The 72,089-nt window shown below is 31.4% G+C and overlaps 5 protein-coding genes, 1 long non-coding RNA gene and 1 pseudogene across 7 annotated transcripts in view; 4 read left to right on the plus strand and 3 right to left on the minus strand.

Annotated features, from left to right (window-relative positions):
* The window catches only part of LOC129287522 (uncharacterized), a 6,528-nt gene extending 4,848 nt beyond the window's left edge, over positions 1 to 1,680 (plus strand). The window contains exon 7 of the mRNA XM_054923712.1: positions 567 to 1,680. Within this exon, the coding sequence (XP_054779687.1) occupies positions 567 to 1,375 (809 nt within the window). The 3' untranslated portion in view covers positions 1,376 to 1,680. The remainder of the gene's footprint in view (positions 1 to 566) is intronic.
* Positions 1,681 to 5,269: 3,589 nt separating this feature from the next.
* LOC129288576 (laccase-17-like) lies at positions 5,270 to 8,089 on the plus strand. The gene is given in 9 exon segments (XM_054925218.1): positions 5,270 to 5,445; positions 5,564 to 5,591; positions 5,594 to 5,714; positions 5,935 to 6,017; positions 6,020 to 6,178; positions 6,277 to 6,405; positions 6,547 to 6,909; positions 6,912 to 7,508; positions 7,709 to 8,089. Coding segments are annotated over 9 exon segments (1,722 nt in total). The 5' UTR covers positions 5,270 to 5,334; the 3' UTR covers positions 7,840 to 8,089.
* Positions 8,090 to 17,639: 9,550 nt separating this feature from the next.
* Positions 17,640 to 21,055, plus strand: LOC129288641 (uncharacterized protein At3g17950-like; annotated as a pseudogene).
* Positions 21,056 to 21,263: 208 nt separating this feature from the next.
* LOC129288640 (E3 ubiquitin-protein ligase XB3-like) lies at positions 21,264 to 24,778 on the minus strand. The gene is made up of 8 exons (XM_054925318.1): positions 24,362 to 24,778; positions 24,071 to 24,130; positions 23,845 to 23,916; positions 23,627 to 23,748; positions 23,136 to 23,276; positions 22,944 to 23,051; positions 22,380 to 22,635; positions 21,264 to 21,943 (listed from the first exon to the last, which is right to left on the minus strand). Exons 1-8 carry the CDS (start codon positions 24,539 to 24,541, stop codon positions 21,575 to 21,577), a joined length of 1,308 nt encoding a protein of 435 aa, XP_054781293.1. The 5' UTR covers positions 24,542 to 24,778; the 3' UTR covers positions 21,264 to 21,574.
* Positions 24,779 to 45,632: 20,854 nt separating this feature from the next.
* Positions 45,633 to 51,649, plus strand: LOC129288274 (uncharacterized). 2 transcript variants are annotated; one of them, XR_008587973.1, is made up of 3 exons: positions 45,633 to 45,763; positions 47,723 to 47,802; positions 49,005 to 51,649. It is a non-coding gene; the product is annotated as an uncharacterized LOC129288274 (long non-coding RNA). The 2 variants fall into 2 exon arrangements; XR_008587972.1 differs by having other exon boundaries at positions 45,633 to 47,802.
* A 12,867-nt stretch (positions 51,650 to 64,516) lies between these two features.
* On the minus strand, positions 64,517 to 66,254 carry LOC129288824 (dof zinc finger protein DOF5.1-like). The gene is given in 3 exon segments (XM_054925589.1): positions 64,517 to 65,088; positions 65,091 to 65,817; positions 66,044 to 66,254. Coding segments are annotated over 3 exon segments (1,098 nt in total). The 5' UTR covers positions 66,098 to 66,254; the 3' UTR covers positions 64,517 to 64,771.
* Positions 66,255 to 70,519: 4,265 nt separating this feature from the next.
* The window catches only part of LOC129287510 (beta-glucuronosyltransferase GlcAT14C-like), a 3,438-nt gene continuing 1,868 nt past the window's right edge, over positions 70,520 to 72,089 (minus strand). Inside the window, exons 2-4 of the mRNA XM_054923695.1 lie at positions 71,824 to 71,899; positions 71,599 to 71,714; positions 70,520 to 71,167 (exon numbers count right to left, since the gene is read on the minus strand). Of these exons, the coding sequence (XP_054779670.1) occupies positions 70,653 to 71,167; positions 71,599 to 71,714; positions 71,824 to 71,899 (707 nt within the window). The 3' untranslated portion in view covers positions 70,520 to 70,652. The remainder of the gene's footprint in view (positions 71,168 to 71,598; positions 71,715 to 71,823; positions 71,900 to 72,089) is intronic.

The following is a 72,089-nucleotide window of genomic DNA, read 5'->3' on the forward strand; positions in this document are numbered from 1 at the left end:
GGTTTTTCTATATTAAGAGTTTATATGAAACCCAAAACAAAAATTAAAAAAATAGGTATGGGATCCATCTTGTAAATATGATACTCATAAAAAAATAATATGTATAAGATCTAATGTTTTTTTAAACGTAGAAGATTTATCATTTGTTGCTTGTTATTTTTCAAATTATACACTTTTTTTCATATTTACCTTTATTTAATTAAGTATCTTAACTAGAAACCATTATTATCTACACCCATAATTAAGGGTTTGTTTTTTTTGAAAAACCCTCATTAAGTCTTCCTTAAAGACCTAAAATATATTATATTTTTTAACATCTTAACTATAAAACATGTCTTATATTTTTTTAAAGGAGAAAGTACCTTCTTAATTATAGAATTGCTAAAATTAAGATTAAGATTACTTTTGAAAAGTGAAGTTATCATCTCAATAATAGTGATTCATGTCGATAACAAACAAACTTGAAGAGTAAATTTCTCTTTAAAATTCAGATGAAAAATATCTCCTAGAGATCTTAACTGATAACCTATAATGTGTTTGATTTGGATGTTGCTGATGAACAACAGGATTTCGAAATGCAAATAGCCAAATATCAGCTTCATTTAGTCCAAATGGAAGATACGTGATAAGTGCAAGTGAAGATTCACAAGTATATGTGTGGAAGAATGAAGGCCATGCAAAAGCCAGAAACCTAATTCTGACTCAATCCCACGAGCAATTCCAATGCAGAGACGTCTCCATAGCAATCCCATGGCCTCGCACTATCAAGGGTGACCCTCCCATAGGACCATCCCTCCATTCAAAAAGACACCCTAAACACTATCCAGCTCCTCCATCTTCTTCCTGTGGATCTCCACTTCATCCTTCTTCTAAGCCAACACTTTTGCCTCCTCTTCCCAATAAGATCAAGAGAAACAACCAAAACCAGGCCTCTGATAACGCTTCTCCTTCCTGGGATGACGAGCCCTCAGGGATTTCAGGTACAATGTCTGGGATTGGAGCTATTTCGTTTGCTCATAGTGGGAGTAAGAGTAGGTGGTCTCCATTTTCTAGGAATAAGAGTAGTAGTAGTAGTAATGGTCACCATGTCGTTGTGGAAGAGGAAGAACCTACAGCGATCTCTCGCACTGGTTCTGGAATTGGGGATTCGTTTTCTTCTTCTGACTCTGCTTCCATGAGGTATGGCGACTCACCTACCATGTCTGCTTCTGCTAGATCATCATCATCTTCTTCTTCTTGGTCAATGTACTTTGATAATGGTCATGCCAATAGCTCAAGCTCTCATGCTTCAGCATGGGGGTTGGTGATTGTAACAGCTGGGTTTGGAGGTGAAATTAGGTGTTATCAAAATTTTGGGTTGCCTAGAAAGGTATGAGAAACACCAATAGTTTTAGAGTCACATGACAATTTATATCAAAAATGCACAATAATACTACATATTTTTGTCACATTTAGTATATTTTCTTTATAAGGAAGAGAATACATGTGAGTGTGTGTGTGTGAGGTAGATAAGGTACTATGTTTTTGTCATGGCTATTTCTTCACTGATGATGACAAAGCTTTGTCCCATGACATTGGCAGTTTTGCGAGACAAGATAGAATATGTAAGTTGAACCATCCCTTGTTGTTTTGAAAGAGTTGTAATCAATGCAGGAGTCATATAAAGATATATAATGTCAAGCTTTTTTGTTCTCATGATGACATTAGCAATATATTTGTGGAAATTTTGATGCTTGCATTGTACGTAGGCCTTTGAAGTAAAGAAGATCTTTGAGTTTTTGTAAGGCATATAAAGCCAGTGAGCAGCAATAGATACGCAAGTACATGAAATTCAAACTTCATTAGTTACTTGTAACTTTTAAGCAATGGTGATTAGATACATTAAGCACTGCATTTCTTCTTTGGCATCTTCAATTTGGAGTTTTTGAAGCAACTTATTGCATAATGAAATTTTAAACCGCCTGGGATTTATTCTTAGCCATTATGACATGTTCAAAAAGGGAAAAAAAATAAAGAAAAAACTTAGGTAGAAATTAAAGAAGCCTTGACATCAATCAAATAAAGGTGGAAATAACTATTCTTTGTTTTTGAAAACAGAAAAATTTTAAAGTCTATTTGAACAAGTGTTTTTTATTTAATTATTTTTTAATAGAAATAACTTCAAATTATTTTTATTTTATTTTTTATTTTTAAAATATACTATATTTGATTATTAAAAAGTACAGTTATCTTGATCAATTTTTATCATAAATTATCACCATTAACTGTTCATAACTATTACTATCAATCTATTTTTTCACTCTAAAATTGTTTTTAAATTAACAAAGCCAAATAAATTTTTATTTTTTTAAAAAAATAATTCTAAAAATTATATTACAAAACAGTTTTTAAAAAGAAAAAATGAAAATAGAAACCAAACAAGCTCTTAATTTGGCATAAGAGAATAAAAATAATGTCAAGGAACTGGATGGCTTGCCATCATGGCATAATCCACGCATGTTTGAAATATATATAAATAAAAATTTAACATTATATTATTTTGAATTTACAAAATTTTATTTAAGATTTATAAGTTTTGACTTTTTTTAATGAATTCTAAGTAAGTTGAATGCTGAGACTCATGGCTCACCAAAACTTAGGTACACTTTTAAACTTAAAAAGCTCATAGAGATACTTATAAATTATATCTATCAATGAATTCTTAGTTTATCAAAAGGATTCAAACTTATGTTCTTATATAATATAAATTGTATTATTACTAATGAGGATATAAGCTTTACTTAATTTTATTAAGTTCTGTCAAGATGTTCAAATTTGAGAAGCTATTTGAGCCGATGTGGGCAATCTCACACTAAATAAAATTAAATTTAATAATTAATATATAATAAAAGAAAAAGACTCATAAACCCAAGACTTAAAGTTTTGAGTTAATACGTGTCTTTCCACTTCTCTAGTCTATATGTTCTCTTTCTGTTACCGGACTGTCGCATCCAAGAATATTTCTCGGTAGGTAAATTTTATTCTTCAATTAATTATGAGGCCAAAACGAAAGTTTTAAAGGCCAACTTTATATTCATTAAAAGGAAGAACACGGTGCTCCATGCATTGGTCCCTGCTCAAATGCTGTTGGTTTATCAGTTTGGTCCATATCCCTTCCCTCTAACAACACAGTAATTAGTCATATGAAGCGTTCGCATTAAGTTTCATGTTTTGTTGTCTATCACCATTTTAAATTTACAATTGAAAACCAATTTTAGTGGTGTATTCTGTTTTATTTTTAAGAAAAAATTGAAAGAAATTCTAAATTTCCATATATATATATATATATCACAATTTTTTAAAACCATCTGAACATGCATTAGAAAGACATATCATCCAAAAGAAAAGAGGATGTGAGTTGCAGTAACCCAATTTAGTTAGTTTATCCCTTGTCTACAAATATCATGCATGATCCTTAGATATTTTTAATAGAAGAGGAAATGAAGGAAAAAGATGTTATGAAAAGGGACACATAGAACAGTCAAAAAAAAGAAAGAAATAATTGAATCCGAAGGCTTTTTGTGCTTACGCGACTCACTTTTATGAAATGTACTAATTTTTGTTAGCATTTTTGGAAGAATTAGGTGAGAAGAAAAGGCACATATATGTTACGGTATAAAGGTGGCAGAGATTATATTTATTAGGTCCACTTATAGCAGTACCACGCATGACCAAACTCCTCTCTAGAAAAAGAATTAAGATAACATGTTATGGTTGGTGGAGTCGACTCAAAAGTTATTTATCTGCAGAAAGTTTTGTTGATAGTAAACGCCTAGCAAAGATCAGAGGGTCAGCGTGAGATTTAATTTTTCGAGTTAATTAGGACTTAATTTAATTAATTCATTCCTTTTTCACGGGAAATTTTGACGTTAGAGGGGCCCTTGGTAGTAACTTCAGGGACGACCTGCACCAACTAAGAGTTTGATTAATTTTTGGTCGAAGCATTATATATATATATTAAAGCCTTACAGCTTTTACAAGATGTTGGTGAAAAGTGTGTTTATTTTAAGGCAGCCAACTAACAGCCAGCCATTCCCAGACTGTGATGGAGGACAGAAAAATATGCAAATATAAGACAGGACCTAAATCCTCTGCATCTCTCTCTCTCTCTCTCTCTGTGTGTGTCTGTGTGAATTTTCATGAGTTTTGAACTAATGTAAACCATTGATTAAATCAATTTTCATGATGTTGCCGCTTCAGTTCTCCTCAGCCATGATTTTTAAGGGATCGAATGTCGGTCTTGGTTGGTTCGGGTAATGAGGGCAGAGGAAACAACGTTTCATTTGTAAAGTGCCAGCATCAAGAAAGTTGATTTAATCAATGGCTCTTTTTAGCTCATATTCATGGAAATTTAGACGGAGAAATTCAGAGTATTGTAAATCCCAAAAATAAAATGGGTACTATCACTTTCCTCAAAACCCCATAACATTTGTTTAATTTTTGTTTGGTTTCTGCTCTGTTTGCTTGAGGTTTCCTTACTCTTCATGCATGTTCTGTGTCGTCTTGATCATAATAATAATAAAAAATATTTCAGAGGGACGTTTCTACCTCCAAAAAGGACTTGTTGACATTGAGATGACACAGAAACCCCCTTTCACGTCCTTCACTGTTACTTCGCCACCAAGAACTTCGGTTGAGACAGTTACGTCCGACCAATGAGATAAAACTTTTCAAGCTTCACTTACTGATTCTCAAGTTTCATGTCCTGTGGGTTTAAACCCAGATAACAAGCTGCAGTAAAAATAAGTTCCATGAGTTCACAGGTAAGTTAAGCTCAAGATATTTAACATCTTCAATGGACATGAATTCTTAGGTAAGTTTGGCCTATATACTAAATTAATCATTAACACACTCGAATTTTTAGGTGAGTTTGGTCTATGCAGTAAACCTAGTCTGCCTTACATCTCACAGTAAATTAACAAGTTTAGTTTTGTCACTACGCATGCACTAAAGAGTATAACAAGACATCTAATAACGTGGGTTTTCCAAGAACGGGGGCTTCACTTGAACAGGAAGGAGGTCGAAAGAAATTGATTGTCTTGGACACCACTCTAAAGTTGTTCAAACAACTCATTCCGTTAAAATACAGCAATAGCAAATTGCAGCTCTTAATGGAGTATAGCTTCTCTTTGAAACATATGGATAATATTGCATCACCTACTCAAACAACTGATCTCATTCCACTATTTATTGCCAACCCGTGGTCTCTTTTGCATCCAGGGTTCAAACACAGAGGAACACTAGCTCTCCAACTCTTTTAAAGCTATCATTCGCTTCTCTAAGATCAGAGAGCAAATGGGTGTTCTTCCTCTTTTATCACTTGCATTTCATGCACTCTTCCTTTTCTCAGTGATTATTTTCCCCCCGGTAGCACAAGGGGAAATTACAAGGCACTACCATTTCGAAGTACTCCTCATGAGGACTTGATTTTCTTCTTATCTTGAAGCTAACTTATGTTTTGTTACTGTACCTTTAGCATTTCATATTCTTACTTCTCTGTTTTGGGCTTGGCTTTGTGATGTAGATCAAGTACCAAAACGTAACACGACTATGCCAAAAAAGAGCATGGTCACGGTCAATGGTCAGTTTCCAGGACCTCGGATTGTAGCGAGGGAGGGTGATCGCCTTGTCATCAAAGTGGTTAATCATGTCCAGAACAACATCTCAATCCATTGGTAGGAAATATTTGTTTGAAAAACTTCGTCGTAAAACACTTTGGTTGACCTAGTATGCACAGTTTCAATAAGACTTATCTCTTACATGTTTGTTTAAATGTCTTTTTCATATTTGGGTTGGTTTATGCTTTTTTAGACTATGTCTATCTAGGATTCTCTTAATGGTATTAACAAAAGCAAAGTAATTCTGCGTCAAAATTGTGATTCTCTTTCAAAATAGGCATGGCATTCGACAACTTCGATCAGGATGGGCAGATGGGCCTGCATATGTGACACAGTGTCCCATCCAAACTGGACAAAGTTATGTTACAATTACACCATTATTGGACAGAGAGGCACTCTTTTTTGGCATGCTCACATCTCATGGTTAAGATCAACTATCTATGGTCCTATCATCATTCTTCCCAGGCATGGTGTTCCGTATCCTTTCAACAAACCCTACAAGGAAGTTCCCATCATCTTTGGTAATGAAATAGTGGTGTCCTCTACTGACTATTTGATTTTATTTTTGATCACATGCATGTCCAGTAAGTTAATCTGATATACAAATTAAATTTTTTAGGAGAATGGTGGAATGCAGATCCTGAGGCAGTCATAGCCCAAGCCCTACAAACAGGTGGAGGACCGAATGTATCTGATGCTTACACTATCAATGGATTTCCAGGGCCATTATATAACTGCTCTGCTAAAGGTATCATTATCAACCTCAAGAGCTCAGATGTTTTCCTGTATGATACCTGATATTACTGCTGGCCAAATTCCGAAGATGGTGCACAGTAACAAGACCACAGTTGAAATGTTTCGATTCTGCATTAACTTTTTGTTTTGGCAGATACATTCAAGCTGAAGGTGAAGCCTGGCAGAACATACCTTCTTCGTTTGATCAACGCAGCACTTAATGACGAGCTTTTCTTCAGTATTGCGAATCACTCCCTCACAGTTGTCGAAGCAGATGCAGTATATGTTAAGCCTTTTGAGACTAACGCCATTCTGATTACCCCCGGCCAAACCACCAATGTTATTCTTAAAACCAAATCCCACTACCCCAAAGCCACATTCCTCATGACTGCCAGACCATACGTGACTGGCCTTGGCACTTTTGATAACTCAACTGTTGCTGGTATCCTGGAATATGAATCCCCATCAAAATCTCTTCATTTGAAGAAGCTTCCGCTCTTCAAACCAATCCTCCCTGCCCTAATGACACTTCCTTTGCAACGAATTTCGCCAACAAATTCCGAAGCCTTGCAAATGCTCAGTTTCCTGCCAATGTTCCCCGGAAAGTGGATAGGCGCTTTTTCTTCACAGTAGGTCTTGGTACAAGTCCCTGTCCGCACAATCAAACATGTCAGGGACCCACCAATGGAACAATGTTTGCAGCTTCAGTCAATAATGTGTCCTTCACACTCCCAACCACTGCTCTTCTTCAAGCCCACTACTTTGGGCAATCCAATGGAGTTTACTCCCCTGATTTCCCAAGCAGCCCCTTGATTCCGTTCAACTACACCGGCACGCCACCAAACAACACTATGGTGAGCAATGGGACAAAGATGGTGGTTCTTCCCTTTAACACTAGCGTGGAGCTTATCATGCAGGACACCAGTATACTAGGCGCTGAAAGTCATCCTCTCCACTTGCATGGCTTTAACTTCTTTGTTGTTGGCCAAGGTTTTGGGAACTTTGATCCAAATAAGGACCCTGCAAATTTCAATCTTGATGATCCAATTGAAAGGAACACAGTTGGCGTCCCCCCTGGTGGATGGGTAGCAATTCGTTTCTTAGCAGATAACCCAGGTTAGTAAGATTTGTGTTTCCTAATACTCCACAAGATCATGCTAAGTTGCAAACTAAGCAAGCCATTTTTTTTCTATAACCATAAAAGTAAATTCACATTAGTCACTATAAGACAAGTTAATGATTAAATGTTCACAGCTAGTTTGCAAGCATTGTTTTGGACACATGATTTGGTAATAATGAAGAAGAATTTTGTGCAGGGGTATGGTTCATGCATTGTCACCTGGAAATTCACACGAGCTGGGGACTGAAAATGGCGTGGATTGTGTTGGACGGAAAGCTTCCCAATCAAAAAATGCTTCCGCCACCATCGGATCTCCCCAAGTGTTAAATTTCCCTTGAAATTGCGACCTCTCATTTCTTTGAATCGGCTTTTGCAGCCTCTTATGTATGGCATTCTTTTGGCGAGTCATCGGTTTTTTTTTTTTATTTTTATTTTTAGTTGAAAGATGAGTGATTGATTGTTAGATGCTTCTACATTTTGCAGCCACAGTCCACAAGCGTTCATTTCTGCGGAATTGTAATGTTCATGCATTTGAATCAGTATTCTCTCTCTCTGACACCCTAAATTTTGACATTCATGGAGGATTGGCGATTGCATATGCCATAATAAATAATAAGGATTAATGCCCTTGCGAGAACACACATACATATAGATATGAAAGAAAATTTTTTGCATGAACTGCTATCTCTCACCAATAAAAACATATCATATGGTTGTAAATATAAATTGATGCTGTCCATTGATGATAATAGAAAAATAAAAGACAAAAAATTGAAGGGACACTCTATTCTAAAAATAAATAATTAATATATTTATCTGTATGATTTTATTTGATTGTACCGGTGCAATATGACATGTTATTATTTGATAGACTATGGATGATCCATTGCATTGAGTCCATACAAAATTTTCCAATATATGAATAAGGTCAGTGAACTGGCCACTGTCTCATGTTACTCTCTAAGCTTTTAACTAAAAATGTAAAATAACTTTAGCAAATTTTTTAATACAATAATATAACTTTAACATTGTTGAATCAATAAAATTCTCATATATTATCTATTACTCCTTAGACCACAATATGAAATATCATTTATAAGCCCTAATTGGTTCAAGATATATGGCATTAGTTAATTTTTATAATTATATTTTAACAATATCACTACTTTATTTACTACTTATTTTAAAAAAATGTATACATTAAAATTTTAATTGTCATTATTAAAACACTTATATACAATAATTAATGTGAGTATAATTAAAAAATATTATTTTTTAAATATTAAGTTTTCACCCAATTTTATTTAGAACTATAAAATAATTATCAATGTTGGAGTATATAATAACTAATAAGACATGACATCTCATAGTGTTTACGTGAAGAAATAATTCCAAATTAGTTTTGGCATCTTTTGAGATGTTAGGATTAGAAACATATCTCGAGATTCATCAAAAAGAAACATCTCTCCAGAGACTGGACATTTGCATGCAACAAACACAAAACAAATTAATAGTAAATCTCCCCCATTGCTAATTATAAAGGAAAGTAGACTTGGTCTAAATTAAACAACAAAGACAAAGATACAATGTGTTATTTTCTATCATTAATATAAGATACAGTTAATTAATTTTTTTATCAAGAAATAATAGTTATATCTTTGAAATTACTAAAAGAAATAGATAACTTTTCAACTTTACCTTACTTTGTAATTAATAACCATAATAAATTTTTATTTAAGAATTTAAAGGACAATAAATAACAAAGCATAAAATTTGAAGGAAAAAAAATGTACTCCCTCCATCTCAATTTATAAGATACTTTTAGAGAAGATTTGATGTATTAAAATATAAGATATTTTAACAAAAATAAAGTTTCATTAATTATGTTTTTTCAATATTTTCCTTTTCATATATTCTATATCTTTAATATTATTTATTTTACAAATGAAGTATTAAATGAAAGATATTTTTTAAAGTTTATATTTTTATGGAAAAATGGCAATAAAATCCCTCTGAAATATATAAATGATAATTTAATCTCTCAAAATGCTATAATTTCCCTAAAGTCCCTAGAAACTTTTCTATCATTAATGAATTTATATAAATTATTAAATTTTTTTATCGAAAATAAATGATTCACAAGTTTTATTTAAATATTCACAACTTTTCTTTTTTATATTTACAACAATGTAACAACAAATAAAAAATTTAGCATGCGAACTTGAGATTTTTGTTTGTAATGTAGAAAATATCGTTATTAATTTTCTTATAGGCTACTCATTTTCAAGTCTTTTTGTCTTTTTCTGTAATTTTGGAATTTTTTGGTAATTTTCTTATCAATTAATTGTCAAAGTTAATATTTGTTAATGATAGGAGTAATATTTGACCATTTTTAAAAGTTGGAGAGAAATAAATATTACATCAAAAATAAGTTTAGGATTCTATATGCTTTTGAACTCCTCCCTCTAAATCATAATATAAGTCATTATTAACTAATTTATATTTTTCAAAAAAAATTGGTTAAAATCTTAATTTTATAAAATTTTTCACATCTTTTCAATTATGCTCTTGCATACCCTAAATATGATTTTTAGCCAACAATGAATTTAAGGGGGGCTTACAGGGGTGGTGGTCCCCCATATTTCAAATTTTTTAAAAAAAAAATATAAGTAAGTTCTTGTTGATGACAAATGCTAAAATCACTTTTAGCCCTTATTTTTAAATAGAATTTCAATCATACCCCCTATGTAAGGATTTCTAGATTCGTCACTGAATTGAATTTATTCAAAACACTCCCATTAATTACTTAATAAAATAAAGATATAATTTAAAAAATATTATATAACACCTATCTAATGCCCTATATTTTAAATCAAGAAAAGCTTCTAGAAAATAATTTATATTATAGTTGGTAGGAGTGTAGTTTAAGGGTAAAATTATCATTTAATTTTTTTACATTAGTTTTATTAAAAATAATCTCGGTATCTAGTTCTTAAAAAGTATGCTTGATGTGCATATTTACTTCAACTAAACACAGTGTTTTGAGGAAAAAGGGAAGAGAGAGTGGAGAAACAAGGATGATAGAAGCTGAAACTCTCAAAAAATCTATTTAATAATAATTAAAATTAAATACAAAATAAAAATTCTAGTTTTATTTGTAGAGTTCTAAAAGTAATAAATAATACTAAAGTAGTAAATCTAAATATATATCCTAAATCTAATTTAAAAGTATAGTAATAGGATGGTGATATCATATTTTATTAAACACAAACAAATCTAAGATAATGACAAAATAAAATAATAGATTCTAATATTAATGGATAAAATTCTTATTCAAATATCATTAATGAATAATTCTAATATTTTAAATAAATCTTAATTATCCTAATTACCCATTATCCATATTCCATTTAATTCACTCACTCATACCATTTAATTTAGGGTTAAGATACAAAAATATCTACCAAGTGGTTGGTTAAAAATATCTAGTAGCTTAAACTAAAAAAAAGAGCAAAAATACATACAACATTACCAAGTTGGCACAAAAAGTGACGAAACTGTTAATTTTGCCTTAACATCATTAAATTTTAGTGTTAAATGCTGACGATACTTGCTACATGTCAGTCTTTGCTAACATAGATTAAAAAAAAGATACAAATACCTACAAAATCATTAATTAGAAGCATCTAGTAGTATAAAGGAAGAAAAGGGGGCAAAAATATCCATAATGTTGCTAAAGTTGATTCAAAAGTAACTAATCCATTAAATTCTTTAAATGTTAACTGTTTAATTGACACTTGAACAAAAGTTAACTACTTTTTCATTGATGTTAACAAAAAATATTCCTAGGTAAAATTTTATGGAGGTTGATCAATCATTATATGAATATCATGTGGGAAAATATTATTTTACCTGAATATCAAGTTAAATCGCTCACTTCTTTGATGTACTGGCAAAAATTATTTGAGAATTTTGAATATATCATGAATAAAATTGCTTAAAGTTGTAACAATATTTTTAAGGTAGGCAATGTAAGAGGTGTATTTAGTCTCGATCTTTAATTGTATACAACCTATCTTATTGTGTTAAATTTCAAGTTTTGTAGACAAAAATAATGATTCGAGAGGAAGGGAGGAAGGGGGTGGAATACATCGGTGAAAAAAAAGAGATTTGATGAGATATGTCATTGATCAACCTTCATAGAAATTCACTTGGAAATATTTTTTGTCTATGTCAGTGAAAAATGATCAATTTTTGCTTATATGTTAATTGTAACATCCTGATTTTTATAGAATAAAGAAATTGTGGAATTTAGGTTTTGAGAAAAAAAAATGATAATAATAGGAATTTATATTATTTGAAGTTATTTAGAAATAATATTATGGTTAGGTATTTAATTATAAATTTAAAAATTTAAATTTAAAACCACATAAGCAATATTTAGTTAAGATATAATACATAAATAATTTTTTTATGTGTGTGTTAAAAAAAAGAGAAGGTAGAAGGAACAAAAAAAAAGGGGGTGGAAGGTTGTTGTTTCTAAATCCCACATTGGTTAGATGAGGGAAGAGAAGAGGTGCCTTCATGTATAAAAAGGAGGGGGTGTGTGCATTAGGAAGCATGAGAGGCGAAGATGCAATTTAGAGGAAATTGTAACTTATGGCCCAAAGGTTTGAATAATTAAATTCAGACTTATAGTTTTTTTTAATATAATTTTGGGACTCACAATCTCATTTTTATATTATTTTTCTCTCTTCCTCTCACGTTGCTGGGCGTTTTCTCACAAGGGGAAATTATTTTCTTTTTCTTCAGGTATGTTCTAACTTTTCTGTTTAGATTAGCATTTAAAAATTTATTTAATTACAAAATTAATTTTATAGTTATTTTCTAAATAATATTAGCTTTCTAGTGATATGATTATTTTGTAGGATAGAGTAAATATTCTGATTAGAATTTTTCTATAGGATAGTTAATCTGATGATATGATGTATTAAAAATATAAGTTAAAACTCTTAGAGATATAATAAATATTATAGAATATTTTTTGAGGTTGAAACTTATGTTTAAGAATTTTTGAGTTAAAATCTAGATCTATATGATTAAATTTATGTGAAATCTGAGATGTAGGGATAAACCTATAATTATTAAATATTTATTTAAGTATGAATAGGTATTTTTGAGGTTATAGAAAGGTGATTTGAGGCTTCAAGATAATTCTAAAATTTTTAATTTATTTTTGGACGAATTTTTAGAATATAAAAAGATGAAATTGTGATAGGACAAGTGATTTGAGGATAAAAAAATAGTTTATTAGGGTACGAGAATTTTAGAAAAAAATTTAGGAAGTTAAATGAGGCATAAATCTTAAATTAGTGTTAATATGGATTATAGATCTAAGACTTTCTAACTCTTTAAATTAGAGTTATTTATTTTAATGTAAAATTAATATATAGTATTGTGAAATAATTATGTAGATTATATTGACAAAGATAGTGGTGAAAAAGGAGTTGTGAAGGGGAACTTGTTATTCAAGACACAAGGTAACCATTATTAATGTATTGTGATTGGTGTGTTTGTAAATGGTTATGTGTTGTTTTATTGTTTGGAAAAATTATGAATTAATGAAAATAAATACTGTATATATATATTTGTTTAAAATTATTGCCAAGTGGGTCAAAAATTTATTTTTGTTTATCATGATGAGATATTATTGTTCGGATATATTTCTGTTTGGATATTTGAATGATGCATAACTTGTCAGGGTATTTTAATATATGGTGTTAATAGGAATTTCTGTACGGTTAATTATTACCACGTGGTAAGCCCTCATTGGACCCAATGAGTGGCGTGTCGCTTGGTCCAACTCACCTTTGACCGGGTGATTTGGCGTCCGAGCATGGTGAAAGGAGGATATAAGGTGCAGTCATGCAAATTAAATACTTATTCGGTTTGTTTGAAAATATTGTTCGGTTAAATATTTTGTGTGTCCACTTAGCAATCGCATGATTAGTTACATCTGCATGCATCATTACATATTAATTTTTAGTTACTGGGACTTTTAAGTCTCATTCCCCGTGGTTAATATTTTTACAGGAGCGAGTCCGGCCGAGATAGCACCAGAGGTGTAATTATGGTGTATGAGACACCATCTTTTACATTGCCTCTTAGTTTGGATTATACAATGTATCTTGTGCCAACTTAGGACATATCTTCTTTGTGGAACATGTAAACTCTAATCCTTTTTATTAAATGCATTTATATGTCCAAGACGATTATATCTGTCCCTTTTGATTCATGATCTGATTTGAATAACATGCTACGAGGATCATGTCTGTCCCTCATGGTTCTAATTGCTTTTTGAGATATTTTAAAACCTGTGGTATATTGTCTTGGATGTATCATGGTAAAAATTTTTCTACCATGATAAAGGTATGATAAGGGTTCAATGAAAAAAAAATGATTTATTGAATTAATAATTTGTGAAAAATTAGTTTGTAAATTTGAGGGTGTTACATCAATTAAATGATAAACACTGAAAGTATTTGATGAATTGATCACTTTTGCACCAACTTCAATATGTTATAGGTATTTTTGCAATTTTTTCTTATTTTAGATTACTAGATGCTCTTAACCTATGATTATGTGGGTATTTCTGCTTTTTTTTTTCAGTCCATGTTAACAAAAATTGACACATGAAAAGCACAATCATCATTTAATATCAAAAAGTAATGGCATTAGGGCTAAATTAACAGTTCATGTCACTTTGCATTAACTCTGATAATATTACGGATATTTTTATCCCCTTTCTCATTTTAAATTACTAGATATTCTTAACTGATTACTTGATAAGTATTTTTATACCTTAACCCTTTAATATACCAAAAGAAAAAAAGAAAACAGGGATGGAAAAGAGCTTGGGTGTATCACGAATAACATAATTTTGGGTCCGTTTGGTTTTCCTCCGTTTCACGTTTAGAAAGCAAAATTTCACTTTCAGAAAGTTAAAAGTTGTTTGGGTAGAATATTTTGCAGGAAAGCACATCTTGAAAGTACATTCAAACAGTAGCTGAAAGTGAATTTCTGAAACGTAATTATTTAAAGCTTTTGAAAAGTGGATTTAAAAAGTAGGATGTTATTTGACCATACTATCCTAAGTTTAATCTCTTATTTTTTTATTTAAAAAATAGTTAATTCATTAAAAATATAATTATTATTTTAATAATAATAATTAGGTATCAATTTTTTTAGTATTATAAATTGAGTAATTAATCATATTAATTTTTAGCATTAATGTATAATAAAAATTACAAATCTTTATTACATCTTTTAAAATTACAAATTAAAAAATATAAATAATTAGAGATCAAATTTTTAGCATTATAGATCAAAATTTATGTTATTTATAATCTTTATTACATTTTTTAAATATTTTGAATATATTACATTTGTATAATAAAAATTATAAATCAATGTCCTTTTAGGTAATTGTACATTCAAAAGCACATTTCACTATCACAAACCAAACAACTTTTAATGTATCAAACTGACTTTTGAAAAAATATATCCAAACACAAATTTCGTTATAACAACTGACTTTTATTAAGCTGACTTTCACCAAATGAACTTTTGACAAACTGAAAATCAAACGCACACTTTATTATTTTGAAAGTTACATATATATTTTATAAATATAAAGAATTCAAATTTATATGGAACACTCTTAGTCGAACCCAGAGTGAGTTACGTTTGTCCCCATTTTTTTTATATTAATAAAATTAAATTTTTCGGGCAAAAAAGAAAACAGAGTGAGTTAAGGATTGAGAAGAATAATTTGTTATGCTTAATTAAACAGGATAAGGAGGGCGTGATGTGTGCTTGTGGGCCTAAAAGAAAAAGTTAATCCAACCTTGAGATGCTTCATGAACAACCATTCTTTTCTCCTTTTGTTTTCAGGCCTTGGAATCTGCAACTTGAAAACTACTTCTTTTCGTAATTAAATTTGATTTCTTCTACCGAGGATAGGAGATGACAATGACAATATAATATTCAGCAAATAAATTAATCCACTATTCACTAATATTTAAATTATATAAGAAGCCAAGGCTTGGTTTATTGATAATAATGTTTACAATGTGTGATTTTGCTTTTTGTTTTTTTTCTTTGTAAAACAGCTCTTTCTATTTAATTATATGAGTGATTTGACTGGAAATCATTTGAAATTGAATTTAAATTGGATTGTTAAATTGAAGTTAAATAATTATGCCAAAATATTGCCAAAATACCTGTCTAGCCATGTTGGTGCTAGGAAGTCCCGCACAATAAAGTTTTGGATGAGTTTGGGCCTATAATAGTAATACCACTAAATTTTCAAAAATACTAGACAATATAATAAAAAATAATTTATTCCATGAGCAATGCAAGGGTCCTCGTTTCTATTTTTAAATATTTAGTTAAATTATATTTATTATTTTTGTGGTTAAAATATCACATAATTAGTTTAATATTTGATAAAAACTATTTTTTAATCATTTACATGTACAATTTCTCTCAATAAAATGAAATTCCAACGGAGAATTATATTATTATTTTATTTTAACATAATAATAACTTCATTTTCAAAATTCTATTGGCATCATAAAGTAAATTTTAAAATTTTAATCAAATATAATGAAATAATATTTTAAAAAATAGTAAAACATTTTTTTAGCCACGGAATTGTAAAATTAAGAAGAGTTAAAAGTGAAATTCCTAACTTTATTAATCAATATAATACACTTTAATATGTGTAATTTGTTGTAATTAAGTGACACCAAACAAAGCGTAAAGAGGCATTCGCTCTTTTGAATAAGTAATGAGTAATGACCGACACTTCATTAGAATTTAAGGTCCCTTAGCAACTTGACACTTTCTTTATTATGTTCTTAAAAGTAAAGACAATTGACCCTCTTTAAGTAAAAATATAAATCATTGTGTTTTTTTTTTTAGGCTTCATACTTCATATATTTAGAAATTTTATTAACTCATTATTTAATCTAAAATTATAAAATGATTTTATGAATTAGTTGACAAATGACATAACAAAAAAAGTTAAACTAATATTCATTAGTCTAGTTAGTAAAAATTTGACTTTTATATATATATATATATAAGATCGTGAGATCAAATTTCATTATTGATATAAAAATTTTATTGATGAGTAATTTATAAATAACTTTATAAATGTTCTTCAGTCTTGAAAAATCCTAAAACTCAATTCAACTCATCTAAACTTTTTAAAATAAAAATGAAGTTAATGCAAGTAATTAGGTAAAGTTTTCTCTAAGTGCTTGGAATGGTTGACATAACATTTTGTTTAAATAAGGAAAAAAATCTAAATCGAAATTGCATTATTTTTAGAGGCATCTCAATTGATAGATCCGTAACTAATATCAATATATATAAATCAAACTATTTATTACATCTTAAATGGCGCAATTTATTATTTTCCAAAATTTCACATTAAGACAGGAAACGTTGATACAAAATTATGAATGTAATCTTTAACTAATTAATGTATTAAATGTTATAGAAATCATACAGAGCATGCATAGAGTGTAGCAAATACTTTTCAAACTCCATATAATTTATGGGAAATTAACATTTAGTTAATTTAAAAAACAAACATGAGAATAAAAATAAATAATGGATAATTTATTTAATATTAAAGATTGGCGTGGCTCTTTTAATAATACTCTATTCTCCTATACACAAGCTACTCCTAACTATTTTACTAGAATTAAGAAAATGATTTTAAGTTATTTTTTTTGGAAAAAAAATTCTCAATTTACCCTTTTTAAATACATTATTTTTTAAAATATGTCCTCTCTTATGGGTAATATTTTACTCTAGTTATAGAAAAATAGGAAAGACCAAAAATAGAAGAAAGTAATCAACAACAATTTACTAGTATCTTTAATGTAAAATGACTTGTAAAAATGATTATAAATTATTTGTAAAAGTTAGTTATATATCGGATGAGATCAACAATTTACCACGTAGGTGCATGAGTTGTGAGAATAAATGAATTGAATAATTTAAAAAAAGAAAGAAAGAAAATGAAAGGGGCGTGGGAGGTGGAAACAATCTGCAAAGGTCTCAATGTCTGACAGTGTCTCCCTCTGGAGCGTAGCGGCAGCAGCCCTTTTCTACAAATAAATCTCAATTATTCTCTCTCTCTCTCTCTCTGTTTCTGCCATGTCTCTGCTCTTCCCTCATGGTACCACTTTTTGACTCTTCCATGCTCATCTGAGCACAGACATGCTTCTTCCTTTCTTTCTTCTCTCCCATTGCTTCTCTTCTCTCTGAACTCTTCACTGCATCATGGCTCATCAGGTATATATATATATATATCTCTGTGTCTCAGTTGGCTCTGATTTGATGTTGAAGAACTGATTAAATTCATGCGATTGATGTTGGGAAGCAGGAAGAAGGATGGCCATTGGGGCTCAGATTATTGAATGCCAGAATCGGATTGGTGACTAATAATCACATTGCAGATTTCTCAACAACAGGCTCTGCCTCCTTCACCACTCTCCTCACTCCTTCTCTTTCCTCTTCCTCAGATCTTGATTCCCAGGTTCTTCATTTTTACTTCAACACTTTCCAAAACCACAAAACTCAAACCTCTACTTGTACTAACTTATTCTTAATTTCTTCTCTGCTTTTTTTTTTTTAAATCTTGGTTTACCCTGCTCTTTTTGATCATAATGATGCCTCCATGCTCTTCTGTTTTTTTTTTTTCTTGGATAGTATTTTTTGTCTTTCCATGGATTGTGTTTCTCACTTGCACACACAGGGTTTCCTGTTATTGTTGGTGTAGTCTGTGAAAAATTAGTTTATTTTTTATTTATTAAATCGAGGTTTACCTAAAATATCTATGGCTTTAATATTTCAAATATTGGAACAAAAACATCCATGAAGAATATTAGAAATATGCCATCTCAATGTCAATTCTCATGAGGTGACCACGTGTCACTAAGAAAGAGACAGAATCTGCGTCCATGTCTGTTTCTCTCAGCCTGGTATGTTGTCCGGCATGCAGGTTAATTGAAAGAAAATCTTTCTATGCGCCTGCATAGGTTTTAAATATATAAGAGTTAAATAACTAATTTATAAATATTAAAAAATATTTATTTTTTAAAAAATATGTTTTATTTTTTAAAATATCACTTTTAATCATTTATATTGAAAATTATTCTAGAAGTCATATTTAATACAATTAATCAATCGGGATAATTTGGACAAAAAATATAAATTTAGAAGATAGAGTAGATTGGTATTATACATTTAAGATCTAAGCAAGCTTTTCAAATAGTTCTTATTACATTTAGGGTCATAGGAAGTGATTTTTCTTTCAAAAAAATTAATGGAAAATTGTATTGTATTATTCATAAATAGTAAATCATGAACATTATATTTCTTTTCAAATTCCAAGCATATAATCAAATTTTTATTCAAATGTAGTTGTGTTCTCCATTTTCCCGCAAAGAAATTGATCAAATGTTCCATTAAAAATTATTTTATATTTTTTTGTAAAATTATATGTTATCTTCACAAAATAATTATGTGTGTAGTGTGTGTGTTAAGACAAAATTAGTCAACATGAATATATTAATCTAATTATTTTGATTTGGTTCGACCAAACAAGTAATGATGAAGGTATGCATGGTTTGTGTTCACTCATTGTCCTTTTTACTATTTTGATTAATTCCAAGATTGACTGGACAGAATATATGCATATAGGAGTTGGAAAATTAGGTATCACACACTTTTGGGAGGACAAGGCAGAAATAACAACAACAACAACAACAACAGTAGCAGTAGTAGAACTTATCATCCAAAAAATAGAGTGTAAGAGGAGTTGAGACATTGTACACATGCAAATGATATTTTGTCTAGTATGATATGCAATGAGCATAAAAGATTTGAATTGTCTAAGATTTTAGTGTGATATTAGACTAATAGACTATAGACTATAGACTAATGATGGGGTCGATTGGACCAAGACTTTTGACTACGTACTTTTGTGACTTTTCCATTAGTTTGGGTGCAGAAAATGAATCATTTTCTACTTTAGAAAGAGTCCAAAAGAGAAGTGAATAGGAAAAGGAAAGCACGAGTGATGAGTGATGAAGAAGCCCCATCTAATATATTCAAGCTTGGATATTTCTGTTTCTCTCCTTTGGATCCATCTCTTGCTTTTGTTCCCTTTATGATAATTTCCAACCTCCTCATGGGGCCCATTCTATGTTGTTTTCAAGCCTGGTTTTAACTTTTAAATTATTGGTCTTAAAATTCAGAAATAAAGTTTAATTAGTCCATATAGATTGTACTTGTTATTTAAGTAATAATTCATGGAAAAATTAAATCTATAGAAAAATTAAATCTATAGAATCTATTTATATTCTATGAGTCTATCAATTAGCACAATCGACTCTGGTTGTCTACCTAGACAAGAGATAAGAATAATGAAACTACCCCTTCTTTTTGATTTAGTAGTTCTTTTTGGAGTTTAATCATTTCTGCGCTCAGGGTCATTTCGGTAATTTTTTTGTTCCCTTTTTTATGCCTTTAGATTAGAAAAATCTTCTTTCTTGGTCAAACATGGTTTTCACTCTATTTTCCATAAAAAAAAAAAATGGCTTGCCAAACATAATTATGAAGGATTGGGTTAATGGCGCCATGTAATATCTAACATGTAGTAGAAACCGTTACAAGGCTGAGAAATTAATATTATGATAGAACTATTTTTCATTGAGATGATTTTTTGGCTTGATTTCATATGATAGTCCACTGGATCATTCTTCCATGACAAGAGCAATACACTGGGAAGCCTCATTGGTATTTCCAGCATATTTGAACTCTCAAGGAGATCCACAAGGGGAAGAATGGTGGAACCCTTCAAGGACAACAAGAAGAACCAAAGCTGAAGCCATGGCTGTTCTCATTTTGTTCGAGGCTAACCACCGATGCTGTTGCCATGAACAGCGATAACAATATTCCCTCTCTCGGTCACTACCTTGAAGAAGAGAGAAGGGCTGCAAATGCAAGCACTTGTAGAAAGAGAACATTCTCTTACCCTTATGGGGTTAATGACTTCTCTCCCGTTCGTGACTCGAACTCGCTGTTCCTTGGGGACCAAGTTGCTGCTCCAGAGTGTGCCGCAACGGAGGGAGGAGAAGAAGGTGGAAGAGAGCCAAGCAGAGCATTGTTGGGACAGAGCAATGGATATGGAGGACTGATAGTTTTCCCTTGTCTGTGTGGATGAGTCAAATTAAGTGATGGCTTCTTGTAGGTCATTGATTTCAAGTTTCTTTCATTCCCAGGTCTGGAAATTTTCACTTGTTTTCAGAAGTATCTCCAATTTCTTTTGGCATCTCCTGTTTGTTACTCAAATAATTACATATAGGATGGTGTACAAGCGTCTATTTCAACCAGGATGTTGATATGAAAGGCTGGATTATCCAGAGATTGAATTATTTACCTTCAGTTTCATAGTGTGCAATCTTGTCTGATAAGATATCACACACTCCCATAGCTCAAACAAGAAGATTTCAATAAATTTCCTCTTTCACCGTTGGGTTTTAGCACTGCTCAAAGACATGAACATAACATTTCAATGCCAATAAAACCTTTACTACCCTCAGTCCTCAGAAAGGTGATAAGTGAGAAATCCATCTGTGTGTGTGTGTGTGTTGATATAATTATAATCAAGCGTCAAAGAGAAGTACCTTTATTTCATGAAATACTATATTTGATATTTGATAACAAACACAAAGGGCTTGATGCTCCAAGTCCAACCAACTAAGAAGCATATTACAAAACCTCAAACAGGGAGTTTAAGAAATTTCACCCACCTATTGTCTCTCATGATCTTACGATCATTCACTCTGTTATCAAAAAATTGACCTCAAAACCTATATCGATATAAGCAGCTACTCCAACGATGGGTAAAATCACCACTAGATCAGTTTCCTGACTGGCTCGGAAGCAAACAACCGTGGCTAACCCATCAATCGCCTCATTACTTTTCGGCAATCTTTTCTGAGTTGCGGCCTGCAATCCTCCCAAATGAACCCATGGCTGACAAGCCCTTGAAGCTGCTGCTTCCTTCACTGAAATTTGATTTTCTTGATCTCCTGGGCTTTGTTGTGGGACTAGATTCAACTTCTACATCACTGCTGGTCTCAATCTTAGCAACAACTAATTGAAGAATAGCACCTCGGCAAAAAGGGCATGCTGGTCCAGCAGGGCAAGGAGCTCCTGCATCAAGCTTCTTGTGACAGCATAATGCTAGGGTGCAATGAGCACACATTTGATGACCACATGGTCTGACCTCAATTGTGCATACTTGATCAAAGCATATACAACATAATTCCACACTGCTGCTAGCCTAAATGAGCAGAAATAACATGTAATTAAGAAACTCATTATTTTCACCAATAAATAAAACATTATTTTTCAGATAACATTATGGTTGTACTACAAGAAAAAAAACTAGACTGTGCATGTGCATCATACACCTAATTCAGTAAGAAGTATACTGCATACTAAGTGCATCTGCTTCAAGCATGCAGAAGCTAAGGGCAAATTTTCTGTTGTTATATAGAAAGCAATGATACCCACTGAAGTCCTTGACAAAAGTAAAAGAAAGATGAATATGAAAAAGAAAACCAAGTGGGCCATATTAAATGTGTTTGACTAATCACAAGCAATCACAGTATCAACGGTTAAGAACATTTTTTTACTAATATACCAAAGCACAATCTTTAACCAAATCAAGTAGATTAAATTGAAAGGTCTTAAGCAGTCAGAAAATGATGCAATACCTCAGAGTCGATACCATCATCTTCACCATCAGAATGCAGGGAAGATGAAGGAATGTCTCCCTCCTTGAGTAGGGTCTTTTCCCTCTCCCTGTTAACTTCCATTAAGGCCTTTTCCAGTAAGGCTTTTGCTTCCTCATTGAGCTCACTAATGAACTTCAATGGGGATGGCCAAACAAGTGGTGCAGCTGATGAAGGGTCCAGCAGGACAGCACATGCCTTATGCTTGTGCTTCAAGGCAACTGTGAAAGGTATTCTCCTGCAGAGATTCAATTGGAATAAGATTTTAGACTAGATATTAATTTATTTGCTTTTAGTGATTAAGGAATCCAGGGAGAGCAAGAGTGGAGCCAAGGACAGGAAAGGATTGAAGACTAAAGTCAGACCTTATTTGGTAACAAACCAACATATGAGAAGTTATTTACTAGCTTCAAGTGCCATTTGCTACAGATGCATTAATTAAATTATGATGAGGTCACGCTGTTACATGAATAGTGCAATACAAACGTAACTGAAATATGCCTATTATTACCACAATATTGAACAGTGAAATGAATCTTTACTTACCCAGAGGAATCTAATTGTAGCCTATCTGCTCCCCAAGCAAGCAAGATACGGACACAATCCAAGGAACCACTACGAGCAGCCAAATGAAGTGGTGCGCTCCTTGCATAACTGCAGATTATACTTTGATCAATGTCAATGAAATATCATTCATATTTATCCAAGACAAACTGATATAACTTCAGAGAGAAATACCCATATCCACCAGGTGATGAACAAACAAGAGCCCCATTGTCTAGAAGAGTACGCAGACATTCAGGCTGTCTTTGACGGGCTGCAAGATGCAATGGTGTGGCGCCATTTCTATCTCTTACGTTAACAAATCTTGCAAACCCCCTGGAAATGAAATTGAACTCGTTATTACAACTAATGAATGTCTATGCCTAAAGTACCCTTAATCAACAAGTTTTAAAACTCCAACAAGTTGATTTCAAATGTAGAAAATATGAACAGCTTGATTCTCAATTTCTTCTAACAGACAATTAAAGCAGTTGCATACAGTAAATCAAGGTGTTTTGAGTAAATAACCAACGAATCCAACCTTTGACCAATCCATGTCTCAGTTAATAGTTATATTAAGCATTATACTAAGCATAATTCTGAAAAGGGATTTAGCCTATGTACATTTACTGCTAAATCCAGGATGGTCAACGCATTTTACTTGAGAAAACAAAAAAGAACCTAACCATGAGCTTGCAATTGGTGAGGAACGGGCAGCAGAAAGAATGGCCTTAAGGCAATCAATGTGGCCATAATAAGCAGCATGGTGCAGGCAGGTTCGACCACGTAAAGAATCAAATATCAATATCTGAAACAAGAAAAATCATTCATTAAACCCATAAGATTCAATAGAATTCCCAGAAACCACAAGATTCAAATTGAAAAAGAATCAAGTATAACATACATTAGCTCCGGCTTGAATAAGCTTTTCCACACAACCAATGTTTCCACGCATCACAGCCAAAATCAACGGGGTCTATGCCAAAAGAAAAATCAAATAATAAGCCATCAAAGACAAATAGAGGAAGAATGAAGGAGGATATAAACTAGACAATAGAAAGAACCGCAAATTTCAACTAAAAAGGCAGTATTTTCAGTTCAATTAAAAACATCAGAGATGAGAGATGCACCTGTTTATAGCGATTAAGGACGTCGACATTAACAGACCGGTCCAGTAACATGGAAAGTACCTGGCCAAGATCAAACCACACACCATGATCAAAACCTAAGAAGTAGCGAAACATATGTTGAGCAAGTACAATTTTAAGTCCCGCATCGGACGTGTTTCAGACACGATTCGACTCCATTCTTTAGGTACAGTACTTCATGGAGCAAAACCCATAGAAGACCACCAAAGACTAAGAACACCACTAAAATCTGAGAAAAGTAGAGAAGATTAAGGGGTAAGAGCGAGAAACAACCTCGATCCGATCACTGGCGGCTGCTGCATGTAGAGGGGAGAGCTTAGCATGGCCGGAAGTATCTTCAAGAACTGTAGGGTCTTCCTCTATCATAGCCTCGACTACCTCCAAGTCCCCATTAGCAACAGCAGCAAACAGAGCATTTTCATGGCGTTGCCTGCAACTCAGCCTCTGACCCATAATTGATTAGCTCTAATAGCTAACACAGGGAGCTAGAGTTACCGAGCTACTGGCACACGCGCCACCTTCCACGGCAGAGGTGGCGGGGGTCGTCGTAGTGGAGACCGACGAGCTCACACTCCTTCAAGCCAAGGTGCGATAGGCGCTTGAGCTAGTTATCTAAGAAAATGGAGGGACATCGGAGTTTGGACCTGCCCGGCTGGATTTCGGGCAGGCTGACCCTGCTTGTATCGCAGACAAGCTTAGATCAGTTTCATACTTTCACGTGAATTATAGATTATAAATAAATAAATAAATATTTTATTTTAATTAATTTCAATTTCGGAATATGTAAGATATTTGTGGGAAAATAAGAATAATTTATCAGAATCTTTGGTAAGCGTATTATATCTAACAAGCGTATTATATCTAACAAGTTTTATTTAATAATTATCCACTAACCGTGATGTACGGTCTCTTTTAGGCCAATTCAATGAATTTTCAAAGACAGCTTTGTGTTCTTTCTTTTTGGTATTTTTTCAACGCGTTTTTCGGACAAAGAAGAAGATATATTTAATACAGATAGCATCCTCTGGCGTTTTCAAGTATGGTTAAAAAAAAAAAATAGTCAAAGCATTGTTACCAAATCATAGTCAAATTATTCTTTAGGAAAATTATTCAAAAACACCAAATTTGAAAATAATTTAGCTTTGAGGATCTCAAATTTACCACTCACGTAGCACAAATTTACTAATTAAACTATGAGTATTTACCATTTAAAATAGTGCAATTCTATAAGTTAATTTTAAGATTCTGTGTTAGGGATCCTTAAATTTTTGAAAATGATTTTCCTTTGTTGTTCTTCTATATCTGTCTGATTCATTGAACCTTATGAGCCTTTACTTAATTCTGAAAAAAATTATTACTTTTTTTTATAATTTAATCTTTATAATTGTGAACATTTTAATTTCAATACCACATTTTCATAAATGTTAATCAATGACACAACTATCATGTCTTAATTTGTAGTTTATACATGAATATAAGTTCAGGTGAAAGTAAATATTGAAATATAACTAACAAGTTATAATCTAACATATTGTATAGAGTTTGAAAAATATGCATACACACATATTATTTATAACTTAAGAATAATAGTTGTGATCAGATTGCCATTTTGCTATAAGGTTTGAAAAATGAACAAAACATTTTTCTCCTTGCTAAGAAGCTAAACTATCTATAATTTTATACTCCCTCCGTTCAAAAATATGAAGCATTTTTTAAGGAGTTGAATATTAAAAAATATAAGACATTTTTAGTTTTTTGAGATGTAATTATTGTCTTTTTTTCAAAAGTACCCTTAATAATAATGACTTTATATTTATTGCAAGATGTTTAATAAGGATAAATATAAAAATATAAGATTAATTAGAAAGTAGGTAACTATTTTATTGAAGGATAAAGTTCAGTTAAAAATACATTATATTTTTAAACGGAGGCAATAAGTGATAGAGTTTCATTTTATAATATAACACACGCATGGCATGGGTTTTGTATTATCCGCAGCATATAAAGATATAAGGTTTTTACCAAGAATTAAGTTCAGCAAAAAAAAAAAAAAATCTTATAGCGTGACAAATAAAAATTCAAATCCCTGCTTTGAATATAATTGTCACTATTAAGAGGATGTCGATGAATGATTTAAAAAAATACCCCTTATTGTAATTTTTTTTATAAACAAATATTAAGATAAATTGAATCTCAGAAACTCATTAGCATTGCCAAATTCTTGAAGCTTACAAATGGTCGAATCTAATGCAATGGGGAGTGGGAGTTAAAGCAAGCAGAGGCTAATGAAATTGCTTCCATATGAGACAAACATGATTTTGTACTCTCTCTCTGTTTTTTTTTGGTAAAAGTGAATTTTTTTTGGTAAAAGTGAAAAATTTGGTTCTATGATTTTTCTAGATCTTAAATAGTAATATTGTAATGTGTTTTGCACGCAGCCACGACCCACAAGATCATTGTTTTCATTCCTTTGTTTGAGAATTTCAAGTCAATGTCAATATAATATACCTTTTTGTTTGAGGAATTTATAAAAAATGTAGTTTTTTTTTTCAGACTAATATGTATAAATTAATGTATTATATATATAATTAAATAAATTTTCCAGATATCCTAAAAAATTTTAATTAAAAAAAACAAAAAACCTCTAGATTTGGAATACAAGTTGGGAATATTTTTGAAAATATTGCTCCCATCTCAGCAACAACAGAAAAAGCTTTTTTTCAAATTGATTTTCTTTTACCTCATAATCTCATATTAAAAGATATATTTTTAATTTTATTGACAATAAATTTATTGTACAACAATTTAAAAAAATAAAATGATGAGGAGAATAATTGTAAGATATATAATTAATTTTTTAAAATTATTTTTGTCATTTTTCATATTTTAAATTAAATTGCATTCTCTAATTTGGGCTCCTGGCTTTGTCACCGTCTATTAAGACTAGAACATGTCTCTAAACTCGAAGAGTATTTACAAAAGTACTTACATATTTTTATTAAAAATATACTTAAAAATTACTTGCTAATAATGTCTTCGCATTGATAATGAGATTTGATCTGACGTCCTTATGAGTTAAGAGTTACATTATTACTAACAAGACGTGATAATTCTATATTAGAGTGACATTAGAGCCTAATAAAAAAATTGCCCCTTTTATAATTTAAGTTTAAGCTAAATAGATTAGATCCAACTGTCATCCAAACTTCCTTTAAAGAAAAGAAAACATTAGAATTTGTCTGAATTCAGCAGCGGCATGCATCAAAATAGTGGTTTAGCTCTAAATATCCAATCAAATATGAGATGTTCTACAACCTCAATGCTTTTCTAGGGATCACAAATTAGTCCCATGTTTGGGTCACTTTTTACCCTTATCATAACTCACCTATTCATTAACTTTACCTTAGTAGGTGAATTTGATATCAGATGCTATCATGATAATCATTTGTTCATGGGCGCTCAGCATTAACAATAATGATTTCCTCAGATATGATTGAGTTTAAATTGAGGGGAAAAGTATGATTTCTTGTATAGTAGCATCAGACAAAAGAGAGGAGTAATTCTCAACTTTGTAATGTTACATTTAAATTCCTTGTTTTTTTGGACTTAATTGATATTTGTGTTGCATGCCAATTCAACTTTTCACTGTTTGGTCAATAAATTGCGGCCATGGAGGGGCCAAACAGCCAATCCAAACGGTTCCTTAAAAGCCAAAATATTAGGGACATCATTCAAATCAAACAGATAAATTAAATTCATGATAGAAGATACATTACCAGGTCTTGAAAATTCTGCTCAATCTTTCATTATTTATTTCAATTTCAATTTCACCTTAGCACAGAAAGTATAAATACGTAAAGAAAAAGGCATCCATGTCCGGCTGCTTTGGTGGACTTTCTAGGTCATTTTCATCTTTCAGATTTTTATATTTAGAATCTTGATGTAAGTTTGAATTTGATTCAAGTGGTTCAATTCATCACTTTAATGGAATTACTTCTTTTGTCCTTCTTAAAATTCTGCTTAAATTTTATGGCTGGTGGTTTCATCTGTCATAATAAACGCTTTGTTATTAAAAACAAGAGAAAATCACCCAGGACTCTTGCAAGAAATTTAAATATAAAAAAGTTTCATAAAATTATAAATTTATTTAAAATTCTCATATCATTTACTGTTGGATAATTGTTCATTATTATTATTATTTATTGTCAACTAAACAACGCTACTAACAACTACCGAATAATAATTGACAACATTCATATAGCAAATTGATAGCTTCGGAAAAGGACATGAGAGTTTGGAGTAATTTTGTGATTTTATTACAATACTTTTCTGATTTAAATTGTTTGTATGGGACATAAGAATGATTTAAAAAAACTATTATTTTCATTATCAGTGATTGGATTAATTAAGTATAATAAATTCAGTTTTCTTATAATTAAAATTTAGAGTTTAACCAATTAAACTTGATGTTTCTTTTCACTTAAACAAGTGGTTTGGAATTAAAATCTTGACTCTTATTATCTAAGTACCTCTTAAAAATTAGAGATAATTTTTGTTGTTGGTGGAGCCTATTTCTCATACTTATAAAAAAAATTAAGATGAAATCTTAAAAAAGAAAAAGAAATTCGTGTTAGAAAAGCTATTCCCAACTTCCTGATGATATATAGATGATAATAGATATTTATGAAAGAAAACAGATTAAAGGAAGTGACAGATAGCGTTAGCGTCCAAGTAGATGCATCGGCAGGTGAGAAAAAAATTATGTGGGATCCACAGAAGATTAAGAAAATAAATAAAAAAGAAGAATATAATAATGAGAGGATGAAAACACAAGCCGTGTTAGGGAATCCATTGGTGAGAGATTTGATGTAATGAGGAATCTTATCATCATGTGTTGTTTTTAATTATGTCTCGTCATCTTCTCACCTTCCATTCCATGAATCTTTATCTGTGCCTAAAACACCCGTGTCCCACCTTTCTTTCGGTCACAGCACATATCATTAATTACTAATTAAAACCATAAAAGAGATACACTAAGTTCTGCACATGTATTGCTCTAACCAAATCTCTTTTACGTTTTTAATCTTATAACTACTGATGTACACTCACATATATATTATATGTTGTCAGGTTTAAATCTTGTGAATGGCACAAACCCACTATTCAATGAGCATTTGGTGTGATATAATAATAACAAACCGTTGATTTAATTGAATAACTACAAAAGATTTTGTCAAATAAGATTAAAAAAAATTAAATCTTAAATTTTTGAAAGAGACAATGTATGTGAGTGATATTCTTGTGAGGATTGTTTTAAATTTTTTAAGAAAAATATATTGCGTCTTGGTAATTTTTAAATGTTGTTAAAATTTAATAGCAATAACTATGACACTCATTATATAAATTAATTTAATTCATTTTATAGTGTCAAAGGACTTCAAGATGCTTGCAAGAGGGTAAATGGGCAATCTTAAAAATTCTTAAAAATAAAAAAGAAACACATACAAAAAGTAATCCTTTTTTTTTTTAAATACAAGGCCACGGTTAAAACCATATAAAAAGACCAAAATCAGGTCAAGTTTGAAGCCATAAGGCTCTTACAATCATTAGGCGGTCTATCAAATAACATAATGTCAAAATGTTCCTTGAGAGCCCTATAGGCTAGAAGATCGACGCATCTATTAGTTTCTCTGTAAATATGATCAAATGTGATCTCTCAATCCTGCATAGTGATATTCCTAATGTTACTGATAATAGCTGAGAGAGGATGGTTATCTGCAGGGTTACAATTAATGAGAGATAGAGCCTCCAAAGAATCTGAATAGACATTTACTCTAGTGAGCTTAGCATTATAGCAAAGGTTCAACCCTTTCATGATTCCTAAGAGTTTGGCAGTCGTACTAGGTTGGTACCCAAAATTTTTTGAGAACCCCTTAATCTAGTTACCCTTATTATCTCTTATAAGTCCTCCACAAGCAGCTATACCATTGAAGTTGGTAGAACTATCAATATCAAGTCTAACCTGTAATATCCAAGGAAATTTAATCTTGGTTTATTAACCTAATGAGGGTAATTAGTGAGTTAATGAGGTGTGTGGCCAAAGGGGCTTAACTTGGTGTATTTGTGGTGATTTTAACCCTAAAAGTAGGTCCAAATTGATAGCGGGCCACCCGAGCAAGGAAAGAGGAAAAAAAAAGTAAAGAATTATCCTCTGTGCCAAATGTTGCGGCACACAGAGACAAATTTGAAAGTAATATGCTCCTCTATGCCATGCGTTACGGCGGAGGGCAATGTGCGTTGCGGCGCAATCAGCATGAGAAAAACAAAAAAGAGGAAGGAGAAATCGAAGAGCTCTTCTTTTACTCTGCTAGGGTACATTGTGGGATCATATTGAGACTAGATTGAAGCTTCCAAACACTTAAGGTAAGTTTATGGTGCCTCATTCTTCCTTTCTCTCCCTCATTTATGATGAGTTATGGTAGGGTTTGAGTTGAAAGATGGATTTTTGATCTATAAGACTAAAGGTCTGATTCCATTAGTTAAAATGAGTATAATAGGAGTTGTTTAATGTATTGGAATATCATATTGATGATTTTGAAAGTAGTTGGTCTATGGGAGTATTTAATACCTAAAAATTTACGTAAATATAGTAGTTGGGAGAGGTTTATATACATTGATGATGGTTTTAAGTATTATTAGTGATAATGTGCATTTATGAAACCTAATGAGCCCATTGGATATGAATGGATAGTGATTATGAGTTGATAAAAATAGAGTGTGTGGAGTTATATGTAAATAAATTTCAAGATTTAGATAATAATGATGTTCTTGTGGTATGGATGTAGTGAGGTTCATTTTGGCACCATTCAAGCTTGGGAAAAGCTTGGAAAGTTGGTATAGTGAGGGGTAAACATTTGATCTCTTAAATGTTGGAGGTAACCGGGGGAAACTTAATTTTTATGTTGAATATTAATTGTGTTTGTGAAATGTGAATTATGATTTAAATTAATGATACATATTGGTAAAGTGTTTGATTTACAAAATGGTTTTGAAAAGATAGCCTTGATTATGCCACCCCTTGTGTTTTACGAAATTGATTGTACTTTATTAGTATAGGTGGAGAATTGTGATATATTATGTGTTTAGTTGTGGAGTATTTGAGTTTATGTGAGTTCATGTACTATTAATTGATTGTTAAAATGCATACTATGTGGGAAATGTGCATAGCATGATCATAAGCGAGATGTCACGGATGATATTTTCGTGACCGTGTAAAGACCAAGATAATGAACGGTCCGCTGGTTAGCCTCGCACAATATGGGTAAAGGGGGCGACATTAGCATTGGGGGTGTTCTGCCTCAGTCTTCGGACTGTGTGCACAACTGGTCGGGGGCTAGTGCCGCCTCCCTGATGAGCCCATGGCAGGGCGAAACCAGTGTGATCCGTACGTGGTAAGGCTTGTCCTGAGGATTATGGGGTCCTCTAGGACGCCGCACGGGCGCCGTGTGCTGCACCAGACTCTCAGCCCGTGACAGAGTGGTATCAGAGCAGGACGTACTTTACTGTCGTGTGCGCGTGGGGTCCCACGTTGGGACTGGTCGGCCTCGGCACCGCTCCAGAAAGGCCTCCGAGCAGGTGGGTCCAAAAGTGGGGACTCGGGCGGGATGGTTGGCCGTTGTCGACTCCACTCCTGTTGGCTCGCGGGTGCGAGTAGGTCCGAAGAGTGCAGGACTCGGGTGGCCACTCAGCAAGTAAGCTGATGTGTTTGTGGCAGTACTGTACGTACGATCCTTGGGCGGAGTCATTCTCCCCTAGCACGAGGGCGTGCTAGATTGGGTGTGGGAGAATGTCACGGATGATATTTCCGTGACCGTGTAAAGACCAAGATAATGAACGGTCCGCTGGTTAGCCTCGCACAATATGGGTAAAGGGGGCGACATTAGCATTGGGGGTGTTCTGCCTCAGTCTTCGGACTGTGTGCACAACTGGTCGGGGGCTAGTGCCGCCTCCCTGATGAGCCCATGGCAGGGCGAAACCAGTGTGATCCGTACGTGGTAAGGCTTGTCCTGAGGATTATGGGGTCCTCTAGGACGCCGCACGGGCGCCGTGTGCTGCGCCAGACTCTCAGCCCGTGACAGAGAGTTCGCTTAGGGAGAGGAGTAGATTGATTTAAATTCACATGCTACTGACAGTGATCGTTGGAATCGAAAATTAACCTTGGCACCGATCGTTTGAATCGGAAGCTAGCCCTTGTCTTATGGTTGATTCAGGACTGTCCCACTTATTCTACGAGGGACTTGAACATAACTAGTCTTCACCAGTTCACCCTGGGCCGGTAACTCCTCACAAGTGAAAGGCTGGGTTAGTCCGTGAAGGATGTAGTCATGTGATAGCCATCAATTTCGTGTCGGAGGTAACAAGAGGATATAAGGTTGGCATATGATCATGCATATAAGTCTTGCCACATGGTTGTTAGTTTTATGGTCTGGCATATGTTGAGGGCACATAGTTGTTATTTTTGCAATCCTGTGTTATGTTTTGTGAATTAACATGATAAGTGTATTGTGATAAGCCCGATCACATGGTTGTTAATTTTGTGAACCGTGGCCAAGTGTAATGTGTTATCTATGTTTATTTTCCTAATTGCATCCATTTATAATTGATATGCAACTGTATGAGTTAAGTGAAACTTAGTTACTGAGTGGCTGTACTCACCCCTCAATTCTCAATATTTTTAAAACCTAGCTTATCGGATCCAATCGGGGAAAACATACAAAGACCTAGAATTATGGAGTAATCATCTATATGCCTCTCTTTTGTTACTTTCATGTGTATTTGTTAATGTAATTGCCAACTAGGATCATTTGACATGATTTATGAACTACTTGCATGATTTTATGTATATCTAGTATATTTTGTGCCTTGAGTTAGAGAGTTTTAGTTGTAAACACGTGAATAGGGCTGAAATACTTATGCAAGTAGAAATATATGCATTTTGAAAGATTTGGAATGAAATTGATGATTTTGTATAACATTTCCTCCCCTTTTATGTTTCGTGAAAATCGGGGTTGAGTAGTGATTTTGTGATATAAGTGTTTTTGATTATGTGTGATGTCTTGCATGAGTCTGCAAGAGTCCATTGAGTGTGGTCGAATGATAGGTGTGAGCTATTGGCATATGTAGTTGAGTTGGGATACCCCATTTGTGAAATTTTGTGAAAAGTGGTCAAAATGAGTTTTAGTGTCCAACTTTTTATAGAAGAGTTTGAATGGAAAACCGGTGCCATTAGCTAAAGCTAGCAGAAAGCTTCATGTAGACACTAAAACTACCTTAATCGGACATCGGACAGAGATTTGGAACGCAGCAAAAGTTCACTCCCTATGCTGTCAAATGACAACACTGATGCTGTCAAAATTTGTGCAATGGGTCGCGATGTATGGCACAGAGAAAACAAGCCGTAAGCCGCGGCACACGTGTCATTTTCTATATAAAATCTATTTTTGAGTTTTAAAAATCATTATTTTGGGTCCTAATTGATTTTCAAGCTTCCGCTTTATTTCCAAAACTTTGATATGGACTTTTTAAATAATGTTTGAGATTTGAATTGTTAAAGTTGGGATTCCTTTGAAAGAATTTGAGAAATTTCCTTTATAAAACTTTATAATTTGATAATTCTTTGAGGGTTAAACCCTAGATTGTTATGATTTAGAGTTAAATGTGGTTTAGTAAGGGAGACCTTACAGTTTGGTCTCTTGAACATCACGTAACCCATCCCGTATTAGGTGGGTTCCATTTAGCTTCATTTCTGTTGTTGATTTTGTTCAAAAGATCCACTTTAGATTGAAGCTTTAGGTCATTAATAATTTATTGAGCGCATGAGAAGGCGATGTCGTTATCTAGGATAGCATCTTTTAAATAGACTTTCTTGTACCTAGCTTTCTATATGTTCCAGCGCGCCTGAGCAAAAAGTTTCTTCTAAGGCAATTTTCTTATAGATAGACCGCCGGCCTCATTTTTAACATTCCACATTATTCAATCCTGCATAAAAAGAGAAAATAAAGTGTTATGTTTGATAAGATTGACTAATTTATACCTTACCTCTCTAGCTTCCTTACAATCTCGAAGGATATGAATTGAAGAGTCAGGAGAGTTACAACCAAGAGGGAAAACACGTTGTTGATAACTATTCCCATCAAAATGAGTAAAATTGACTTGAAGATGGTCCCAAGTATCTTTCTAGAAAAGGTATTTAATTTTTTCATAGGTTGGCCATATTTAGATTTTGGACTAGATGTTGGATTGTTCTTGAGTTTGGTAAACCTCTAAGGCTTTGTAAGTTGATTTGATGGGGAAATTACTATAAGAAAAAGGTCTCTAAACAATAGTGTCATTATTGTCACCATACTAATTAAGCGGTTGTATGAGTGCAACATGCTTGATCACTTCAGGGTGGAGATAACATCTCATATTATCTAAATTCCAGCCACCAATCGATTTACAAAAATCGAAGACTCTAGCATAGAGAATAAGATTGACGTTGTGGAAAGCATAATTTACAAGAGGGTCAGGTAGGGGGGTTTATTCATCATACCAAATGGATCTTTAGTCACCTTTACTAACTTTCTAACCTATATGAGACATGAATTTATCCCAAATTTTACATATACTGCTCCAGGTATAAGAGCAAGATTTCAGTTTAACAACTATTAGGATAGTAGGTTTGCTGCAATTATATTTTTCACGTAAGACTCGCACCTAAAGACAATTCAGTTTGGTGATAAGACCCCAGTAGAGCTTCATTATGAAAGCAATATTATGATTTTTGAGCTTTTTAAGATCAAGACCTCCATCCTTTTTATCAGATGTGACGCACTCTTAAGATAAAAGGTGGGGTTTTTTCTTCCTATCAGTCAAATCCTACAGAAAATTTCTAGATATTTTGACCAATTCCATCAAAGTATTGTCAGGTAAAAGCATAGTTTGCATAACGTAGTTGGGTAGAGCCGAAAGGATAGATTTAATGAGAATAGATTTCCCGATAATGTTGAGGTATCAACTTTTCTAGCTAGCCAGATGTGAGTTCGTCTTATCAATTAATGGTGCAAAGGTGAGCTTAAAAATCTTCTCATAAATGAGAGGAATTCCCAGATATTTGCCAAAGTTACCAATGAGTGGAATTCCCAATTCATCACTAATTCGTAATGCTCTGTTGATGTTGACATTCTTGGAACAATAAAGCATAGATTTTTCAGTATTGATGTTATGTCGTGAAACATTACAAAAGTCTGAAAGATAGAGTTTAATGGTTTGTGCTTGAGTGAGTGAAACCTTTACAAAAAGTAACAGATCACCAGTAAAAAATAAGTGTGAAATAGGAGGCCCATTAGGTGTTAGTCTAATTGGCTTCTATTCATTTTTATCTATGCTGCTAAGAATGCAATGGCTCAATCGTTTAATGCAAACAATAAAATTAAGCCATGTTAGAATTTAGCAAGCTTTTGCATCCTAAAAATAGGATATTAAAAATAGTGATATATTAAGAGTCATGAACTACTTGATAAATTAGTCAATTCATGTATTTATTAGCATCCTTTTGAAGCATGGTTAAATGTAACAATCCAATTTTGCATAATGACATTTTTGGTTTTCTTAATTATGTGATGAAGGAGATGAATCAGGAACAACTTGTTATTGATAAGCACAATAGCCTTAAGTGAGTTCATCCAAATATTGACTTTGTGGATCTTGATATTTTAACAAAGAGTTAGACCTTCCAAGAATAATAAAGTACTCTTTGTAACATCTTAATATTTAATTAGGGATTTAATCATAGAAATTGTGAATTTATCAAGGATTGAAGTTATGATTATTATTATCATTTTGAGGTTTAATTGAGGAATTAATTTGTGATTGAGTTTATTTGAGATTAATTCAAATGATTTAGGCACTGAATTATGAATAAAATTAGGCTTATGACCATATATGAGAATTATTTGGGGTCCAAAATAAATATTGGATCGAATTAGACTCAACAATTTGAGTTTAAATAGGAATTCTTGTCACTATACCATTAGTTGCGGATCATGGCACTTTGGGCCATGATGGATGGACAAAACTTTTGCACTTATTTTTTATCTTTAAAATAGAATCGAAGTGAGGGTTTTTGATGAGGGTTGGTGTGAAATATTAAAGGTTTTACTAAGGCATTTCAAGGGTCGTGGCTTGATTTTGGAGCATTAGAGGCATAAGGTAACCTCCCTAACCCTTCTTCTACCTTTTACCTTCTATTTTCTAGCTAGATTATGTAATGGGTTAGTTAGGGTTTTCATTTGTGGGGAATACGTAGCAATTGGGTTCAAATTATAAGGATGTTTTGTAAAGGGTGCCTTGAATTATGACTTAAATCACCAAGCTAACTATAGTTCATTAATGACTAACCCAAAAAGGTTATCCTATAAAGATCAATCTAAACAAGTTATTAATATATATTTTCACAAACTATTTAAAACAAAAGGATCCCAAGTCTTTAAGATCATTCAAGAACTCACATCATTCAATTAAACTTTTGCAAAAAAATGAGATTGATTAAGTATTAAGAAATATATCTTAAAATAAAAGAAAAATTTTTCCCCTTATTTTCTCTCCGTGCCCTACTCTACATAGTATATATATATATATATTCACCAATATAGCACCTGGCCGCTCAAACTGCTCTATAACTAGCAGCAGGGGGCCAAAGTCTTAAACACATTTATCATAATAATTATCACCCAGTCATCATACTTTATATATCATTTATTCATCAATAGCTTATCACATGCAAGAATTTTCTTTTTCATTTATATATAGTTAATATCAACTACTTACCTTTGGACATAAAAAATATAAGGGAAAACCATAACAATATTCAAGTTCTCAAATCATGCATATAATAACTATTTTCACTTGTACATGTATTTTAGCCTACTAATATAAATATAAACACCAAACCACATTCCTAAGTGCTCAAAATACACTTCCCCTAAACACAAAACCCATAATGCAAGTGAATCAAGAATATATCGTTCTAGTTGATAATATCATAAACTGAATACACATATCAAAATAAAAAGAGAAAGGCTTACAAAAGTGATTATTATCACTTGGCCTAATACTCCTTTCCTCTATTCTTTTCATATGAGCTAGCTCTTATAATATGTTAAAATAGAGGGGTGAGTACAACCATTCAATAATTAAAATACCTCTAAGTTATACAAATGTATAATAATCAATGAAGAATGCAAGTGGCTAATAAATTCATCAAGATGATCATGTAAACGATCATATCAAGATCATGCTAATCACATTAACATCCAACTCATATGAATAATCTTAAGAATAAAGTCAAGTACAAAATTGGTATAATTGCCTACAAATAATGAATGTTCGTACAAAATTGGCACAAGTGGCCACAAATACAATATTAATATATTTACCACATGTTCTTATTTTCACAATTACAATCGTGTTTTCAAACATAGCCATGAATCACTCATATAGTATAATAATAATAATAAAACGCATGATCAATCTCTTCTTTATATACCCCTTATTTTTTCTGACATAAAATTTGTGGGCTAACAACTGAGAGAGATCATCTATGTGGTGAGACTACCTAAGATCTTAATCATATTGTGAGGGGCTATCGAGTTAAGGTTATCTTACTTACTTATGAACACGATTTTCTCCAAATCACACATTATGGAATGTTATACCCAAGATTAGATCTACCCAAAACTCCAAGTAGGCAAGTAGAGTTAGTTCTCTTAATAGGAACAATGGTACAATATCCTATAAGGTAAGTAGCGGCTATAACCCCTAGGATTAACACTTAATAGCCAAGTATCATATGTATTTTACACAATCGCTAGCTTCTTCACTAACGTGAACTCTTGCCATATGATTATGCTCATGAGAAAATGCATTTCAATAATTCTCATATATGTTATTCACAATTATCCCACATGTTCATCGATTTTATTACTCAACAAGCATCAAGAATCATTATATCTCAATGCCTCATGCATCAATTTTCATACTATCACATAAATCACATTAGCATAATATAAAAACTCAACATGTTCATATACAATTTATCACCATGTATAATCCACGATTCATAATTAAGAGTATACACATCATCATCAACCCTCAATCTCATTACTCAAATCCTGTCACAATATCCTCTGAGAGCATAAATTAATATTAATAATCCACATTACAAGCAAGCTTTTCCATTTATTTCTTTTTTTTCCACATATGGCCATCATACTCAAATTCTTTACATGTGTCACAATTAATTTGATCACAAATTATAAGTTCTTAATATAGCCACATTTGCATTGCAAACAATAATTTCAAAATTTAGGCACACACACACACACTCATTTATTTCACAAATATAAATAATTAATTAACATACAAATGCATAAAATAAATTTTTCTTTATTACCTTAACCTTTGAGAGATTAAAGGTTATCCTTCAAACTACAACACTTTCAAAGCTTTTCAAAGCTTAATTGGTGCCAAATAACAATTAATCTATATTTAATTATATCACAATATGTCAATAATATTATTAACACAATTTTTAGTGATATTTCAACACTTAGGTTTTTTTTGTAAGACCTTAATCTTAACCTCTTGAGTTCTAAAATTTAATTTCATATATTTAAACTTATTCACTTAGTTCAATAGCTTCCTTCATAATAGTTTCATTAAAATTTTGCTAAAATCATCCTTCAAATGATTTTTTAATATTGAAATTTCTCTTTTTATTTCGTAAATTCACACCTAAAAATACCCAAAAATTACAAACTTAGTGGCAAACCTAGAATCATCATTCTATAACCATAATAATCTATTTCTCATTCTAAATAATTATCTAGTAATTAATAAATCAACTTATAATTTTAGATTTACTAAAAATCTAATCATAAGAGTCTATGAATTAACTCAAAGGCCTTAAATTTTAATTCTATCAATAAAATAATACTCTAGAATATTTATTATACTACCAACATTTATTCATCAAAATCTCATCCCTTCTTTCAAACCTTAAATTTTTCATAATCCTAAGATCTGAAACTAAAAAAAAAGAATAACTACAAAAAATGTTTAAAATACTTATATAATCTTAAAACATTTAAAATCTCATAACAAATATCTTATTATGGAGCCTTGAATCAAATTTCTTGTCACTGGTGTCCGCTCGCTTTGGTTCTGTTCTTTGCTCCTCTCTGTTCGCACGCCACTGGAAATGGAAAAAAAGGAACAGAAATGAAAAAGAAAGAAAAGAGGGGGGTGTGAAATAAAGTGACGTGAGTCTTACCTTTTTTTTATTTCATTTCTCATTATTTTTTTTAACTTTTAATACACCAAACACACACACGGAATTATCCGTCCCCTACCCTTCATTTTTTTAATTTTATATTCTTTTTCTTTTTTTCATAGCATTATTATTACTATATCTATTTTCTAAAAAAATCTAACTTAGAATTTAAATTTTATTTTAAATTAAATTTAATAATAATTTCTTGACTAAAATTATTTATCTTTAAATATTCCTCTAAAATTACTCATTTATTTTTAATTAACTTAATTAATCTTAGGTTAAATTTTGAGATGTTACAGGTCTTGAGGTTAAATAAGTATTATTTTGGTTGTTTTAATGATAATAATCATAGCAGGATGATTATATCCTAAAACCTAGACTAAGTGGATAATGATTAGTGATAATTAGAGTATTTAGAAGTAAAAAAATTATGTTCAAGAGGTGTAATGAAGAGGAGTATGACCAAGTTTGATGATTAAAGTATATGAGAATGCATTAAGGTTATGAGATTAATTAACCTAATACTAAAATTAGGGTGTAATTAGTGTCTAAGTACTTTTGTTAGCTACAATTAGCATCATACTAATGATAATTACCATTATATTGTGTGTAAATTGCGGTATTAATGCCATGGAAGGTGGTAACTCACTTGTCTAGGGAACTTTACTAGTAATGAGTAAAGGTAACTTTTATTAATATGTGGTGGGGGGTGTGTTTTGTGATTGATTCTGTGCATTTTATTGATATAAAATTATTGTTTAGAAAGTACACTATTTGAAAATCATATTGCCAAGTGCAGTTTTAAATATTGTATATGACTATGCTAACATAAAAGTAATTATTTGGATGTTTACACTTTTTCAGATTATTTATTATTTGGAAAGTACCACTAGCATCGCTTTACTCAAGTTTGAAGCATGTTATTGGGGATTTCTTGTCTAGTTTTGTTCAGATACCACATGACATGCCCTCATTAGACTCAAAGAATGGCTTGTAGTTTGAACTAATTTACCTTTAGTTAGGCATGGACTTTAGTCTTAGAGTGAGGAAGTTTATAAGATCTATCATGCATTTTTGTTTAGATGGTTTGGATATTTTATTGTTTGAAAACATGTTTTATATAGTTACTTAGCAATCATGTTTTATATGGCCACTTAGCAATCAGATGATTAATTGTACCATATGTATTATTGAATAACATGTTTTTCACTAAGGTGCATTGCTGTTCAACTACTATGCAAGGCATGGTGAGTTGTTAGCAGTGGATAACTTTGCCTTCATCATAACTTATTGTCTTTGTGTCATCCACCATAGCACATAATGTGTTAATTGTGACGAATGACTCAACAATTTAGATTTAAGTAAGAATTCTTGTCACTATACCCATGACGCATAGCGCTTTTGATCATGGTGGATAGATAAAAATTCTGCACTTATTTCTAGTTTTCAAAATAGAACCGAAGTAAGGCTTTTTGTGAAGGTTGGTGCAAAATATTAAAGGTTTTGCTATGGTATTTTAATGGTTATTTCTTGATTTTGGAGCATTAAAGGCATAAAGTAACCTCCCTAGTCCTTCTTCTACCTTCTACATTCTATTTCTAACTAGATTATTTAATGGGTTGGTTAGGCTTTTTGTTTGTGGGGACACCTAGCCATTGGGTTCAAATTATAAGGGTATTTTAAGGTTAAATAAGCATTATTTTTGTTGTTTTAATGATAACAATCATAGGAAGATGATTATATCTAAAACCCTAGACTAAGTGGATGATGTTAGAGATAATTAGAGTATTTAGAAGTAAAAATTATGTTCAAGAGATGTAATGAGGAGGAGTATAACCAAGTTTAATGATTAAAGTATATGAGAATGCATTAAAGTGTTCGAAAACATATTTTGTATGCCCACTTAACAATCACATAATTAATTACATCATATTATCATTGCATATTAATATTGGTTATAGGAACCTTTATATCTCATTTCCCATAGTTAACATTTTTTAGAGAAGAGCTAGGTTAAAGAAGCACCTGAGGCATAGTGTAGTGTGTGTAGTCACCATTATAGCTTGTAAGTCTCTTTATGACTTGTCACGCATATTTTGACAATCATAAGGCATATTTTGTGTGTTGAGCAAGTAATTCAGTATTTCTATGTTAAACTTGAATATGGAAACCATTAGATATGTTTTTGACACTCATGATCTCATTTCGATATGAATATTATGTTTGAAGTATGAAATTATATTATAGCAAATTATGTTGAGTCTTTATTATAATTGTTTGGGTGGTTATAATCTAACTATAAAAATTTTAATTGTATGAGTAAATGCATGAGCTCTATTTGTTGTTTGGAATATATGTAGAGCAGTCAAGTATCTTACACACAGATAGTGGCTTTGGTGTATATTCAGGGGAGAGAAAAATTTAGAAGTTGTATTTTGTTGCCAATAAAGGGTTTTTCCTTTTGCAAATAAAATCCTTATATGAAGGTATTCTTGTGCCAAACTAAAGTCATTAGCTAGCTTATATAATAAGCTTCATATAGACATTTAAATCACTCAATTTGAATTAGTGTGCTAAAAGTTATGCCCCTTTTAAATTTGGATTTATTGTTCATTCTCTCATATTGTTGACAAAAAATTTTCACTGCAATGCATTACTATTCAACTACTATGCACGACATAAAGAGTCGTTAGCTATGGATAATGTTGCCTTTATTGTGGCTTGTTGTCTTTGTGTCATCCACCGTAATGCATGATGTGTTAGTTGTGATGAAAGACTCACATTTTGCAAAAACGCCCTTGTTTTGTAAATTGTTTTCAAAGGATCCTTTTGGACATTTTTATACTCCTTTGGTTCTATTTATAAGTAACTTCTAACATGTTCACAATACCAATGAAAACCTTAAAACTCATTAATTATATCTTAAAATTTAATAAATTTTCAACTTTGTCCTTATTAAATACACACACTTTAATAATATATTTTCTCTTTCCACCGTTCAATGGAGGGTAAAAAAGGAAATTTGTAATGAAAATTTAATGATGTGACTTATAAATAAGATAAAAAAATTTTTCTCTCTCTACGCTATAAATAAGACTAAAGGAAGTATCTTTTTAACTTATTTTTGGACGATAGAGTTCTATGCTTCATCAGTAAATGAGATTTATAACATTATTTTGAATTTTAAATCATTGTTTTCAATAAGATCCCATTTGGTACTCTTTTAATTAATTTAGTCTCTTCCAAAATTAATATAATAGGTTTAATTTGTTATGTTTAATCTTTTCTATTATGATAGATCTTTTTTTATCATGGTAATTGACTTTAAAACTTATTTTATTATAAGAGAAATCATTTCCTACCATGGTAACTTTTATAAAGCTGTTTTTTTAATACAAGTCCACAGGTAAACTATGTAAGGAACAAGTAAGTCAAGTCATATAAAAAAAGAATAGATGTGAATTTTGATAAGTTTGATATTTCAGCAAAACTTGATTCCTTCCAAGATACCCAAGAGTTTGGCTGTTGTGTTTGGATGATATTCGAGATATTTGAAGAGACCTTTAATCCAATTCCCTTTTGTAAAGTTGTTTTAACTCTTAATTATCATAGTAGTCTCTTTTTCACTATAGTATGGTTTTATAATAGGGAAAATACCAATCAAAGATCGCTGGAGAAAATTTATATTAGTCAATGATTACTTGTTGTCAAAACTTGAATAAATAGTTGTCAATTCAAATTAGTTTTTTATCAATAAGTATTCATTTAGGTTTTAACAACTTATTTTAAATTAACATTAGTCAATCCAAGCTTTTTTCCATTCAAATTTTAACAATAATTAATCTTTGATTGATATAAATTTTTTTTAACAGTTCTTTAGTGCTATTTTTCCTTTATAATAAGATAATTTGTTCTCTTTGTAATGGTAAGCTCTTTTGTCAATGTGAGTGCTTGATAAAAATTATCACCACTCTTATTTGTTATGGTAGATATTTTTTTACCATGGTATACATTTTAAATTGATATTTTGAAAATTAATTACCCTATTAATGAAGAAAATCGGTTTAAAAATTTAGTGGCTTATACTTTCTGCGTAATGATGTACTATAGAGATGGAGGTTTTCAAACACTCCTAATAGTTTAAAAAAAATTGCCATGTTATGATTTATTTTAATTTTTTAAAGTACATTTACCCTTTTAGAAAAGAAAATTCATGTTTAATACACATGAATCATGTTTCATGAGTGCCCAAGCTGAATTAGGATTGATTCTATCTGAAACCAAATGGCAAATGGTATAACCAATGCACTCCTTAAATTATGCTTCTCCCATAATTTATATAAGCTATTTTTAACTATTTTACACCCATTAAAAGAGGAAAAATGACAAAAAAAAATCCCAAAATATGCAAATAACAATTAAATATAACAAAATGATAAATTTTATTTAGTTTTTAGGAATTTATCTATCATTTTGATTTTTTATGAAATGACATATTTGCTTTAGTAATTATTATGTGTTGGGAAATAACTATTTTAATTGACCTATTAATTAAAATAGAATAAAAATGATTACTTTCTTTAAATTCTATTCATTAAGCAAGTGTAAATATTGAAAATCAGTGACTATTATTAGTTATACATTGAAAAATAATTGCTTTGATTGATCTATTTATGAAAATAAAATAAAATAAAAAATTATTACTTTCTTTCTACAACGGTTTAGAAAATAATTAATTCTTTTCTAAAAATGACTATTTTAATTGCATTTGATGGATACAAAAATTTGCAAAGAGAAAGTAATCACCTTCCATCTGGTTTTAGTCAATAAGTTAATCAAAATAATTATTTCTCAACATATAATAATCACTGCAAGATAATATATCATTTCATTTAAAAAAATTAAAATGTAAAACAAGTCCCTTCAAATTAAAAAATTATCATAATATTTTATAATATTTAATTGTCATTTATATATTTTAAGAGTATTTTTTTAATCATTTTTCCTTACAAAAATTTAAATGGCTCATATTTGAAAAAAAATCTTTATAAAATGTGACTAATATTAAAGTCTTACACAAAGTCTCATAAATTATAAAATTATTTTAAAGTCTCACATCTAAGTATTTTAATTACTGCTCGATGGTTATTAGTTATTGATATTTAGTTACATAAAATTTTTATTAACAACTATCTAACATTATATGGTAATTTTAATATAACAAATTTATAATCTCGATGAAAGACATCATACTTTAAAATAATTTTTCGATTTCATTTCATGCAATTTTTCTATATTTAAATTCCTTGTTAAGTCATAACTATTTCGATTGTACTCCTTCTATTTTCGAATTTTCAATTATGGGAGAATTTTAACTAATTCATTTAATTTAAAAAAATTAGTTAATATTAATAATTATGTTTAAAATTAAAAAGTTTTGATTAAAATGTCTTTCTAATTAATATTTGTTTTTTATAATTAAATAAAGAGACATAAGATAATTTTTCTTGTATTTGAAAATAAATCAGCTATGTTTGAATGAAATAAATCTAAAGAAATTATGTTAAGTAGAGTAAATTTATTTATAAATAAATTTTACAAAATTTAAAAATTACAACTAAATTTTTTAAGATTTAAGTATAATTTAAAATTAAAATAAAAAGATAATAATGCTTCTACTAAATATATATACATTATATTAATCAAATAATTTATACTTATTTCATCAATATTTTATAATTATAATTTTAACTTTTTATAATTATAATTTTATATATTTAATAGTTAAATTGAGTTAAATTGATCAATTTAACTATTAAATATATAAAATTATAATTTAAAAAATTAAAATTATAGTTATAAATTATTAATAAATTAATTATAAAAATAATTAATATTAAAATTTGTTAATAACACATAATTGTTTGACTATTAAATTTGTAAAGTTATAGTTATAAAAAATTAAAATTAAAATTATAAATTATTAATAAAATAATTATAAATTAATTATTTAATTAATGTAATGTATATTTAACAGAGATATTATTTTTATTGTTTAATTTTAAATTACATTTAAATTTAAAAAAATTAGTTGTGATTTTTAAATTTGACGGGACTTGTTGATAAATGAATTTACTTCACGGACCTCTACGTAATTTGCCCTAAATCTAAAGCTCCTGTGTTGAAGCATCGCCCAAGAGAGACTGCCATCACTCGTAAGTCCTCACAGAAGCTTCAAGCTTTAGAAAAGACCAGGCACTTTCCTCGGGTTCGTTAGTTTCCGCGGAAGTTAGTTTGATCTGGTGCGCATTCGAAAATGTATTCAAATCATGTAGTAAAATTTTTCGCTAGCGTTGTTTTTCTATATCAGTTAACCTAGAGTATTGTTTCACTTGATGTATATTCGGAGGTTTAGGATTTCTCTGGTAGCCTGTTTCTTCTCAACTCTCTCATTATCGTTAGAGCTTTTGTTGAACAGTTATTCTAATGTCAGAGTATCACTGATTTATTGTTTAGATTTAGCAATTACATGGAAGGGATGCTTTTTCATGGCGCTAAAATTTTTGTCGGGGAAATTATATGTGCGCGCCAGCGTGCGCATGTCATGAGAGAGGAAAATGAAGCTTTTCTGTCTGTTTGACATTATCTATCAATTTTTTTTTTTTTTTTGCTTTTCTTTTCCTTCATCTCTGACCGTCCCAAATGTTTTCCTCATCAGATGGGAGAGGGGCGTCTTTGAATTAGCTTTATACTCATTATCAGGAAACTTTGGGTGTGCAGGGAGAAAGGACATATAGTAATAATAGTATAGTGTTAGTGTTTCACTTCATGTGGGACTGCGTGAAGTAGTGTGATTTTCTCTTGCATATCTTTGGTCTTGATTGATGAAGAGTATAATTTCATACTCATATTTTATGATGCTAACTAGAAACTTCTTGATTGAAATCAAACTAATTAAAGTTGATGGCATACCAATCGAAAATGATCTCAAATCTGCTTGTCATTCTTAATCTTTGCAAAGTTTAGCGGTTATAAATTTTGTTATGACCAAACCACTATTCATGTACAAGTAATTCCATTTATTGTATATTACATGGTGTAATTGGCAAAGAAAAAGGAGCTTTGAAAATCTGTCGTATTACTTTTTTTTTTTTTTTAATCCTGAACTCTTATTTCTCCTTTCATTTTGACATTTTTTTAATCTTAGACTTTCTCCCCAACTACTGTCATCTAAGATGTCAGTATATGAAGCTACCTTCTATGAGGATGATGACATTTGCTTGTGAATTTTACTGTTTAAGCACTAAATATCAGGTCCTTGAGTGAATGGCAAACCAGTCAGAGCCTTTGGTAGTTTTCTCTGATTTGTGGTTAATTTTATGCTCCGAACTTGTCAGAAATAGTATTTGGGTGGGAAGGTGGTAGTGCCTTAAAATTTGGGGTTTGTTTTCTGAGTTTTGGTTTATTGATTTCCCAAATCCAGTTATGCCACTCTCGTTTAAATATCTGAAGTGATATGTCCTTGCCTTCTAGGCTAATTCTCATTTCTTTACTCTTTCTAGCATATATTATATAACATGGATCATATTTTGAGGACTAGATGCAAGAATGGCTGATTGCTATGTCGGCCTGTGGAACCAAGCTATTAAAGCAACCCTTCTTGTTTGTAAAATTTATGCATACAATTTTTTTCTTTTGGAAATTGATTTGGTATCATCTGAGTATAATTGCTCATAATAATGTACCACGTACATCTCAAAAATTCCACCTATCATATATTAACTTACAGCATTTGTGACTGCAGTTATCCAACATTTGTGACCGCAGTTATCCCTTGAGATTACAGATATTGAAGAAAGCAAACTATGTATAAGTTTGATGATCTTTCTGTTAACTCTGAACTAGCCCCAACAAAAATACGATGCTAGGGCTGGTATATTTTAAGAAGTTAAGGAATGGATGAAAATTCACATATAACTTCTAAAAGGGAATATCTAAAAACTCTGCTTTATGCTCCAAAGCCATGATTTATTGTGTTAAATCTTTTCCTTTTTGAAATAATCATATACATTCTAAATCTTAAGAAGGTTTTATCATTTCTTTGTCTATATGACATGCGGAGTTGCTAAAAGTGTGGGAAAGTTGGTCTACCTTAGTCTTCAATTCAAATAAGTTTATTGATGTCTCATTTCTCTGTTGCTTCCTCTTTTTTGTTCTCTTGCATCGAGGTCTTACATTTCTGCTGCCATTTCAATCATAAGCTTGCAATTGTGAATGGCATACATCTATTGCTAGCCAATATCTCTGTAGATGAAAGGTTTTTGTCATTTGCACAAGACAGGTATGTTCTTGAAATTAATTTCCTTCTTTCCATTTTGCATAATCCCTTGTATTGTTTATATCTTTAATTGTTGTAAAAGTCTGAAGGTTTAATGATTTTATATCATAGTTTCTTGGTGTGCTTTTAAAATAATCAACAATACTCCTGTATTGGCACCTTAGTATTTTTTTTATCTTATAGTTTATAACTCTTTCTTTGACATATCCCTGAATGTTAGCTTAAGAGACTCTAATGTTTGAATCTCGCCATGATGTGACTATATTGTAGTTTGAGAATCATGTTGTCTAAGATATAATAAGACTACAATCACCACAGCGTAGGAGGTTTGACATGAAATGCAGATACATTTGATCACTTATTCATGTATGTTGGGATTTTTAATGAAATGAGCAGAAAGAAAACATGTTAATGCATCTCTCAGGGCTAATAACAAGCTAGGAAAATTGGCTTTCCTATTCCTCAAGAGTTTATGGATTTGGCCGAAAGCATATGAAGGAGAGAATTTAATTGGGCTATTAATGTGCTATCTCATCTTGGCAAATCAAGAGTATCCCTTTTGAACTAGAAACACTATGTAAATCAAACTTCCATCATGCAAAATTCTAAGCCTTTCTTTGTAGCTAAATTCCCTGTTCTGTTTATAGTAAACATCTATTGTTGACTCTGCAAACCCATTATATTGAACTCCAAAATGAGACTAAACCATAGTGCGATTTTTGAGGTATATAAGTGATTAGTAGATAAAAAGCCACATGTAAATGAGTCGTCTACTGCTAAAATTCAGAAAATTGACATACTAGCGAAAGAAGACCTTGGAAAGCGTTTTTGCCTTATGTAGGTGAAGAATTGATGTTATAATGAGTGATCTGTCATTATAATTTCAATTTATTTAATGTGGAAAAAAATGTCTTCCAATTTGATTGTGAAAATGAGTTGGCAATCATCAAACTTCTGACCTCTTGTTTGAAGCCTTGAAGGGGACTGTTACAATTTTAAGAGTCACTACATCTCAAAAACTGAAGTTGTTTGGAGGAGGTCTAGGGTAGTTTCCTTTTTTTTTTTTTTTGTCCTTTTCTTTTTCTTGGTTGGTATTTTGACTTATCTGTTTGACATCCTTCGCATGATTTAAGAACCGTGCTTTTTTTTTTTTCCTTTAGGTTCCCAAACCCTGTTCCTTTAAATGTCTTAGTGGTGCTTTGTAGTCCCTCTATCTTGTTGCAGGTGAAATTCATGTTGCCAAGCATCATGATCAAAAATTGCTATTGATTGCCGAAGCTAGTGCTCTACACCTCATTCTCCATTGATTAATCATTTAATCTAGCTCCTAAAGTTGGCTTGGTTTTCCCTGTTCTGGATTTACATGGACCCCATACTTCCAAGCACTCTTTCCTCTCTCGTTTAGATTCATCTGGGCACCAGCATCCTCTAGGATTTATTCAAACTCCATATTCTATAAGGTTAGTTGGGCTCCTCTATCGTTCATTGGCTCCTTTAGTGTTTCTTCAATATTCTTAGATTGTGAAGACCACCATCACGATGCATGATTGAACAATCCACATGAGAAGATATATGATGACTTGTTTCTGTTCGGACCAAATTTCATGGGATATGACAATCAGCGAAAAATCTGGAAGAGTCATCATCCATTTACTGGTCATGCTCTGATAAGTGTGACATCTTTGTGCGTGCGTGCGTGTGTGTTTTATGACTCCTCCATCTGCCATTGGGATGAAAGCGTGGCAAAATACAATCGTGTAGTATTTATTAGGATAGCATTGTTATGTTTAGAATTTTTATTGAGGTGAAAGTGAATTTCCTTTTTACACTAGAAATTTATTAAGTTGCATTTCTGATGCTGGAAATCCAGTTACCACTGCTTTAAAGAAGGATGTTTGACCGATTTCAACTAAGTAAAAGATTTAACTATTTAAGTTTAGTTTTAAGATATTTGCTACTAGGTTATGTCTACAAAAGAACCTGATAGCAAACACTAAAGGAGTTTATGAATGTTTTGCTTTGATTGTAAGCTTTGGATTGAGGAGAATGAACGTAAAGGGAAGGGATGAGAACTTCTCAACACTTTCTTTTTTTGTTTAAGATTTATATGATTATTTTGTTCCATCCATTTACTTTATATTTTTTCCAGTATAATCCATCCAAAAGAATAGTCATTTCTGCAAACTTTTCAAAACAAGCCACTGACGACATAAATCAATGTTCCTGTCCTTTGTCGGTCAGTCTCATTCGTAAATTTTGGACCAAATGATTGCAATTTTTGGTTTCTCTTCTTTCTCTGCTGTGGAGTACTTTTGGAGAAGGGTCAGATCAAGGAACAAGCCAAACTTGCAGTCCCATTCAATAAAGAAAAGAAGATTGAATTGTGGTTTTTAGGATAGATGGTATTGTTATTACGTGATTCATATTTTTTGGGATAGGATGCCTGTACTGCATGTCTGCATCACATTGTATTTCCTTTATTTATTTGTTTTATTATTATTTTGACTCGTGATATTATTCTTTTATGAGAAAGCCCGCAATCTTGAAATTTTAAAAAAGCAGATCTCGTGTAACATCTGCTAATAACTTTTCCAAGTGCGTAGATTGGGACCACGAAGGATACTGCTATACTGCATCATGGTAAGATTACCAACCACGTAAAATCATCAAAGCCATAGGGGGAAAAGAAAGAAAATACAATTGTTGTCATTTCTTGAAGTTGTTAAATACATTCTTTGTGCTAAGTCATTGTACAGAGCATTAATAGAAGTTTATTAAAATAGGTATGTCGCCAAACTTTCACTTGTATTACTTATTGTGAAGATTGCTTGTTAGCTCTTTACATACTGCAAGTTGTATGACACGTAGTATGAATATCAAGAAAATATTGTTTCTACTTTCTATACAGTTTTCCGTGAAGTGTATACATTTCACCTCGTGTTATTCTTGTGTTACATTTGTTAAAGAATATTGTATTTCTGACATCTGCTTCAATCTTTAATTTTGAGCTGAGGATGACAGAGGGTTCAATTTTCTACAATATCCAGTGTTTATTTGTAAAATAAAAGACTGATGTATCTTAATTTAAATTAGAAAGTAAAAGCTTGATATGACTGGTAACAACTGCATCAGTATCGTATCAGATAATTTTGTGGTATACCTGTTAACGTAATCCGACACACTTGACTGTAATATGAGTGAGTTATTTAGACGTTTGACATTAAAACTATGCGATATATCTTAAAAGTAACAGTAAGTTAAAGAAAAAAGCGAACAATTGAAAATGAAGGAAGTGGATTGATATATTATTTCCATTCATTCATTTATTGCTAATTTTGAAGGTGCTGTGTTTCTGTACATTTTACGTTTATGCAGATTGTGAGAAGAGAAAATGGCATTAGAGGGAATGGAGAATCAGAAAGACAGTAACAGAAAGTGAAGGTGTTGGAGAATAGATTGATTGCATTGCAGAAAAAAAAATAAAAAATAAAAGGGGTCGGTGAGGCTGCTGCCTTTTATGGTGATTTCATTTTTCAACTTTATGAGAGGTCTACTTTAGGCACAGCAAATGATTCTGTTGGAATGCTTGTGTCTGTGTGTGATATATATATATATATATATATATATTATGGAAAAGCATGATGATGTAGCATTTGGTCCCATTTCACATGCTTGTTTGTGTGGATGTGGATAACAAAGAACAATAATTATTGTGAGGACGTCATCTCATGAATTGTGGATGATGATTACATATGATTTTGCATCAGTATGGATCACTTTGGAAAGATTGGGTGGTTCTAATTTGGCCTAACAACAATTCTGTACATGATAGCAACTTTCTTTTACTTCATCCATTTCCCTCATATCCCTTTACTCCTGCCAAGTAGCTTCCAAGTGGACAAAGTGTGCAATCAATGTGAGGTCTTTATTTTTTTTTTTTTCTCCCTCCCTTTTGGGCAAGAGAGGTGAGGGGTTGTTAAAGTGTATGGTGCCATATCATGTTCATTTTTTCTATAATAAAAGGTGGAGCCTTAATAAAACTTTTGGAGCCTAGGAGATGGTTGCCATTACTATTTATTGAGTTTTTCTTGGTTGTGACGTTTTAAAAAATTATTGTGATCCTATTACAATACTTCCTCGCATCTATTTTTTAATTCCTCCAGGATATCTCCTGCATCCAATGTCAAAGACTAATCCCTCAGGGTATTAGAGTTCTATTTAGATTTGAGAATTCAAGTAGGTCGGATTTATTTGGACTCAACCTGAATAAACTTGAACTTGACCAGGCCTGACTCCTTGAAAACTTAAATGACCAAGCTCGGTTTGAATTCCTTCAAGCTTCGGGTCACATGAATATTTAAATTTTATTTTTAAAATTATTTTTTTGGATACTTTAATGATGTATAAGATCCAAAAATATAGTATTTTAATATAAAATGACCTAAAATTTAAAAAATTAATTAACATTTATTATATTTTATATATTTTTTAAAAATATATTTTTTTATTCCAGTAAATATTAGGGATTTTTTTTTAAGCCAGACTTTAATTTTTTTCGGATGGGTTTAGGCTAGTCTATCAGGTTTGGCCTGAATTACCAACTTTAATTCTATTTAAGAATTTGGTCTCTTCTAATAAATGTCCTTTCATACACATGTTTAGGAATTGAATGTTGGTCATATTCTTAAGAAACCTAGATGGAATCATTCATGTCGCAACTTGTTGGTTTCCTCCCGTTTTTTTTTAAATTACTGTTTATCAATCACCTCACACATTAAAGAATTTAGTTAAAATCGGTTAATATTATTTACATCTTTGAAATATTTTTTTGAAAAATATTGATAATCTAATTAAACAGCTCTATAAAAAGAAAATAAACGGGCACTATCTCATTCTAAAGATAAGCAAATGATTTATCCTCTTTTTATCCGAGGATTTATCTTCCAACGCAGGTTCAAGTTAGAAGTCATCCCTTGATTTAGAAGATAGGATATTGTAACCGCTCCAATTGAATAGGAATTAAATCTTATAAATTGAGGACATATTCCAAATAAAGACGACTATTTCCGCAAGAAAAAAAATTATATTTTCATAAAAAATATATTATTTCAAAGATAAATTTATTTCCTTGAATGGAAGCTAATTTGGACAATAATTAATTAGAAATGATTTATTTAAACGTTGAGCTTCTAAATCATTACCTAACATCAATTGGATCAGAGGCATGCTTGTGACATATCACGTGTGAACTATGGGCTGCTTTGTTTTCTCATGGGCCCCAAATAAAGCCCAATGTACCCTGATGGAATGATTGACTCAGTGTGAGCAAGTCGTTTTATGTGATGAAATCTAACCAAGTGATTTCACTGTAACAGAAAGTATTGGGGAAAAAAATTATTTTCATTTTCATTTTTTATTTGTGTAATAATTCAATTATTTATTTAATTTTAAAATTATGTTAATCTGTTGTGCTTGGAATGATATGCAACCATACTGACAAATGACAATTTTCTTTACGCCTTGACAACTGAGAAAACATTTGCATCACATTTCCATGCTTTATTTTATTGTCCTTTTAAGTTTATGATGTAATCACAATTGAAAATACGTTGACCACTTCATAACTAATGACACTTATTAACTCATTTATGTAACCATTAATTAATTTTGACTCCCCATAGAAATCAAATTCAAATCCTACTTCTAAAGCTAAAAAAAATATAGAAATAAAATTGGAATTTGACAGCCAAATTTGACAAGAAATAAAATACCAATTACTCAAATTGCAGAAAATTGCACCCAGCAATTATAATTACGGTCATTAAAAAAAATTACAGTCAATGGATCTGACATTTTGATAACAAACAAAAACAAGACATGCTTCTTGTGTTTTTTTTGACCAAAATTTATGGTTCTTCTTTATTACTTTGAAAGAGACAAGAATCATTGACACATTTGTTTTCATAAGGAACACGACACTTAACTTTGTAAAAGGTAGAGTTGCCCATTCTCATGCAAATTGCTTTCCCATGTTATTTCATCACCACCTAATTTTGTTATTTATCTTCTTAATTAGTTTAAAAACGACAACTTTACAAGTATCTTAAGAATACTTTAATACCTTCATTTAACATGGCTGTGCATCTCAGAATTCAAGCCAAAAATTTTATAATAAGTTGATTCCACTCTTTCAATTGCGCAAACTAAGCGCTATCTTTGTTGTAACATTAATATCATATGTTGATTGTATCAAAAAAAAAAAATCATGTGCTGATCATTCGAAACATTAATTAAGGTAGTGCATACTTAAATTCTTTTATACTAATAATATGTACTTTCTTGTTCAATCTTTTATACATTTTGTATTGGTATATGAATAAAGTATATGTTTCTAAATAAAATATTAATATCACTAATTATTAATTTGATGACATTGATTTTTTCGTTGCTGATCATATCTTGAAAGAATCTCCGTAATCGCAGTCAACAAATTTGAACCCACTACGCAGCATTTTTATTTGAAGATTTGTATTCAATGTCCCCTCAATTAACTTGTCTTTGCCATCTTGATTTGACTTGTCATAAACCAGTTGATTAACCTATATATATATATATACATATATAAAGCTAATTTTTTATGACCCTTTTTGTTTATATTCAATCTCAGCCTCTTCTTTATCTTTAGCTTTTTTCTCATTCTTCGTTTAATTTTGTATGACAAACTAGCAATTTGACCCTTCAATTTGAGTCAAGTCTCTTAATTTTTTGTTCTTCTCAATCAAATTTTGTGGCCTGAATCAGTTCATTCCTGCAGATAGTTTTTTTTCCTTTTATAAAAAGAGAGATAGGAGCTTTTTTAGAATTTAAAATTGTGAAATTATATTTTGATCACATGCTCATAATTATATTCTGGGAATAATAAACAGCTTTATTCCAAATTCCCACCGAATCAGTGACATTCTCACTCTTTCTGCATTCATGCATGCACGTGCTATAATTAATAAATGCAAGTGTCTTCTTTTCGCCACCTATTATTTATATATTAGCATTTTTTATGTTGTTGATGATGATGATGATGTTATCATGGAAGCTAATAAGTAATAGTCAGTTTTATCTAGAAAAATCCATTATATACTCATCAATCAGGATTAACCCCGGGGGGGAGTGTGTGTGTGTGTGCAGCACTCTCTCTAGCTTTTCCATCCGATTATTTATAAATAGTACGATTTCCTATATATTTCATACGAGTATAAGATTTTATTAAAATAGTAAAAAATATTAAAAATTGTAATTAAGCTTGAATACAATCATTATCAAGTTTTAAGGATATGTTATAAAATCTTAAATAAACTATAATTTTGAAGTAACTTTAGATGTTAAATTTAATAATAATTTTATTAAAATATTATAATAAATTTGTTTTGATGCATCTATCTTGTATATATCTAGTAATACCATTCCATGTCATGTTCAATTAGAGATAATTGTTCTCGCAACATGATTTTTTTTCCATTTATAACATTCAAATTCATGACCTTAAAAGGTATCAATTCGAGATAATTATTCTCTCAACATAATTATATAGTAAATTTTTAAAACACCAATATAAAATATAGAATTTACAGTAAATAACGCTATTGTTAAGCTATGAAAAAATGTCTCATTCCGCAAAGTCTATGCATTGTATGGGAATCACATTAATTAATTTGATAGAAATTAAGTGTCACCTTTAAAATTAATTATACAGTTTTACTACTATTAAACATAATTTTATTAATTAGGTTTGGTGGGTCGTTGAAATAAGGGGCTCATATGTATGTTTCATAGGATGCTATATGCTTATACATGAAAAGCGGAAATGGCAAAGAATCTCTTTTGCTGGTCCACAATTTCTCCCTCCTTTTCTGAAGTATGTATATACTTTTTCATTATTTTCAAAACTAATTAATACCAAGGTTTTTATGGTGCTAATTAACAAATTAAGCAATGGTATATTAATTGTGTTGTTAATCAATAATGTTGTTTTATTTAAAGAATATTACTTCTGTCAAGGTTCAATGCTTTATATACTATGTACTATTAGCATTTCACAAATTCGACTGATTTCCGAAATTGGTCAAATTAACGAGAAAATGAGCAAAACCTTAGGGAACAATTCAAATAAATTAATTTCATTTCAATATAATATATTAATGTTATGGATGTATAATTTAGTTGTTACCATGCAAGTGTTAATTAACTCTCATTTTCAAACTAACTGAGTTTAAATATTCTCTCAAATTTAAAGAAATGTATAGGAGTATATAGTAGATGTGTTGTAGAGAGAATAAGTTTCACAAACCCCTCTCTTCTTTCATTTGCGTTCTGGGATTTGAATTATTATCAATATATGATGAAGAGAAATAGATATAGAGAAGCTAATTAATCGATATTTATATATATTAGCACAAACATAGTATCATCTATCGATAAACATCTTAGTTCGAAAAAATCTATGATCATTTTCTCTCAATATATATCTCGAAAAAGATAATTTTTATTATTGACGGTGCCTTCTCCTTGTCGTCATAAAAAAAAAAAATCCTCTTATTTACTATGTACTCCCTGTAATCTTTTATACAAAGCTGATCCATTGAGAAAAATTACAGCTTAAAAATAAGTCACAAAGAAAACAGGTGCAAAATAGTAATTCAACTTATCTCAAACTCTATGCAAATAGAAATAGGCTAGTGTATGGTTGTGTTTATAAATCATTTTTTTAATTAAAATTAAATAGAACTTTAAAATTTATTAATTCTGTTTAAAAAATTAATATTGTCTTACCTGATAAAAAATTAATAATATAAACTTTGCACATATTTAGTATACATAATTTCTTTCACCATTATTTAACAACGTGTTATGTAAATGGAATAAAAAAAAATTCTCTCACTCTCTTAAATATCACATGAAAGAGTATAGTTGTGGTGTAAATTAAATACCTTAAGGAGACGATATGAATTGAAATTCGAAACCCACTTTTTTTGATAAGATAAAGGAAAGGAAGGGGAATGATGTGGCTGGAGAGTGGGGGGACATCGTGCCTTGATCATTTAAGGAAAGAGCCTTAACTAAATATTAGTTGCCCAATGTTTCATCTACATCGATCCCCTCAAACTTCAGTGGACCCTATACATAATTACTAAATAACATAAATAAATGTCTTTATAGAATGAAGGAGAATCAAAGTAAATATCATGGAAGTAAAAAAATACCACTTTCCTCTCTATCCCAAATTATAACATACTTTTTAGAGAGATTTAACATATCAAAATATAATACACCTTAAAAATATTAAAGTTTTATTAAATAAGTTTATCATAATACTATTATTTCTCTTCCTATTTAATTCTCATCAGTTATTGCTCTTTCTTTTACATATATTAAATAAAGGATATTTTTAAAAATTTTTATTTTTATTTTTAAAAAATAAGTGTATTTAATAAGATTCGTTGACATATAAAATTTTATCTACACATATTTTATAATTTAAAACAAAGTGAGTATTTAAGTCTTTAACATAAGGCAAAGTTAACAAACTTTGCACTTATTAAGAAATGCTAGTTATATCCTTGAAATTATTAAAAAAAAATGTAAGTTTTCAATTGTTTCATTCTTTGTAATTAATAAGTAATAACTATAATAAATTATTGTTTAGAAATTGAAATGACAATTAATAAAGAAGGGATAAAATTAGAAAAAAAGAAAGCATTAATTATTCTAATTTCATTTTATATTTAGAAGGAAAAAACTTTCAATCGTATGGGAACACATACGATTGACAACATGCGGGACAACGTGAGGCCTCCCAAAATAACAGTGCTTGGAATCTCTCTTCATCATCATCTGCTCTTACTACCATATACATTCCCATTGTTACATATAATCATTAATTATATAAGTGTGGGTATTATAAGGAGGAGGTTATAATTAAAAGTGAAAGCTGCTGTACGAAGAAAATGATATAGAGAGAGAGAGAGAGAGAGAGAGAGAGAGAGCATCATATTAGGTCATTCTGACATGTATACATATTCTTATCAGATTTTGGAATATCATGGAGCCAAATATTGAACACACAATTCCACATAAAATCATGGAGATTCTATTTTTTTGACTTGGAATTCGTAGAAATTCTTCAAATCTAGGCTTGACGTGGGTCACTCCCTAACATAATATTAACTGGTCCAAACAAATCATTACAACAAATAATATCCCAAAAGTGAAAACATCCACATCCACTTAGTGCCCCCAAATTTCAAATCCTTCAATTTCGGGATCACTCACTCGTACAACTCTATAACCCAACCTTCAACAAAACTTCACGTGCTTTACAGTATAAATATAAATCTAATAACCTTAATTTTATTTTCTCATATATATGCCTCAATTATTTCAACCTTGAGTCAAATATAAATCTACTCGGTGACACAGCCAAGACTTCAAGGTGTGTAGTGCAAAACATTAACATAGAGGTAGGTAGATCAAAATCTATACATCAAATTTATGATTTTTCCTGAAGCGCAGGCGAGTATCTGCCCCCTCAACACCATGTGGCTTTGCCATTGTTTTCATTGCCTCTGATTCAATTTATAAGTTATTTTTACTATGTTTTTTTATCAAAAATAATGAAAACTTTACAATTTATTAACTCTGTTTAAAAACTTAATCAATTTTTAAATTTTTCTTATTAAATATATACACACTTTAATAATATACTCTCTCTTTTGGTAAAAAAAAACCAATATACTCTCTCCGCCTTAGTTTATAAGAAAATTTTGGAGGTGATTTAATTTGGTGTCCCAACATATAAGATAATTCGAAAAAAAATAAGATTTCATTAAATGTATTTTCCAATATTACCGTTCCCTCATTATTATACTCTCTCTCTCTCTCTAAGGTTATTAAATGAAAAGTATTTTTAATTACCTTTATTGGTCCAAGTAATTTTACAAATAGGGATGAAGGGAGTAGGGTAAAAGGGAAAAGTTTGTAACAAAAAGTCAATAACATGCCTTATAAATATGACCAAGAAAATCATTCTATCTTTACCATGTAAATAAGACCAAATGGAGCTTACATATATGCCTTATTTTTCCCCAAGCCATTTTATATAATTAATATTGGTCGTGATCAAACAAAATATATACTCCCTTCATTTTTTAATGTAGGAGACATTGTCACATGGTATTTTTATTTTGTATAAACAAAATTACTTATTTTAAAAAGAATTTATAATAATTTTCCTAAATTACTCCTCAAATCATTATTTTTATTCGCAAGAGAAAACATTAATGTGAACTTATTTGATTAAGTACAAGGGTATTTAGTTTAGTTTTTTATTTTCAACAATAATTATTACACTTAATCAACTTTTTTAGGTTATGTGAATTGGTTATTTTTTCTAATATTAAAAGGACTACAACCGGAGTATTAATTTGAAAGGAAATGGCTGGTTATGAATAGAGGAATAAATGAAGATAGAGAGGGGGAGGTTTACATGGATGTGTGTGACGAACTTTATTCGAGAATGGTAAGCAAGACCTTCTTGGGTGTAGCAAAAGCCGATCCAAACAGCCTCATCAGATTCCTTGCTTTCAACATCATCCAATTCCCATTTTCAAATTCTCTGCGTTTCTCTCTTTCTCATGTGCCCTTCGAAGTTTCTAATTCCATCATATATGCATATCTTCACCCTATTTCACATCTTGTCCCTCCTTCATTCATTTTCTTCCCTACAACCTTATATATTGTCACCTTTTCCGCTTCAATATATATATATATATATATATAGCAAAAAACTGCAGTTATATATAAAGCCACGTTCATCTAAACCTTGTTGCTTGAGAAGCTTTATAAGAAAATTAATGTTTATAAATTTAAATGATTATTTATAAACCTCACTCATTTACGAGGTTTTCTAATTGATATGAAACTCGTAATAACGTATTTATTGTTTAGAGTAGGGTTGTGATATTGTGATGGAACACGATCCATGCTTGTAGAAGATATTTATAAAATGATTTGGATCTTCTGAAACTGATGTACAAGTTCGATGACATGAGTGAAGAAATATGGCAAATTTGAGAAGAATGTAGGAAAAAAAATAATTCGGATTTTCTGAAACAGATATTTATAAAATGATTTGTGTTTTCAGATATTTATATTTAATGTCGGAGATCCTATCTCAAACGAGATATATTACTTCTAATTAAAAAAAAAACACCTCCACACGATAAAAAAGGGAGGGAAAGAGAAAGTCGAGAGGGGATGTGAGAAGAAGGAAGATTCTTTCATGTTGGACCAACAATGAACCGTTAATAGCGCGCGCGCACTCATACATACTAACATTCATGTGTATGATAATATTAATATATAAAATATTAGAAATAGAATGTTCAAAGCTGCAAGTTTCCAAGTGGCCTTGCTCCGAAGCGCGTGCAACATTCATCCACTCGCGTGGACCCCGGTCCACTCTCTCTGTCTCTGTGGTCTCTGGCTCTGCTGCAACGTACAGATACTGACAAAGCACTCCCTTGTCTTCTTTCTTTGTTAGACTGACACGCGCTCACGCGCCTGAATGTCTGCGAAATGGTCAGACTCTCCTGCCTTCCATGTCAGCTTCTGTCCCTGATTTTGTGGTATTAATACTGTCACCAACACTTAGATTGCTTCCTAAATTCTATGTTCTTCCTTTGACCCCCCCGAAAGATCTTCTCTTTCAAATACACTTCGTCTTCGTATTTGACTGATTTTTCCATCAGTACAGTACACTAATTCTTTCACTACATACTCTATTATATCCCACAAAATAATGTCTGTTTTCATTTCAAGAATTTTCTTGGCGCAACACACCTGTATTGAAATTGAAAAACCATATACAACCATGGTTGCTTGATTAACTAGCTGAGAGTTGATCCAGCTTGATCAAGGGTTTCAAATTAATTCAAGCTATAGGTATGTAACAATGATTAAGTTCTCGATAAGAGGCATATCATTTAAAGAGATGCCCACCAAATATCAACTATATTAGTTTAGATTAAAGACTTGAGATATCATAGCAAAAGCAAAAAATAAAAAGTGAAAAATGAAATCTAGACAACAAATGCAAACATATATAATTAAGCTGTGTTTTTTTCTTGAAAATCTGAGGGTTAGTGTGAATTTGCTTTCAAACATACGAATACTACTCTAGTTTTATTTATGAGTCACTTTATTATATTTCATTAAAATTAAAAAAATTTTTAAAATTCACAAACTCCATCTAAAAATTCAATTAGTTTTTAATTTTACTTTTATTGCACCAATAATGACATATTCTCTTACTAATATTTAATGGAGGGTAAAAGAAAAAAATTTTGATAAAAATTTAAGAAAAAATATAATTATTAGTCCTCATAATTATATCAAGTTTTGTTTTTAATTCTTATAGTTTTTTTAAATTTTTAATTCTTATAATTTTAGTGTTAATGAATGAAAACATTGAAAAAAGCTACATGAATTAAAAGTAGAATCCAATGAAATTATAGTATCAATCATTTTTTTAATTTAGTGATGTAACTTATAAATAAAATAAAAAATCTTGTCTCTTGCCTTATAAATACGATTGAAGAAAATATAATAAATTATGTAATTACATCAAGTATTAAAAATTGAATTTTTTAAGACATTGCTTCAAAACTTAATAATCAAAATTATAATTAAATTGAGATTAAATCAATTGTAAAAAAATATTTTATTGGAGTGGTCAAAATACTGATTAAATGTTCAAATATTTAACCAATCAAATTGACCTGATTTCAAGAGCATAAAATAAACAAAATGGCAAACGCAAGAAATGGGATGGTACAGGAGGAAGTACCGTAGCATTCTTTATTGGGTTTAGGAAATGAGTTGAAAACTCCCACACAGGAAAAGAAAGAACGTCCAAGAACATGATGAAAACAATGATGATGCTTATCTCGAAAATTAATATTTAAAAAATGTAGGAACTGTACTATATATGATCACAAGGTTTTCTCTGTTGGGCTGATTTTGGGGTCGCCATTTTGTCGTCTTTTTATGTTCTTTCTCTGACTCTGTCATCATTAAAACCACGAAGTTAGGCAATGTCTCCTCTCTCTCTCTCCCCCACCGGACGAACATTCTCATATTATTACAAAATCATTCTCTCTCTCTCACAAACACATGCCACCACATGTGGAAGTAAAATATTTCTTCAATGATTCTATATCAGTCTTCACATTAATCATAGTTCCAAGTAATCTCTCCACTGATCAAGGTGGATATGTTAGCTGAAAGCGGTTTACACCGCTAAATTTATTAATACATTAGGAAGCTAAATGAGATTTGCATCTCCATTGGGAATATATAAATTTAATCATGCATGCATTCATATATATATATATATATATATCAGAAGTGAGAATTTTCTTGAATGACTACAATTGCTCAGTGAAGGTAGCTAGATACGTCTAGGTTTGGCTGCGCAAGCTGAAAAATCACAATCATCGTCAAATTCTTGATGATATGGATTGGTGATTTACTGTTTTTTTTATTACCGTGGAAAACTGGACCTCGATCGATATTAGACATTCAAAATTGATTCTGTTGAGTTTATTAACATGATAATCTGATGTGATTAAGTTCTTTTTTTGACCAGGATATGAATTAAAGTTTATTAGCATGTATTAACTGCTTTTGGAGACAAAAGAGGCGGAACTCAACATATATAATTTTACTAATCAATATTTGCTGCACATAATGAAAAGCTCTTTATAGTGTGAAAGATTATCGACGAGAGGATAAAATATCTTTTCATGATGTTAACATTTCTTCACATCTCATTATATTGAACTCTACACAACTTTATTTGTCCAATATTTATTTGATCGAATATTTCAGTGTTTAGATATTAGAAAAGATACATCTAGTTTGTTTTATGCAAGAGTACATGATTGACGTTAAATAAAATTATATATGAAATAGCTCATTCAAATCTGAGTGACATATTTGGAAACAATAATGACAAGAAGGACCTTTTGAGCTAGTCGTTAGGGTTTGTCATTAACTACGAGGTCTCAATCTACTATTTGTGACCGATTGTTCAAATAATTGCTCGAGATTAGCTAAATTGACTCTGAAGTAATCATTATGTTAAGCAACACCTAATTGAAACTGCCTTGTTGGTTGTTGAATTAAAGAAGACAAATAGCTTGCTAGGTTTAATTAATTATCATTCGATCAAATCGAGCCAACATAAATACTTAATCCTTCGTTCTCACTCCATAATTAGTAAAGACCAAAGACACACATTATTAGTTAACTTTTCCAGTTCAAGAGAGAACATTGAATTTGCATTAGTCAATAAAGTGTTACTTAGATTGGTTTGCTTTAGTTAGAAAACATATAGTTAACTGCGTGGAATCACATTTTAAGATGACAGCTTATTAAATTAACTGATAATAAAAGTTAATTCATTTTGTATGAAAAAAGCAATTCGAATCCAACACTTTTCAATATAAAACCATACTATATATCATGACGATAACGAAAATTGTTGTTTTGAAACATGTTCCAAAGATGGTAATAAGGTTTCACAATGAGGAAAATCATCATAAAGAAATATATAATCGCTAACTGAATCTTATGATAAATATTTCAGAGATGGTTATGCATGCATATGTCTTGATGATAGCATCTGTTATGAGTTTTACACAGGAAAGTCTCACAATAAAAATAAGGTTTATAAGTTCAAAAAATTCTCCTGCAAAATAAACTATCTTTTAGGGTGTGTTTTCTCTGACTTTGTATTAATAACATTTATATCTTTTTATGAGAGGTTGATATTACAAAAAGAGCATCTCACAAAGAATTCAGACCGACAAGAAGGCTCACAAATGAGGGTGCATTTTATGAGTTCCACATATAATAATGTTTATAAATTTAAAGGATTCTTTCACTTACATAGGTTAGTCTTTTAAAATGAGTTATCCTCGTCAGCATCACGAACAAAGAGGTTTAAGGGAATTATATTAACTTTCTAAAAGACAGAAAAAACAGAAAATCCAATTTTCAATGGAAGAAAACCAAAGCTTTCTACTATATATATACGAGCACATCTGTATGAAGAATATCCGTAGTTAATAAAAAAGACATAAACTTAGTTTATTAATTAAGCCTTTCTTTGACCACCACCGTATATAATAATTTCACTCTCTATTGACAACTGAAACAACAGCTACAATTAATTAAGCAATACTTGGAAGCTAAATTTGACCAAGTAATTAACCACGGTCTTCATAAGAACATAACTTATGAATTCATCATCATCAACCGCCAAAATTAACTTGATTGATAAAATAAAATGCACGATATAATTCAGTTTAACACAAATCCAGTCTTCAATCTCCATAAAAACGTAATGTAATGTCTATGGACTATGATATATCTTTTATATATATATATATATAGGCCTGAGGGTGATCTTCATTGCAACATATTCTCTCCCCCAAATCAATGCAAGAAACATTTCACCATCACCAGTGATCTAGCTAAGCAGATGTCACCGACGATCTTAATTTTCATAATTCTGTTAATAAACTCACAAATTCATCATTCTAGTAATTAGTAAACATAATCTCATGCAAGCAATCTAAACCTATGAGAAGGAAAGAGATCATAAAGAAAAACATTTAAAGATCATAAGTAAAAGAACTATAACATATCCCTAGGGTTCTCATCATTTGGTTTGAAATAAGAAACAAAGTACTCATCCATTATCATCCCCAGAATTGCTCATCATCATCATCATCATGATGCTGGCCAACTCCCAGAAGGATTTTCAGATGAAACTTTGTTGTGGAAGAAGTTAATAAGTAAAAAAGTGGAAGCCACACTAACAAAAACAAGAAGCTTCACAAAGAGCTGAAATTATCTATAGCGGATTGCTAGTAGCTGAAGATGAGCTAAATCCAGAAAGATCAGTCCAAGCAGAAGTAGAACCACCAGTACCCCAATACTGCTCACTTCCCAGTTGGAATTGCCTTGACAAATTCATCTCCTGATTATTATTGTCCTCCATTTTCACCGAAGCCAGCTGAGTTATCACCCCGGATGTTGTTGGTGACGCCTTTGGCCGGAGACTCATGCTGCCGTATCCCAGTCCCTCTCCGGCAGTGCCACCTTCAAACGAGTACAATCCAGGTGAACCTTCCAGTCCAGCCAAGAAGGGAAATTGCTGTGTTTGCGGCACCGCCATTGCTCCAAACCCGGAGCAAACAAGATCGACCCGCTGCTGCTTCCTCCGGCGGCAGCGGTGCTGCCACTTCCTCCTCCACCTAAAGCACTCCCTATTTGGAAGTTTAAGTCGCCGATTACTCCACCCATTGGAGCTGAAATTGCGTTATAGTTTACGCCGTAGTTTAATCCCATGTCACCGGCAGCAGCGAAATCAGCGAGTAACGGAGACATAAATCTGAGCTGTGGCGCATGAGGGGCCAGGCCTATTATGTCGCCGGCGGAATTACTGTTAGAAGAAACGGAGTTGGTGGAACTTGTGCTCCCAGCTTGACGATCTGAACTCGCCGGTGACTTGGAGCTGCTTCCTTTGCTTCTCTTGTTCCTCCGGCATCCCCCTCCGACAGGTACATTCCTCAGAGCGCCGCCACGGGTCCAGTACCTCCGACAAGTCTTGCAGAAGTGACGAGGCTGAGAGAGGCTATAGTTGTTGAAGTAGCAAAACTTGGTGTTGGTAGATTCACATCTGGGACATTTCAGAGCAGCCTCCGGCATGGGTATGTTCGCCATCCTGGCTCGATCAGCCATGGAACCAGGCCTGATCGAACCCGTACCTCCCGCTCCATGAGGCTGCGGTGGAGGCAGCGAAGGCGGAGGCTGTGGCGGCGAAAGAAGCTGCTGCTGCGGCTGAGAGCTCGTACCGCCGGCGAGATTGCCCGTATGATGATGATGATGATGAGGCTGCTGCAGTAAGAAAAAAGGAAGGAAACAAAATAAGAGAAAAAGAAGAAGGAAACAAAGAGATCGATGGATGAATCAAATATCTGGTATATTCAAGACGAAGGAGGTATAAACAAAAGCAAGAAGAATATTTATCTTTTGAAAATTGTTTGCTTTTGGGACAAATTAAAGAAGAATGAGAGAAAAAGGAACGAAGACATGAAGAAGAAATTGAAACGCTTGAAGATACCTGTTGCTGCCAGTTGGCTGGATCAAGATAAGGAGGGATTGAAGTGAAAACCATGGCTGTGGAAGGATGATTCCTCTCGAAGAGCTTTCTCTTTTGTAAAGGTTGGCGGGTTCTTTGGGAGATAGTAAGATAGATAGTGGAGAATCACAGATGAGTAGTGGAGGTTGCAGGATTGATAGATAGATAGAGAGAAGAGAAAGAGAAAGAGAGAAAGCAAGAAAGAAACAAGAGGAGCAAGGATTATAAATAAAGGGGACGCCTTTTTAAGTATTTATATTTATTATTATTTATCATCCTCTTTTTTTTTTTAGTTTCTTGTCCATTATTACCTCTCTCTCCCGCTCTCCCCCGTATAACACTCTTTTTGTTTTATTACTTTTTAGGGCTTTGAGAACTGAGAGGTGATGTTTCTTAACTAATAAGCTTCTTTTGATGCTCTGTGCAAAGCACTGTGCTTGAGTATAAATAAACCAGATTAGTAGTTCTTCTTCTGACATTTTCAATTGCTTTATGATTGATATGTTAAACTGGTGTGCAATAAAAGGACAAAATTTGTCCAAGACTATTTTCACATAGCTAAGAAACTAGCACAAACTTTTTTTCATATGTCAAATTTGAACATTGTTTGGATTCAATTAAGAGTAATTCTTTTAAGAATGTTTTTTGTATTCATACAAACTTGTATTTAAATAGATATAATTTATTTTACAAGGATCAAAGCTTGTGGGTGTGCAAGGCTTTATATGAATATATGATTATAATATTTGTTGTGTTATTTGGAAGCTAATGTCTAACTAACATTTTAAATAAGGTGAGAGTGTTTTTAGAAAAAAATATTTAATTATCTGTGTACTTAGAAACCAATTTTATTCTTTTCATTTTTATTAGATAAGGATATATAAAACATAAACTAATTAACAAAAAATACAAGGTAGCCCTATTACAGCCTTTTGAACTTTGGTCCCATGATCACTTTTCCCTATCGCAAATGATGAGAATATTGTTCATTTACTTTTATAACATAGAAGAAGTGAAGATAATTTACATTATATATATGTGCCTGAGTGTATATTTTTTTGACAATCAGTTACATTAACAAAGAGAATATTAGGTGTAATTGATCTTCAAGCATGTGGGAACAACCTACTTAGTGTGATTTACTTTTGAATATATAGAATGATAAGCTAATAAAGTTGAAGAATGAATATTAATGTGTGATGCAGATACTGGTGTTTATATTTTATATATATATATATATATATATGGAAAATATATTTCTTTATATATGTATGTATGTATAGGTGGGTTGCTTTAGTGATGTAAGATACAAATGGTTGAAGGGTGTCCCGACCGAATGAACCTTTTATAGGTCCGGTCTGTTCCCTTGCCCACTCTTCTTTGCTTTTTATTTTTATTTTTTTTTTCCAAATCCAATTACCCTATTTCCTTGTTCTTTCTTCCTGGCCCCACCTCACAACCCTAGTCAAATGCAATTAAGATTCTCCCACACAGTTACACATTAATTAACATTTTGCTTAACATACACAATAAATTTATTATACTAGTATATTAACAAGTCGGGAATAATACAAATCATTTCTTAAACATTGTACACCATAGTACCTAAAAACTAATTTGACATATACTCATGGCGTTTTGTAGAAGGATTCTTTAATTCTTAATTTAAGGCATGTAGAGGATTATTTATTATCATTTTTCCATTTTACTCCTATTATAAATTTATTTTTATGACTCATTGTAAACTATGCAGCTCTCTCTTCCCATTTTTAATAAACCGGCCTAATTACGGTTCAATCCAAATCAGACTGCTAACTTTTAAATCAATAATTTGATTGGTTCAATAACTGATCTAGTTTTTAATACAATAATAAAGTCATGACTACACCATCCATCTAATGACTTTGATGGATAAGCTAATCAGTACAATTGTTTACTTCTTTGTGATCCAATAGATAAAATCGTGGAAATATGACTATTTCCAATCGTGCATGATAAGGTTACAGTGTTCACAATTTATTAGACATTTTTTTCTAATTTTTGCAGAATGTTATGTTGATTGCTTTTGAATAGTATTGATTGTTACAAAATGTATATTATTTTACATATATTAATAATGATAATTATAGGTGAGGTAAACTTTTTATATGCTTATTTTGTTTTGTTTTTTATTATCACTTTATAATAAATATTATTGTTTTGTTTCTGTGGAAGATTCGGATTACTGGCCAAAGTCATGCATTATTTGTACCTGTTGATTTCATTTACCCAAAAAACCAATTAGAGAGAGGGACCCAGCCAATTACTATAACTCAGCCTTTATTCCAAGGGCCTTTGTTGCATTATATATCAGATTGACACTAAATCAATGATTGCCTTTTGGATCTTGTTCATCCAATAACAGATGCAAACAAAGTGAAGAATATTATAAATTAGGGTCTCAATGATTTAGACAATTTGAGTCCTTCATTTTCTTTTCTTTCAGGTCAAAATGACTAAATTAAGCGATACTCTTGGAAGAACACGCTCTTTTGAATGAACATGAATTCCAGAAAAATCTTAAGCATATATCATACATATATTTTGTGGGTTATTAGATCTAATATTATTAAGGGCAAAGGGGCAAAAATACCCACAAAGTAGTCAACGACGAGCACCCAGTATCCTAAAGTAGGGAAAAAATACTCATAACGTTATATGGATGGGTGCAAAAGTAATAAGACCGTTAACTTTGACTTAACATCGTTAACTTTGACCGTTAAATGCTGACTATGTATGTTATGTGTCAATTTTTACTGACGTATACTAAAAAAAGGATAAAAATACTCACAAAGTCATCGATCAGGAGCAAAAATACCCATAATATTATCAAAGTTGGTGCAAAAGTGACCAATACATCCAATCCCTTAAATGTTGACTGTTTAGCTGACAATTAAGCAAAAGTTGATTATTTTTTAACTGATGTAGATAAAAAATATTTCAAAATGAAATTCTTTAAAAGTTAATCAGTTATTGTATAAATATCATATGAGAAAATATCATTTTGACTGAATATCAAATTAAATTGCTTGTCTTTTTTTTTTTGCAACAGTGGCGTAAATCATTTAAAAATTTTGAATCTATCGTGAATGCAATTGCTTAAGGTTGTGGCAATGTTTTTAAGTTAGATGTGCTCAATTTTGAACAACCTATCTCACTATATTAAATTTCAAGTTTTACAAACAAAAAAAATGAGTGGATAAGGAGAAAGAAAGGGGGTGAGATATGTGGTAATGGAAAGAAACCATATGACATTGATTTTAACATATTGATCACTAATGCATCTATTAAAGTAACATTATAGATACTCATACAATGATTGATCAACATTCTTAAAAATTTATTTTGGAATTTTTTTATTTATATCAGCAAAAAAAAAAATCAACTTTTGCTTAGATATCAACTAAGCAGTTAATATTTAAGGGATTGAATGTATTGGTCACTTTTGCACCAATTCTGATAACGTTATAAGTATTTTTGCTTTTAGCCGATGACTTCGTGGGTATTTTTGTCCCTTTTTTAATCCACGTTAGCAAAGACTAACACGTGGCATGTACAGTTAACATTTAACTGTCAAAATTAACGGTCTGGTTACTTTTGCACCCATCCATATAACGTTATATGTATTTTTGCCCTTTCATCACTTTAAAATAGTGGGTGCCCGTCGTTAATTACTTTGTGGGTATTTTTGTTCCTTTACCCTATTATTAAATATCAAAGGGACAATGAATATTCATTGTACATATAAGAAAAAGGAAAAAAGAATTTCTATGGGGGGACACTTGCTAGCCAAGACCTACAATATAATGTAGGTTCGTCCTGTGAACAAATTCTATGTTAAAATTTATTAAATTATTGTGTAACCGATGTTACCTTTTATTTCATGATTGGCCACTTGTGATGAGAAAATACAAATTCAGGTTACTCAAACTAAATCATCTAATCAGGCCGACAAATAAATAAACAAATTAATCATCGAAGATTTGAATGTCCCATAATTTTTCTTCGGCCATATGAATGTGTCATGGCGAAATACTCAATTTTATCAGCGGGCAAATCTCATAGTCTTCACCAAAATATAGGCACACGAGTTCATTTTTTTGAACAGCATCAATACGAATATATAACAAGTCACGTTTTTATATATAAATTACAAACAACTATAACTCACTATTTAAATTTCATGCATTATAAAAATTATACGGTGGTTGTGTGTATTGTGCAATTTTTTTAAACAAAATTACAAAAAACATTGTTTGGTACATTCTCTTTATTTTATTTTCCTTATTTGCCAACAGGATACAGTTTCTATTTGGGCCGGCCCAACATGTAGCAAAATGAGTCCAATTCTCTTGGACTACATGGTCACAGAATTAATTTGCTTCCGACAATCAGAAAGGAGGAAAGAAGAGAACGTCATAAAGAGAAAAATGATACTCTTTGAATGATTGAAATAAGATGTTGAAACTCTAGGACCAAGTTGAGAAACTATAATCATCTGCAATGCAAGAGAAGCAAAATTGTGGGAAGAAAAATGAACTAACTGGCCACACTATTTACACTGTTTCAACCGAAAATTCTCAGGATCTAACAGTTTCACCATCAGTTTTTCTAGCCTCTTGGAACTTGAAGTTGGTTTCACTAAAACTGGATTCCCATAAACTGCACAACGATCTATGCTCAAAAAGTGATTTCCCATACACCAACCTCCAGGAGTGAAGTGGCCATCTGATCTTCTCAAGAGCTCCTTGTCAATCTTATCGAGAACTGGATCATCTTTCTCAAACTTTCGGGCAAATGGAGTGCCACTTTCCACCATATCATCAAAATGCTCCAATTTCAACAACAGTGGATGCTGCTTGGGAGGGTTGTTCCACCTTATATAATGCAAATCATGGTTTACTGTTGTGTTCTGGTAGTCCTTGTGGTTGCAGACGACAGTGTGGAAGTAGCCCTCTGGGGATGAAAGAAAGTTTGTGTAATACATCAACAGAGTCCGAGGAAGATTGTCCCAACCCCAAACACAGAACTCCAGAAACTGTTTTGTTAGGACAACCCATGCAGAACCTGAAGGAAACAGGATATACTTTCAACAAGAATATTCAAGAAGCAGATGAAGGAACTTTCATCGATAAATTGCACACAGATCCCGCGTATATCATGCATTACATGGAATCCATGAAAGGACCTGCAACATTCATAGCTCATAAATAGCAAGGCCTATTGGAATATTCAAATTTTACATTGATTTCCTATCTTCAGGAGCTACTGTTAATTATGAATCGTAAATTCATGATAACATTTGCAGAAACTATGGTGCATAACAAATTTTAACAGTCACAGGTATGGTACTGATCTTGATAGACTATAAAGTGCTACAGATAATAAGTCAAACAGAACTGGATATATACTAAAAAGGCAAAGTAAAAGTACTGGAGAAAACAGGATAAGCTAGAAGAAAGTAAGAGATGAATCCATTGAAAACTTAGAATTATTACCTGTGAATAACTTGAAAGAAGATGGGACAGATCTTTTTTCTTTGGCCCAATAAACACCGGATTTCTTCGAATTATATAAGCCTGGATCTATAATGATAGGCCTGGCCCTTTGATATCTGTAGCCACGGTTACATTTATACATATTATAGTAACCATGTGTGGAATTTAAAACATCAAGTTCAGCAACAAACTGAGACATGATCAAAGGATAAGTAGGATTCTCACTCTTTCCAACCCATATTACTCGTGTGCTCTATGAAGTTTAGATCCCTGGGGATGAATGAAAAGATATGCAAGAGATCTGAAGCACAAAAGTTCCACAGAAAAGTTAGCAAATCAAACAAATAATATATTTATGATATAGCAAATTCAAATTATTTCCAAAGGCCACAGGAAATTAATGGACAAGGAATTGACAGTACAGATCTTAGTCTACATCCACAGGCAAAGACAACAAGCTTTCACGAAAGGAAACTCAAGATCCACTGATT

Source organism: Prosopis cineraria, unplaced genomic scaffold (assembly GCF_029017545.1).
Source record: "Prosopis cineraria cultivar Desert tree isolate PC_DT_omini unplaced genomic scaffold, ASM2901754v1 PC12, whole genome shotgun sequence".
Taxonomy (NCBI): domain Eukaryota; kingdom Viridiplantae; phylum Streptophyta; class Magnoliopsida; order Fabales; family Fabaceae; genus Prosopis; species Prosopis cineraria.

What these genes read in the sequence shown, in the direction of transcription:
- LOC129288640 (XM_054925318.1), bottom strand. Translation starts at nt 24,541, where the DNA reads ATGGGTCAGAGGCTGAGTTGCAGGCAACGCCATGAAAATGCTCTGTTT. An exon ending in TCCTTAATCGCTATAAACAG is followed by an intron (nt 23,917 to 24,070) that starts GTGCATCTCTCA and finishes CTTTTGGCATAG; the next exon opens with ACCCCGTTGATTTTGGCTGT. An exon ending in TCATCACCTGGTGGATATGG is followed by an intron (nt 23,052 to 23,135) that starts GTATTTCTCTCT and finishes TATAATCTGCAG; the next exon opens with TTATGCAAGGAGCGCACCAC.